Source organism: Ammodytes marinus (genome assembly GCF_949987685.1).
Source record: "Ammodytes marinus genome assembly, chromosome: 5".
NCBI classification, from domain to species: Eukaryota; Metazoa; Chordata; class Actinopteri; order Uranoscopiformes; family Ammodytidae; genus Ammodytes; species Ammodytes marinus.
The window spans coordinates 8,967,210-9,038,006 of NC_137234.1; the positions used below are offsets into that span (position 1 = coordinate 8,967,210).

The 70,797-nt window shown below is 39.9% G+C and overlaps 7 protein-coding genes across 9 annotated transcripts; all 7 read left to right on the top strand.

The window, feature by feature from the left end:
* Positions 1-6,290: 6,290 nt before the first annotated feature.
* On the top strand, positions 6,291-9,381 carry LOC307250154 (mannose-binding protein C-like). 2 transcript variants are annotated; one of them, XM_080027130.1, is made up of 5 exons: positions 6,291-6,394; positions 6,643-6,808; positions 7,279-7,356; positions 8,322-8,387; positions 8,605-9,381. In XM_080027130.1, exons 2-5 carry the CDS (start codon positions 6,658-6,660, stop codon positions 8,988-8,990), a joined length of 681 nt encoding a protein of 226 aa, XP_079883256.1. In that variant the 5' UTR covers positions 6,291-6,394; positions 6,643-6,657; the 3' UTR covers positions 8,991-9,381. The 2 variants fall into 2 exon arrangements, with proteins under 2 accessions (XP_079883256.1, XP_079883257.1); XM_080027131.1 differs by having other exon boundaries at positions 6,343-6,394; positions 6,636-6,808.
* Positions 9,382-10,435: 1,054 nt separating this feature from the next.
* On the top strand, positions 10,436-13,820 carry LOC307250420 (mannose-binding protein C-like). 2 transcript variants are annotated; one of them, XM_080027494.1, is made up of 5 exons: positions 10,436-10,628; positions 10,873-11,040; positions 11,840-11,917; positions 12,389-12,454; positions 12,562-13,820. In XM_080027494.1, the coding sequence occupies exons 2-5, from the start codon at positions 10,887-10,889 to the stop codon at positions 12,945-12,947; spliced, it is 684 nt and encodes a 227-aa protein (XP_079883620.1). In that variant the 5' UTR covers positions 10,436-10,628; positions 10,873-10,886; the 3' UTR covers positions 12,948-13,820. The 2 variants fall into 2 exon arrangements, with proteins under 2 accessions (XP_079883620.1, XP_079883619.1); XM_080027493.1 differs by having other exon boundaries at positions 10,439-10,628; positions 10,887-11,040.
* A 1,095-nt stretch (positions 13,821-14,915) lies between these two features.
* Positions 14,916-17,751, top strand: LOC307251091 (mannose-binding protein C-like). Its single transcript, XM_080028410.1, has 4 exons — positions 14,916-15,075; positions 15,381-15,636; positions 16,061-16,117; positions 17,047-17,751. The coding sequence occupies exons 1-4, from the start codon at positions 14,938-14,940 to the stop codon at positions 17,433-17,435; spliced, it is 840 nt and encodes a 279-aa protein (XP_079884536.1). The 5' UTR covers positions 14,916-14,937; the 3' UTR covers positions 17,436-17,751.
* A 2,561-nt stretch (positions 17,752-20,312) lies between these two features.
* On the top strand, positions 20,313-22,757 carry LOC307250507 (mannose-binding protein C-like). Its single transcript, XM_080027622.1, has 5 exons — positions 20,313-20,472; positions 20,812-20,999; positions 21,438-21,503; positions 21,889-21,945; positions 22,051-22,757. The coding sequence occupies exons 2-5, from the start codon at positions 20,840-20,842 to the stop codon at positions 22,437-22,439; spliced, it is 672 nt and encodes a 223-aa protein (XP_079883748.1). The 5' UTR covers positions 20,313-20,472; positions 20,812-20,839; the 3' UTR covers positions 22,440-22,757.
* A 2,559-nt stretch (positions 22,758-25,316) lies between these two features.
* LOC307250856 (interferon-induced transmembrane protein 5-like) lies at positions 25,317-30,457 on the top strand. The gene is made up of 2 exons (XM_080028112.1): positions 25,317-25,656; positions 29,371-30,457. The coding sequence occupies exons 1-2, from the start codon at positions 25,450-25,452 to the stop codon at positions 29,590-29,592; spliced, it is 429 nt and encodes a 142-aa protein (XP_079884238.1). The 5' UTR covers positions 25,317-25,449; the 3' UTR covers positions 29,593-30,457.
* A 4,173-nt stretch (positions 30,458-34,630) lies between these two features.
* Positions 34,631-42,128, top strand: LOC307251205 (putative oxidoreductase YjmC; the record flags this gene model as incomplete). The annotated part of the gene is made up of 11 exons (XM_080028526.1): positions 34,631-34,638; positions 36,754-36,902; positions 37,257-37,445; positions 38,666-38,727; positions 38,853-38,906; positions 38,990-39,088; positions 40,524-40,659; positions 41,005-41,123; positions 41,350-41,445; positions 41,712-41,822; positions 42,063-42,128. The coding sequence occupies 11 exons, from the start codon at positions 34,631-34,633 to the stop codon at positions 42,126-42,128; spliced, it is 1,089 nt and encodes a 362-aa protein (XP_079884652.1).
* A 13,589-nt stretch (positions 42,129-55,717) lies between these two features.
* On the top strand, positions 55,718-64,734 carry LOC307251206 (putative oxidoreductase YjmC; the record flags this gene model as incomplete). The annotated part of the gene is made up of 11 exons (XM_080028527.1): positions 55,718-55,818; positions 56,022-56,170; positions 56,504-56,692; positions 61,223-61,284; positions 61,410-61,463; positions 61,547-61,645; positions 63,025-63,160; positions 63,611-63,729; positions 63,956-64,051; positions 64,317-64,427; positions 64,669-64,734. 11 exons carry the CDS (start codon positions 55,718-55,720, stop codon positions 64,732-64,734), a joined length of 1,182 nt encoding a protein of 393 aa, XP_079884653.1.
* Between the last annotated feature and the right edge of the window lie 6,063 nt (positions 64,735-70,797).

Sequence of the window (70,797 nt, forward strand, 5' to 3'; positions counted from 1 at the left end):
TGAATGCTATTCTGCTTTATTTTGCCACTCAGCATTGTAAACACACTACTTTTACTACATACATGGCCAGCTGCCCTAAAACATATGTCATTTTTGCATACAATTGGGACATACTTTTTAAAATGTTCGTAACATCAGGCTTGGAACTTGAGCCTTTTATCTATCCCTTGCATCGTTAAATTACAGCACATGCCTTTTGTCCAAAACAACTTACAAAAACCGCTTTTGAACTAAAAAGTGAGCCCCCGACTGTTTCATTGAGGATGGGCCCAATGTATTTTGGTCAAAGTGTTGTGTTAATGAAGATTGACATTCAAAGGCCTGAATATTTGCATGCTCAGTAGAGCATTGCCCCTTTTGGTTTATATTACAACGTGTCTTTTCACCTAGTGCTGTCCTGAGGCCAAACTCTGGCTAAATTGACAAATGCTGTCCCACTAGGTAGACTGAAAGTAATTCATTTTACATTGAAATTAATTTGTTTTTCATTCATCCAACATTTAATTTCTAGTGTGTTTTGCTTTTTCTCATGGTTGCTTAGTTGATGTTACTTCCACTGCACAGAAGATAGTGGGTAAGAATAGCTAAAAAAGGGGGGGGGGGGCACTCTAACCACTACACCTCGAGCAATTTCCTCTGTGTGTTGAATTTTGTGGAAATCGTGCATGTATCAACAGCACACTAAAACAAGATCAACTTTAGGATGAATGCTTTCTGCTTTATTTTGCCACTTTACATTGTAAACACAAATCAGATACATTGTTTTACTACGTACTGCAGCGTTTAATAAATTGAGATTCTGTCTATGAGGCCTGTGTCTCAGGGGCTTTTTTTAAGAGAACAGTTTCATTTCTCAAGTAATGAAAGTTTTGGTTATTGTTTCGTAACTCTTAAACGTCAAATGTGCTTGTGAAATTTGGTCATTGCAATGTGGTTATAGCTATAGACGCTGGCATTGTTTCAATTAGGCGTTACCATGTACTGTATCTCCTTTAGATTGAGTGAAAACATTTTAGGCAACGTTAAGTTTATTCAGTAGGAAGAACAATGGATGTTACTGACTGAGGTTTTTGTTCAGACCACAGGACATTACGCAAGAAAGGGCATAAACATTTTCAATGTTATCAACTTAAAATATTTGCCCCTGTTTAAAAGCAGGGCTGCCCCCTTGTGTCAATTTGAAAAAAAAAACTGCTGGATAGAAGGAATAAAACTTTTCAGGACAAGCTAAAAGTTCCTTTACTGTGTGATCTCTTCCAAATCAAAAGTCATCACAAGTGTGTTGTGTGTCTTTTGCCTCATTGGCTGCCAGTTGGGGGAAAAAAACAGTTAAAAATAATTAGTTTCGATATCTTCTGTTATTTTATATACATTTTTTAAAAATGCAAAATTTTTTTTTTTTGCTATTTCAAATATCAGTTCTTGCAAAGTCCTGACCAAAATTTTTAGCAGACAAGACTCAGCCCTCACTTTGACCAAGAATCATTCAGAGGTCAGTTGGGCGACATGGAATATTGTATCTGACATTTTATAAACTAATAGGGTAATGATTAATAAATGTCAAAAAGGTAAGGAAAAGGATTAAGAAAAACGAATCAAGTAAATATATAATAAAAATCTTTCGAATGTAAACTAAATAATCAGAAATTGAACAAGCGTGCATATAAACTATGTCTGGGGTAAAGTAGAATCTCTAGAAAAGAGAGAAATTGCATTTCTTACAAGGATGTATAGTAAAAATCTAAGAGAAGGAGAATTTGAGACTATATGCTAAACGTTGGCAGTGAAAGTCCTGGCTCTTGAGTTCCAGCTTAATCATTATTAAAAACAATTTGCTTTGGTCCCCACAGGCCAGAGACAAAAAGCTGGTTGGAGATCTGGAAGCAGCACGAGGGTACGCTTCCACCGCCCGCATCCTCAACATTGTGTCCACGGTCGTGGGTTCCACCGTGATCTTTATCACCATTATTTCAGTCATTGTTACAGTCGAACGGGGACGTCAGGCGCAATATTACTACGGTTAATTATCAGATAAGAGTTGCCTGCGGGTGTGGCTATGAGATACTTTCTCTGCTAAATGCTTATGGCACGATCTGTAGTCTGGCATACCTTTTTGCCTAACCTTAAGCAAAAAAGATTCGTAAAATGATCCATGATACATAAATGACCATTTGTAGTAAGGGTTGACATTTATGTAAAACATGTTGATTAAAATCAGTTTTTCAAATTTCACTGTGTTCATTTTTAACTTCTGGTGATTTTGAGGTACATATTTCTTCTACCAATGGTGAAAAACGATTGACAAGGTGCACAGTTTCCCCTAAATGTTGGTGTCTCTATCATCAAAGTTTTTTCCAGTCTTATAGACAAGTGGCTCTATTATTAAATGTCCTCGGGAAGAAGTATCAAATCCTGCACACCACTCCAAAAGAAAGGCTATAGTTAAGCAATAGCACACGAGAGGGAGCATGTAGTCGCTCTATATCAGCACTGCTGTGATTCGGTCGTAGGCACGAGGCCACAGGCCGAGTGCCGAAGAGAAACACAGCAGTGCTGATATAGAGCGACAACATGCGACCTCGAGTGTGCTATTGCTTTTATACAGCAGTTTTACATCTGAAATTCACAAGTTAACTTTAAAATGTTATCTTTAATCATTTAAGAATGTATTTGCTTCCGCCAACACAAATAGTTCGACAACAGCAATCAGAGCGGAGCGCGTTGCTAAGCAACAACTTTACGCGAGTGAACTCGTCTTGCTTTGTTTACTCTGGTCACATTAAAGGGTTAGTTCAGGATTTTGGACCTAGGGCCTGATTCCCAAGTTAGCCTGAGTGTTATTTATCATTGGAGACAGTTTTCAACACATTTCATTCAGTCCTTCGAGTTGCAGAGTTGGCTCGTGCTAGGCTAGCGCACGGGATTGGGGTCAAACCTAGCCTGCTACTAAAACAGTCTTACCCACTCCACAGTACACCCGAGGCTAATCAATTATAACGCTAGACTACAGATGTAAATGTCTGTGTTGATAGAATAATTTTAGAAATAAAACCAACCTTGCATATTGCATTTTGAGAGACTCGGTGTGTCTCAGCAGCAGTGTTTATATGCGGCAGCGGCGGACTGATACCTAGGTTACCGGAGCTAGGTATTTCACCTGCCGCTGTCATTGCTACAGACGCAGAGTAGCCTACAGTGCACGAAGGAATTTTATTAGCCTATTCAATAAACAAGATATGGCCACGTTTGGAGGACTTAGCGATGCGTCTGCTTTTGAAGATGATTATGAGGAATTTGTTGTATCCGCCAAACCGTACCTGTACGAGCCGGAATACACTGATGAAGAACTGGGAGAGATGGATGCTCAAAGGGCAGAAAGAGAAAGAGCGTCTTTAGAGACGGACAGCCCCCGCTGGAGCTGCAGTAGAGGACCGGGACAGAACAACGGGAGTTTGCAATTAGCCCAGCCAGGTACCTGTAGCTATACCATTAGCTAACGTTGTCACTCTCCAAAATGCATGTCATCATCAATCTATCAGTAGGCTAACATTATGAAAGGGGCAAGCTATTAGCTAGAGTAGCCTACCAAAAGTTATTACCTGTTCATCAGTGCCTGTTGGTGCATCTGAAAAGACGGATATGGCACCGCATTCGTTTTCAGGGATTTCTTATTGTTATTTTCTCGAAGTCGTCCGGTCTGAAATTATCGCTACAAATACACCGTTCGCGAACAGTTTCCGCCGGTGTACTGATGTCCAAGCCAGCAGCAACAAGCCACAGTTGCGTCCTTTCTGGATCTTGCACTGGACATTTGTGGAAACTTTGTGGTGTCCATCTGTAGGGTTTATTTGTACAATTCCTGGATGCACACTGACGCACCATGTTGCCTAGTCGTTCGTTTCAGTTTCTGTCCCATGCTGCTCTGTTTACTTTCTGCTGTAGTGATTCGGTTACATAGCAAAGTAAAATTCCGCTTCTGCTGAGAAAGTAGTCCCTCAAAATGCGACAATTCATGCAATGCGAGGTTGTTTTTATTTCTAACATTATTCTATCAACACAGACATTTACATCGATAGTCTAGCGTTATAATTGATTAGCCTCGGGTGTACTGTGGAGTGGGTAAGACTGTTTTAGTAGCAGCTCTGCTTGACCCCAATCCCGTGCGCTAGCCTAGCACGAGCCAACTCTGCAACTCGAAGGACTGAATGAAATGTGTTGAAAACTGTCTCCAATGATAAATAACACTCAGGCTAACTTGGGAATCAGGCCCTAGGTCCAAAATCCTGAACTAACCCTTTAACCACGGCGGCCCGATGTCCCGTAAAAATCACCAAAGAAACGGAACGGCGGATCTTAATCTAGTTGGTAATAAGGTCCACTGCCCAATCCAAACCCCCACGCTTAATTTCCCAGAGTTTATGAGTGTATTTCGGCCCAGGGGAAGTAACGTTATACAATGAGGTGGGCAAGCTAGGCTAGGCTAATATGCTGCGCTCGTATTATTCAGCAGCCTGAGTTTATCTCCACACACTATTGCTGTCTTCAGTAACGTGAGTGTGAGCGACTACCGCACACTGTCTCTGTCTGTGTGTGGCAGCGATGCCCTCTCACAGGGGAGAGACTCGCCACAGTCAACCTGAGTCACACACACAGATAACACACAAGTGAAGCTCCGGCTCATCAGTGAGCCGCGGAGTGATTTTGACAGTTGGTCTACAGTTTGGTGAACAGTCCCGAGTGATGTTGTTGGCTAATATCAGCACTCCTTCAGAACGCTCAGAAGGTCTCTCGTCCAATCAAATTACTCGCTCAGAACCAACTGCTGTATAATAAAATCTTAATTTGCATTTTGTTAATTAAACTACAGCTCATCTGTGTATTCTTCTTTTTTCTTAAACCACTGGGAAATTATCCAGTCATGTACCGTGTGTCCCTTGCCAAACCAACAGCAAAAACAACTATATTGTGTGTCTTTTGCCTCTTTGGCTTTCAGTGGAAAAAAACAATTCCGTTCAAACCCTGAAAAACATCAAGGCGAAATCAACACTTGAGTTCTTGCGCTACTTCCTGCAGCCCAGACTAACCGTTGAGCTTACAATGATGACTCTCCCGACCCTACCTGGATGTTCCTGGGGAGGGGGAATGAAGGGGTTCCCTGGACAGCCTGTCTACAATAAAAAAGCAGATGCCCCAATTTTGCCCCCAACTTTGAGTAAAGTTAGGATCCTTAAATGTTCCCATCAGTTGTTTGATGGGACACTTATTCCTGCAACAATTGTAACAATAATAACACTTTACTTCCTCCATGATAGAAAGGTATTGCTAACCTCAATGCTTGATGTCACATTCTTCAGTTTTATAAAGGCCCCAAGGACACTACAGATTAGGATCCCCCCACCCCACAATGTTGACTCCATGGCTACCGCCTTGTTTGCAGGTCTTGTAGTGAATAACTGTATGCATGCATTAGCTCATTGTGCCATTTATGGTGTTTCCTCATTTTACGAAAGAAGAAGTTCGTGTTTAACTGCATCAATGACCAGCATTATGAGCCATTGGTCCAATACCTTTTAACTTTCAGATATTACTCTCCCAAATCCCAACTCCCCATTTAAGAGATGTAAACGTGCATTATCAGCATGGTATATTGTTATTAGAAACATTCTTACATGAAATACACAACTAAAGGAATGATACTATACATGAAGTGAAGCTGTCTAATTAATGTGAGGTTTCGAGTGAACCTTTTTACATATCAGCTGGTTAGACTGGCTAGCTACCTGTGAAATCCATCCAGGTATGCCCTCTTTATATGAGATCTCACAGGGAGAGAAACACTTCCTGAAACTTGACTGTGAAAATTCAAAACCTTAGCCACACTGGTCTGAAGCCATGCATCCTCTCCACACAGAACTGTGGAAATCATGCAATTTTTACTGTTTAAAGTCAGCCCGGCTTTCAACAAGTTCAGGGATAATTTATATTGGATTGTGATTCTGCCAAGAAACAGGAATGTGAACCATCAGTATGATTTTCACGTGGCTAGCCTCCAACCTTCTTAAAAGAGGCCATTTTATCAGCCTCGTCATACAAACATAAAATTGACACGGATCAGGCAAAAGAGTATATTAAAAAAGCAATCTATCCATGAAATAATAATTAAATGTGTTTGAATAGAAATGTGTTAAATGTGTCCCTCTGTATCTTCAGCCCAGAGGGAGGCTCTGGTTCTCCTGTGTGTGTCACATCCCATAAAAAAGGCATCGCCTGGTTTTAATTTTCCCTGTACTGAATCCCTCACATATCACACATTGTATGATTTCTTTTTCATTTTGCCCCTTTTGTTTGGAAGAAGCAAAGAAGCAGCACATTCAGATCTCTCCTGCTTTATATTGTAAGTTACTTTTATTGTTTTGGTTTAATCAGTACTAGACACTTTCTGCATAACTTTAACTTTATACTTGGAAAATTCATTGTGTATGTGTGGTTTATGTTTATGTTGTGTGTTAAGGTGGAAATGTACTAGAAATATAATTTGCAATACTCTGTGACTGAATGTGTAGACTTTAACTATAATTGATACTATTTCTGGTTGGGGCTGTGAATAAGCAAACAATTCAATATGTTTCATAAAGTTTTCAGTTGTGGACACAGAAGATGAGGCTGTGTCTCCTATTCTTCTGCATCCTCTGCTTGATGGCCACATGTGGCTGGAGTCAGCGTCCAGGTCCTCGTGGTCCCAAAGGTGATGATGGGCCACCAGGTCGAGATGGGATTGTTGGTCTTCCAGGAATTCCGGGTGATCAAGGTATAAAAGACTGATGCCAGTGACTTCACAAAAAACGTTTTCAAAGGCTACTTCTGACAGGACTGAGCATATGTTAAATTACAGCACATGCCTTTTGTCCAAAACAACTTACAAAAACCGCTTTTGAACTAAAAAGTGAGCCCCCGACTGTTTCATTGAGGATGGGCCCAATGTATTTTGGTCAAAGTGTTGTGTTAATGAAGATTGACATTCAAAGGCCTGAATATTTGCATGCTCAGTAGAGCATTGCCCCTTTTGGTTTATATTACAACGTGTCTTTTCACCTAGTGCTGTCCTGAGGCCAAACTCTGGCAACATTGACAAATGCTGTCCCACTAGGTAGACTGAAAGTAATTCATTTTACATTGAAATTAATTTGTTTTTCATTCATCCAACATTTAATTTCTAGTGTGTTTTGTATTTTTAGTCTTGTTTTCTCTCCTTTCATCTGCTCTCCTCGGCATCACAAGGTATTATTGGAAAAAGTGGAAATCCTGGATTGCCTGGAGTAATTGGAGTACCTGGAGCAGTCATTATGTGTGGACGAGGTATTCTTTTTTTGAACATACATACAGATACATACACACACTTTACAGAATCATTCTCATGTGCGGGGATATGTTATTCAAACCTTTAAAGCCTCTGGAGACTCTGGACTCTGGATTTAAACTAGTAAAAATCAATATACTATATCAACGTTGGATGTCTCAATAAGCATTTATAAAAATCTGATGGAAAATAAATGTTCATAAATATTATAACACTTAGTTTAGAAAAAACAGCTTTTTTACTGTCTTGACTGTTTGACAGGACTGTGTGGAGTGTGGTAATCTCAAACAGTCTCCATGGTTTTTAAATTTAAAGTTCTGGCATAGAACTGGTTCAAAATATTTACATTGTAATAAGAACCAGAGCATGGCCCGCCTCATCTAAACCCAATTTCTGTCAAGTTTTTCAAACTTAAAGGACAATTTAATTGGGATTCATAAACATGTCAAACTCTTTTCAGATGCTTGCTACCATGCATCTAACTCCCCAGATTACACAGTTAGAAGGATTTTGTGGATTTGGGTTTACAGGGGCTTTAAGACCTCAAAGTTTTTCCTTTCGTTTCACCTAAGTTTGATGTCGTTCAAATCCACATATATCACTTTGTCTCTCAGTATTGTTATCATTATATATTGTGCTTGATATAACTCTACTCAGAGGGTATGATGGTTAGTTACTGTATGTATATTGACACCCAAGATTCAAATGGAAATATACTAGACGCTAAAAATATCTCGGCTAGATTCAAATTAACCCTGGCTTAAACACTTCAAATACCCGCAGAGATAAATCAGTATTCATAATAGTAGTTTTATTGTAGGAACTACTGCATTTGTATGCATTACATCTTAGCATGTTATAGTGAAGGAAAGTAAGAATTAAGCCTTTATTTGTAGGGATCTGTGAGCTGTAAGTCATTCCTGTATTTGAACTTTGGTAACTGAATGAACTCTGCCTGTTCCAGATCCCTTTGGTCGCGTTAGAGGAGACGTCGAAACCTTAAAGAAAAGCATTGCTAAGTTAGAGCTGGGTAGGTATTCTGAGCAAGAATTTGAAATACTTTTGTTGAAGGATTGCATTTGTAACACGTACAATATCATTTGGTTCAATTGTAGTGTGGTTGAAAATATATTTTATGGTCAGAGAATGATCTTAATGCCAATATGAAAATACAGTTTTAGGTACATGGAGGCTGTATTTATTTGTTTCATTTGTTGCTTCATGTAGTTCTCATGTTTTTCCCGCAGCTATAAACTATGACTTTTTCCAGAATGCTGGAGCGAAATACTTTGTGTCCTACAAGGAGAGAGGCTCTTTCTCCAGGGCCGTGGAGTTCTGCGCCCAACAAGGCTTAGAGCTGGCTTTGCCCCAGAACGAAGAGGAGAACAACAAACTGACTCAGTTATTTGGTTTAGAGGTTGACAAGATGGCCTGGATCAACGTCAACATTCAAAAAGCAGAAGGGAATTTTGAGGCTGATATGAAAAACCAACCTCTGATTTTTAACAAATGGGAAGAAGGGCAGCCGGACAAATCCATCCAGGATACAGGCTGCACCATGGTGTCAGAAAACGGAGTCTGGCGAGTGACACATGATTGTTCCCTCGATGCTTACATCGTTTGTCAGTTATAGAAAGGTCTAATATCCTGAAGACTTTCTTTCTACACATGATTACTTTCAGATGTTACATTTTCCCTTGTGTGGCGTACTGGATATCGGCAACTAGCATAGCGCTCCCGCTAGATGACAGCATCATTAACAGTGTTGGTCGGCATCTTTTATAATAGGTCCATGGTCGGCACCAAATTGTACTGTTTTGAAAGGACAGGTTGCAGCTTCCTGGGCTTAGCGCCACCCAAGACGATTGTGTATAATTGCATCATGACCATGGCATTATTACTTTGCACAGACATATTCCTCTATTAAACACAATTAAAGTGTTCATTTAATCAGGAGGATAGCATACATGTATAGAAACAAAACCTGGTATTCTGAAAGCAAATGTCACAATAAAGTGTACAGCAATGAACCATGTCTCATTCCATTCATTCAAGCCTCCAGGTTAAAGGTGACGTCAGCCATCCTATCCAAAAACTTATTTTGTCAAAATCAGCGGATATAAATATAAATCCTTAGCCACTTATCAATAACTTGCTAATAAGCTAAAGCTAGCACAGGTCCCATCTGGAAGAGGAGGAGGATTTCCCTTTCAAATGTTAGGATTAGCCTTATGTATCTTCTTGCGCAAGAGCTCAAGCTTGACGGCTGTTCCTCTCACTGCCCATCTACACTTACCCACAGCGACCAGAAAAGACCAGAAAACAGGGACAGTGGCTGGCTAACAATTGCTTAACAGTTAGCCAAGCCTAGTTTTAAATGAACGCTTCACCCATAAGGAACCGGCGTTCTATCATTATAAAATCGCTATTATAATATAATGATGTTTTTCTTCCCTCAGTCTTCCCTTAGCCCAGCTGTCCTGAGAATCCTAACATTTACCTATGTGTGACTTCACACATGGTAAAATGTAGGGTTAGACAGTGAGACCATAAAACACTCTTTCTGCCTTTTCTAGGCTAGGATGAACCGATTTCTAAAATATTTGCAGATTTATACTACATAGGATCTGAGAGTTCAATAGACTTTCATATTTCCACCGGTGAAGTAGGTCTTTAAATTGTTATTACATCGGCAGGGATTGACAAATGAGAAATGAATTCACAGTCATCTCAAAGCATGTCACATCTGACAACAAACATATCGCACATATCCTAACAATAGAATGCTTGATACAGCGCTTTATACAGCACTAGTGAAATGGGGCGGGGCTGGGGCACGTCCTTAGGGTAGCCTAGTGTTTTGACAATTTGAATGAACGGCATGTGAGCAGCATAAACCGCTAGGGGCGCAGAACACATGCCGTGGTATATGAAATGGCACACCACATGCAACACATTGGCAGTTGCCATAGGTCTATTTGAGGCGTCACTCCTCATATGTTTGAATGGACTTTAACAGAACTTTAAAATAAACTTGTCGACACATACAGACATTTGCATTCTCGGACAATTGTTGGATGGAAAGAGGAATGTTTTGGGGCTCCGACTTTTTATTTTTTCATCTTTCATAACCCCTAGTAATATTTTCACCTGCTTCTCATTTCCTGTGAGCTGCTTAGCTCAGAGTTTTGCCTTGAACTGTTTTCCCTAGCCACTTTTGTTTGGATCAGCTAAGAGGCAGCACATCCAGAAGATAGCTCCTGGTTTATAAGTGAGTTTCTTTATGTTTTTGGTACAGTCTGGTGCCTGATTTACATCTCTGACTCTTCACTTTAATTGCTTTAGTTTGTCTGGTTCTTTTTACTGGAGGCATGTCATTGCTTTGATTAAATTTCCTACACTTTGACTATATATTTGTATATATATATATATATATATATATATATATATATTTATATTTAAATGTAAATTATGATAATATTTCTGATGCATTGTGTACATATCATACATCTTAGTTCTCCCCTTTTAGATGATGAGGGTGTGTCTCCCACTGTGCGCCCTCTTCCTTATGGCTCCTATTGGTCAGCTTCAAGATTGTCCTGGTCCCAAAGGTGAAAAAGGCGACATTGGGCTTCCTGGATTTCCTGGAGTTCCTGGATTTCCTGGAAAAAAAGGGATTCCAGGTAAATGGAGTGCTAGGTGGTTAACACTGTTTTCAGTGCAACCATTGTTCTTCTGAAAACTGACCATAAGCTTATCTGTGAAATCTTAAACCACCCTTTCGGAAACGCAAATTAGTTTTTTTTATAAAGAGCCACCTATAGGATTATAATGTGTGTGTGTATTATCATGAAACTGAATGAGGATAGTATTGCTTCATACTTAGACAATTGGTCTAGTGTTAGGTAGACCTGCAAACAAATATCTGAACTAATATTATGCTCATTTGTGGTTAAACCCTTGACACATGTTTCCATGCGACAGTTTATTTTTTTCAAAACAGTTCACACAGAAGACGAGATGACAAAAACAAAATGACAGGGAACCAAAATATACAAGTCCAATCCAGAACTGATTGCGATGCATCCTTTTTTGTGGAGTTCACAGAGCTAAAGATTGAATAGGCTGTTACTAAGTTTCTGTGAAGTGTTGACATGGTTATTCAATAAGGTTTTGCGTCTTTCATTTAGTGATGTTTAAAGTATTTTAGAACTCAAAAATAGTTGTGTGAAAACAATGAGAAGTAGTGAGCGATTCTTGCTGTGCAAAAAAGCTGTCTGCATTCAAATAAGTTGACCCATCATTTGCTAAATGTGTGTAAGAAATCTAGAAAAACATTATAAAATCATCTTGACCTTTCCTCCGGTGCCACTTTCCAAGCAAACCCTCTATTCTTTATCCATACACCATTTTCTAAAGTACTCTGGTACATGGACTTTGAGCTTGTTTGATGTGTCTTTACCTTGCCATTGGTAAATCCAGGATTTCCTGGACCCAGTGGACCACCAGGAATGCCGGGAGCACCTGGACCAGCTGGACCACCTGCTCAGTGTGGACGAGGTTAGATATTACAATATACATATATACAGTCCTCTATCATTTGTTTTGTCATTTATTTTGTAGTTTATCACACTTTGCAGCAGTGTTACAATGTAGGCAATCCCAGTGCTGGTGAAAGGACATTTTGCTGAAGTACCAGAGTGGAATACCATTAGCTCCACAGCTCCACAGCAATAGTAATTTAATGTTAAACTTCTCCTGAAAATAACTCTTACAAAAAATGTATGTCACTCCTTCAAAGTGCAACTTTCTAATTTGGTTTCACCTTAGATTAAGGCTGTTAAAATAACCTTATTATACTGTTTGACAGTGTCTCTCCCCCTCTGCTCTTTACTCTTTTACACCACACACGCACACACACACACACACACACACACACACACACACACACACACACACACACACACACACACACACACACACACACACACTCACACACACACACATGGCATCTTGATTTTTCTGATCCAGGTGTCTTTGGCTCCATTAACCAGGACCTTGAAACCTTAAAGAGCAAGACTACTAAATTAGAGCTGGGTAGGTTATCTAGAATATATACATATGTATATCTAAATATTCAGTGTTTCGTTTGTAAACACAATTGTGTTCACTTTCTCATGTATTCCTGATTTGATCCTTTTCAGCTATGAATTATGACTTTGTCCGAAGAGTTGCTGAGAAATACTTTGTGTCCTACAAGAAGAGAGGCTCTTTCTCCAGGGCCGTGGAGTTCTGTGCCCAACAAGGCTTAGAGCTGGCTTTGCCCCAGAACGAAGAGGAGAACAACAAACTGACTCAGTTATTTGGTTTAGAGGTTGACAAGATGGCCTGGATCAACGTCAACATTCAAAAAGCAGAAGGGAATTTTGAGGCTGATATGAAAAACCAACCTCTGATTTTTAACCAATGGGAAGAAGGGCAGCCGGACAAATCCATCCAGGATACAGGCTGCACCATGGTGTCAGAAAACGGAGTCTGGCGAGTGACACATGATTGTTCCCTCGATGCTTACATCGTTTGTCAGTTATAGAGTGGTCTTATATGCCTTGTAGGTCTTGCTTTAGTTGAAGGTTTTTCATTTGTCTGAGGTCTGAAGTACATTTTATGTTTTTCTTAAGTATTGTATCTAAAATACAATGAAAGTGGGTAGTGGGACAATGAAACAGCTGGGGGAAAGTCAGTATTCCCTATACCCAGCTTTATTTGTCTTAATTTTCCTGGAAAATCACATTTCAAATGCTTGAGGAATCTAGTTTAGGAAAAATGTATCACACATATTTGCATTCAAGTTTAACAGTTTTGCAAAACAAATTATCCCATGCAAGGTAAGAGAAAATGATCATGTAATTAAACATGGGTCACATCATACATCTGTCTTTGATTAGCAGAACTATTGCCTAATTTTTTAAACCGTAAGGGAGTTGGGCAATCGTAACAGTAATGTCATGATGATATCAGAAGACAGTGATCGCCTCCAGGAGTGGCTTTAATATACTCTACTTCTCACTTGTATCCACATAGCGTATTTCAGAGCACAGCTGATGTCATTATTTTGTATTTTGTTCAATTTATCAGAAAATGTATCGACCATAAAATAATGTTTCCCTTGTCAATAGTCAATCTTACTGCCATTTGGCACAATGAGAGACAGGTATTAAAAGTAATCAACTATGACAAAGGGGTGTACACTATTCTGAAAATATATGCCACAATAAAATTACAGCATTCTCAGAGATATTTGTTTTTGCTTGGTAAACTGACTATCATGATGTTAACAAACACAAAAACTAAAATGTTATCACGCAGTGACAGAGAACATGTCACTGCGGGATATGCAAATGTCTGTATGTGTCGAACAAAAAATGTAAGCAGAAATAAAGTAAAACCTAGTGTTCTTTTTGTATTCAAATCAATTGTATTATTTTGCTTTTTGAATTTCTCCCATTATTAATGGGAAAATACATTGTTTGATACATTTTCAAGCAACCTTTTCCATCATTTAAAACTCACGCTTGCCTGTGATGTGCAGAAGTAACCCGGTCCCAAATGCTTTCAAGTAGGACAAGCAGCGCCATGATGTAAAACAAGGTAAGGGAAAACTCCAAGTGATGGGCTTACAGACATCACCTGCTTCGGCTTCACAGAGTTGTATAGTGAGTTTCTACTGATCATTGAGCTATCCGGCCCACTACTTTACTGTTTTGTTCACACTCACTGCTCTCATCGCATTGTTTTGGGCCGGAGCAGGCAGTTGCTTTCAACAGATAAAAGCTCCAAAATGTCCACTTCAAACTAACGAGAAATATGACCCGAAATTAATGTTGAACTGCTCTTTAAAAGTTGAATGTGCTTATATGTAACTGTGTACTGACAAATTCACCATCAAAATGAAAGGTGATAGGTGTGTTTAGAATAGAAGAGAAGTGCCCCCCCCCTCCATAAAAAAATTTGTTTTGCATGTTTTTCATGGATATTTACAACTATGGTTTACCATTTCTATCATCGAAGCCATCCCATTATGTCTTTTCAAAACCAGCATGCAACACAAAACAACCTCTGACTATTCTGTAATTTCCCTGAAATGATCCCCACTGGCTTTTATTTCCACACAGTGCAGGAGAATATTTATAGTGTGTTGTGTAACATTCACTAGAAAAAGCCATTAAACCTCACCTTTATCCATTTGTGATGCTCAGTGATAATGAAAAACATATTGTAGTTGTGTTTGAAAACTGCCTTTTGACTTACAATGCATTTTAAGAGCTGAAAAACAAAAGACATTCCCTGCCAAAATAAATAAAGATTTTAGGAAAACAAAGAGAATAGAAACTGTATGGCTAAATTGAGAAGGTAATTTAATAAATGTTTTATGTTTTTTCCATATAAAATTGGTTGCATGTGTGGCAATACATTTTAAATTATTGGGTATGTCATCACTACACCCTGCAGGATCAGTCCACTATTGGTTAGAAAAGAGGGAGTGAGGAGTTTTGGACTCTTTTTTTCCTGTTTTATATCTCATGAGAATAAGCATCTGTTTACTCTGGACAGAAACCATCATTCATAAGTTCTACTTCAACAACACATTGTTCATTTCATTTTTCTTTGGAAGCAGTGAAGGAGCAGCACGCCCAGTGGATCACTCCCAAGTTAATACTGTGAGTTCCTCTTCATCACTATTTGGCACTATATGTTATGTTATGTTAAATGTAGCTGCACCTTAATAATAATACTGCTTAATAATAATAAAAAATAATGCTTTTATGTAAAATACCATTTGTGTTTAAACAAGCTGTGGAAATACTGGAGGCATACTGAAGAAGTGAATGCTATTTGTTTCAGTTTGGATTGTTAAGTAGCACCTAGGATTTAGTTGTTGAGTTGTGTTGTTTTTTGTAAATTATAATGTATTTCTGATGCAGCCTGTATGAAACATCTTAACTGTATTCCATATGGATTTCAGTTCTGCACTGAGAAGATAAGGATGTTCTTCCTCTTCTGCATCCTTGGCCTGATGGCTCCAATCAGCTACAGTCTTCCTCAAGGTCCTGCTGGTCCAAAAGGAGACCCCGGACCACCTGGGGCTGTGGGACCTCCTGGTTTTCCTGGAGTTTCAGGAATCCCTGGATTTCCAGGTGAAAGAGGAGAAAAGGGTGGGAGAGGATTTCCGGGACTTCCTGGAATACCTGGAAGACCTGGTGCCTGTCTTTGTGGACAAGGTAGTACATTTATAAAATGTTTATGTTAGGGACTTAGTCTGTTTTTCTATGAGATAGGCTACATTTCTGTTATTCCATTAATAACAAATAGAGTGTTTAGCAGTACAAACTGTGAAAGTTTCAGTGGTGTTATTGACTGGTATGAGTATAATTCTGCAAAGTTGGACACAGTGCCTGTTATACTGTACAGGTAGTGGGCATACACCTAGGTCATTGTGTAATTGTGTCCAACTCTGCCATGGTATACTTGGATGTTGTCTAATATTATGCAGTGGCAAATTATATTGTAACCCCTCCCTCCCCGCCAAACATTGTTTTAAATAAACTAGAACAACTAATACGATTGGTGATCGAAATAAGTCTGTCTAGTTTACACATTAATGTATTGCAAATCGGTTGACTTAATATAATCTTTTTGATTCAGATTCCCCAGCACAAGAACTGAGAGATTCACCAGACGACTTGCAAAAAATGAAGAAGGGTAAGTATCCTCCATGCACCAAGATGCTTGAATGATGACTCAGAAGTGATGTATTGTTGATTTGTCTGAATACACTTTGTGAAACTGTTGTATGTCAATACAGAAAACAGAGACACACGATTCAAATGATTAGTTGAACTCATTGAGAAGCACCATCATTGCACCTTAGAGATAACATTGCACACAGCATAATCATTATAAAAATTAACTTCAGAGTCAGGAGACCAAGAGGGAAAGACTATTTGAGATTGTAAAAAATAGTGGCTCTACCTGCTTATTTATAGGGCTGTGTATTGGCAAGAATCTTGTGATACGATATATATCCCGATACAGGGGTGACGATACGATATATTGTGATATATTGCGATCTACAAGCAAGGTGATATATTGCAAAAAATACTGTATTTTTATAAAATCTCTCATAGTGTCTACACACAATTTATGAATAAATCATCCTAGTAATACTTCTTGTACAGTTTAAACAAAGGAATTAACATCTGCCTCAATCTGTGAAAAACTGAAACCTGCATGTATGTACAGGAAAGCTAATATCTACATTAAGAAATTATATTTGTAAACACTGTTATAAATATGTTACCTGCAATATCCACAATAACACTATTTTTGTTCAATCTGAACAAAGATATTACCTGTCTCTGTATCATGAAAAAGAATATAAAGATATAGAAAATAACATTTGTAAATTGTGTGTAAATTATGGCATGAAAGCAACTTAAAGTCCATGTCTTATCGACGGCAGCAAAATGCAAACAGTACATAAAATAAAAATAAATTATATTCAATTTTGCAAATTATGTATCGATACAGTATTGCAAAGATAGATATCGTGATATTTACATGTATAGATATTTTCTAACTCCCCTACTTATTTATTCCTGATTTTCTTCATATTGTCTTCTATTTTTTAGCTTTGAACTTTGTCAAAGCTCGGACGACTGGTTCCAAAATCTTTGTGTCCAACAAGGAGAGAGGATCTTTCTCAAGGGCTGTCGAGTTCTGCTCCGAGCAAGGCTTAGAGCTGGCTTTGCCCCAGAACGAGGAGGAGAACGACGCTGTGACCAAGTTCTTTGGGGAAGAATACAACATGGCCTGGATCGGTGTCAACAATAACAAGGCACAAGGGAATTTTGGGTCCGACATGAAGAACCAACCACTGACCTTTACCAAATGGTCAGAGGGGCAACCAGACGAGTCCATCGAGGGTATTGGCTGCACTTTGCTTTTTAAAGATGGCGTCTGGCGAGTGGGTCGCGACTGCTCCATGAACATGCTTGTTTACATCATTTGTCAGATTTAGAAAAGTAACATACCCCATAGTCTTGCTGTTACTCAAACCCTTTCATATACCTGATCTAAGATCCCATTTGTCATGTCTAAAATGCATTATCTCATGCTAATGTCAGTGCAGTGAATTAAAACCGCCTTGCATGTGATGTATTTTAATCTCTCATTAAAAGCTATGATTGCAACAGCAGAATAGCATTTCTTTCCTCTTGCGTTGAACAATTCCTTTGCAGAATTATAGAATTTGATACATGATGTGTGCAGGGTGTAATAACTGTGCAAAAGGAAAGTTATGAAAGCATATAATACAATAAAGCATACAGCAGTGACATAGTTTACTAATTTTATCTATCTATTTTCCCTTGAGTTACAGTTTAGATGGTTTGAATCCCGGGCTGATCTATCTGATGGAAAAGTGAAATAGAAATGTCAAACTGTTACCATTTTAAAAAAGGAGGATGGTCTCAAGATTTTTCCTTTGTCTGTATTACATCTGTTTGGGTGTTAAATCTCTAGGGAAGATTTTCAACATTGTTTCTTTATGGATTCCTATGAGCATTATTCCGCAGAAAAAAGCAGCTTCATCTTAACGTTCATACAATCATTAATTTTTTTTCTGATCACCATTTTTTGCATCATATAGAGTTCAGACCACTTGTTGATTGAAGATTGTCCAAAAGGTTTTAGCATCACTGAAAGTAGAGTGCTAACTATGCAGCTTGTGTCTTTATTTTGGTATCATTGTATGAATATAATGTTTGACGAAAATCCCTCAAAGCGCTCCTGAGATATCAGTGTCATGAGGCATGAGGTGACAGTGACCTTGACATTTGACCTATGACCTCCAAATCGAATCAGTTCATCCTTGAGTCAGGGTCGACATTTGTGCAAACTTTAAAGAAAATCCCTCAAAGCGTTCATGAGATATTTCACTCACAAGAAGGGCCTAGAGACGGACTTGTGGATGGAGAGAACGAGAGTAGGTGGGACGAGCAGCTCCATTGCTTCACAGCCCCAAGCTACACATAATGTCACTCATTTTCTGCTGCTACAGCCTATGACAACAAAAGTAAGAGATCAAGTTATGTCTCAAATACAATAGTAACTGTATTTGTTTACAGGGACTGGACAGGCTACTCCTCCAAAATCACATAAAAAATTAAATTAAATAAAATTAAATTAAAGAATAGTTTGAAATCAAATTGTCAAAGAGATTGCTTCAAGTGATGGACCTACAGAGATCATCTAAATTGGCTTCACAGAGTTTTATAGCAGGTTTTTGCTGATCATTTAACTATTTGGCCCACTACCAGAGCCGGCCCGAGGCATAAGCGAACTAAGCGGCCGCTTAGTGCCCCCGACTGCCTGGGGGGCCCCCTAAAAATTTTTTTTTTGATATTAACATCATATTATGCAAATGTGAGTCATCATACAAAAAAAGGAATAAAATGTTTTGGTCTAGATAATTAATAGCCTAAAAATGTAATCAGTTCATCTGGGAGGAAATCCGAAATTATGTGATTATGTCACGTTCACATCCATGCACAGTGTGTATTGAGTTTATTTAAAAACAATTGGAAATGGGGCTGCCCTCAGTTGCCCATGCACTGTGTATAGTCTATAGCCTATTTCAGCCTTTTCTGTGGAAAAAAAGATACAGTAGCTGTACAACAGAGTTCTTCTGCTTCGTTCCTCACACTGCATTTAAATGCATTCATTATATTACAGAGAAATATGTCCCGTAAAAGAAAAAGAGCTCCAAGCCCAACCCAGAGGACCCTCCATAATATTTTATTTTATATTAATATTTTTATGGAAAATCCATGTGTCCTTCTTCAATAGCTTCTAATTCATCTGACCCAGTGTCTCCAAATTATTTGTTCACACAAAATTTCTCAGATTTAGCCTCTTAATTTTCCTCTCAAAGTGCACCAGATTCATGCATTTCACTTTAAAAAGGTTAAAAAAATCTCCCGGGGAGGCATACCCCCGGACCCCCCTAGGAGGGTCTGAATCTCGGCTGTCTAATATTTTTGCACAGCCGCACAGTGGAGGCACTAGCGGAAAACACTGGGTGTGTGAATGATATTTAACACAGATCTATAGTTTTAGCAGCGCTAACATTGGAGAGGGGCCCCCTAATCATATTTCGCTTAGGGCCTCCTGAAGGCTTGGGCCGGCTCTGCCCACTACTTTACTGTTTTGTTCACCCTCACTTCTCTCATTGCATTGTTTTGGGCCGGAACAGTCAGTCGCTTTCAACAGAAAAAGCCCAAATGAATGTCGACCTCTGCTTGCTGACAAGAACATACCCTCCCCCCCATTAATATAAAATCTGTGTTTGCACGTTTTCGATACATTTTCACCATCTACGTTTTACTTTTCCCTGAAATGATCCTCACTGGCTTTTTTTTTTTTTACCATGCATTGCTTCACACACAGGGCAGGAGAACATATTAGTAAGTAGTAACATTCACTTGAGCAAAGCCATTAAACCTCGCCTTTATCCAGTTGTGGTTCAGTTGTTGAGTAATAATGAAAAACATATTGCAATTGTGCTTGAAAACTGCCCTGTGACTAATTATGCATTTTAGGAGCTGCAAAACAAAAGACATTCTCTGCAAATTAACCAATATAAATAAAGATATTTTAAAAAATGGGGATGGAAAATGATTGGCTAAATTTAAAAGGCAATTTAATAATATCACAAAATGCTTCATGGGAACCCTAAAACTGCCACACATCATTGTTTTTTGTTTTTCCATATAAAATGCTTTGCATGTGTGGCAATACACTTGAATTATTATGTATTTTTTTTCACTACGCCCTGCAGGCTCAGTCCACTATTGGTTAAAAAAGGGGGAGTGAGGAGATTTTGACTCACATTAGCTTTTTCTTCTGTTTTATATCTCATGAGAATAAGCATCTGTTTACTCTGGACAGAAACCATCATTCATAAGTTCTACTTCAACAACAACTTGTTCATTTCATTTTTCTTTGGAAGCAGTGAAGGAGCAGCACGCCCAGCGGATCACTCCCAAGTTAATACTGTGAGTTCCTCTTCATCACTATTTGGTATACTAGATCTTGTGTTGTGTACCAATTTTAGCTGCACCTCCTTATACTTAGAGCACTGTTGTTTACTGTATATGGTTGTTGAATATCTTCAAATTCTACACTTTTATAGAAAAGTCCACTTGTTTTTTAACAAGCTGTGAACTACTGGAGTCATGCTTAAATAAGAAGCGAATGCTATTTGTTTCAGTATGAATTGTGAAGTCCTTGTGAAGAACCCAGGATTTAATATTGAATACATTTTTTCAAAATTATAATGTAGTATTTCCTTTGCAGCCTGTATGAAACGTCTTAACTACGTATTTTCCATATAGATTTCAGTTCTACACTGAGAAGATAAGGATGTTCTTCCTGTTCTGCATCCTTGGCCTGATGGCTCCAATCAGCTACAGTCTTCCTGAAGGTCCTGCTGGTCCAAAAGGAGACCCCGGACCACCTGGGGCTGTGGGGTCTCCTGGTTTTCCCGGAGCTGCTGGACGTCCCGGATTTCCAGGGACAAGAGGTGATGGTTTACATCAAGTGAAATGATTTCTGATCAGACTGTTTGTATAAAGATTTAGAAAGGATTGCAATGAAAATACTGAAAGCATTCCATACAATAAATTAGAGATCATGAAATAAATAATGATTTGACAAAATATTCTCTATCCTTTGAATGGTATGTGCTTAGATGGTAAGCATTGACGGCTAGTGTACCTTTGAAACCTTGAGACAATAGGAAGTCAGTTAGTCTCTGCTGTCTAATCTCATGTGCTCCAATGGTCGTATCATCTTTGCTGGATACTGTGGCTGCTACCTCCTAACCTTTCACACACATTGTATCCTGATATTGATCCCATGAATAGATCACAGAAAAGTATGGGCTATCCTCCTGTATTAACTGAGTAATACAGTCTGATCTGGCTGATAGCAACATTTAATCTTCATCCTTGCTCTACAGGAGAAAAGGGTGCAGCTGGATTTCCTGGAATACCTGGAAGACCTGGAGCCTGTCTTTGTGGACAAGGTAGTATATTTATAAAATATATATGTTATGGACTCATTTTCCATGGGATAGGGTAAGTTTCTCTTCATCATTAGAGGTCACATATTATGCAAATTGCACTTTTTCATCTTTTTCTAACCTTTATGTAGGTCTTTGGTGTGAAGATAGACATAAGAAAAAACAACCCTCTCTCCTTCTCTCCACTTCTACCTTTCTGAAAACAGAAAGGTAGATACACAAGGACAGTTCAGCGAATGTGGACACACTATCTGTTGTAGTTGACCAGCTTTTTGTTTTATTGTCGCCACCTCTTATATGAAGCGAAACATTGATTTTGAACCTTTCATCTGAACTTGTATCTAGTTGTATTTCCATTTAATGACTTAATAAAATATTTTCGATTCAGATTCCCCGGCCCAAGGAATAAGCGAATCGCCAGACGACGTTCAAAACATCAAGAAGGGTAAGTAGCGTCCATGCACTAAGATGCTTCAATGATGACTCAGAAGTAATGTATCGTTGATTTATGTTTACACACTTTGTGTATTGTATTGTCTTCTATTTTTAGCTATGAACTTTGACCATGCTCGGACGACTGGTTCCAAAATCTTTGTGTCCAACAAGGAGAGAGGATCTTTCTCAAGGGCTGTCGAGTTCTGCTCCGAGCAAGGCTTAGAGCTGGCTTTGCCCCAGAACGAGGAGGAGAACGACGCTGTGACCAAGTTCTTTGGAGAAGAATACAACATGGCCTGGATCGGTGTCAACAATAACAAGGCACAAGGGAATTTTGGGTCCGACATGAAGAACCAACCACTGACCTTTACCAAATGGTCAGAGGGGCAACCAGACGAGTCCATCGAGGGTATTGGCTGCACTTTGCTGTTTAAAGATGGCGTCTGGCGAGTGGGTCGCGACTGCTCCATGAACATGCTTGTTTACATCATTTGTCAGATTTAGAAAAGTAACATGTAGTCTTGCTGTTACTCAAACCCTTTCATATGCCTGATCTAAGATCCCATTTGTCATGTCTAAAATGCATTATCTCATGCTAATGTCAGTGCAGTGAATTAAAACTGCCTTCCAAGTGATGTATTTTAATCTCTCATTAAAAAATTAACATTGCAACAGCAGAATGGCATTTATTTCCTCTTGCGCAGTTACATTTCTTTCCAGAATTATATCATTCTCTGCACGATTATGTCAAAAGTACAATAGACCTACCTGTGCAAAAGGAGTGTTATGAAAGCATGTCACACAATAAAGCATACAGCAGTGGTGTAGTTTCTTTCAATTATTTTATTTTCAGTCGAAGGTGAATGTCCAGTCCCTTGATTCACAGTTTAGGTTGTTTGAATCCCAGGCTGATCTATCTGATGGAAAAGTGAAATACAACTTTCAAACTAGCCTATTACCATTTTAAAAAGAGAGCATGCTCTTATTATTTTTCCCTCGTTACATTTGCAGCTCATTTTATGTTTTGTGTGTTATCTCTAGGTCAATTTCGGCACATTGTTCACTTATGGATCCGTTTCTCTAAACGTTATTTTTTCTGTAGCCTAAAAAAAAGCTTCAACCAGCAGATCACTTCACACTTAAACAATCATTTATTTTTTGTGTCATAGATTTCAGAATTCATGTGCTACTAATTTCCAGGTTTTGTTGAAAGTGTCGATTGAGGATTGTCCAAAAGGTTGTAGCATTACTGAAAATAGAGGGCAAACTGTGCAGCTTATATCTTTAAAGCCTAGCCTAGCTTATTTGTTTCAATGTCTTATTTTGTCAGGACAAGCTGGATGCGGGTCAGTGAGTTTCTACACAAGTCCATACAAATAAATCAAATTTAATTTAAAAAAAGGGGGGTAAACGTTGCACAACCCTTATACAATACGCTTTTGTTTTGCTTGTAATTCATCCATCCTGATGTAATTCCACAGCAAAATGATGTGTAGGCTAAAGCTTGACCTAGAGTCTCTAGGCTAATGGTGACCCACGGCACGTGCTAGCCTACTAGGCTACTGACGTTCCTCTTTATTTTGCGCGAGAATAAAATTATTCAGGCTTTCTACTATCTCCTACTTTAAATGTTGTTATCGTGTGAGTTATTTGTTCCGTATACAGCTGATGCTTTTATTTTGAAAAAAGAGAAACACTTATATTTATATTCTCCTGTTTCGCAAATTGTTGTCGGCAGCAGAGTGGCGCAGCGGAAGCGTGCTGGGCCCATAACCCAGAGGTCGATGGATCGAAACCATCCTCTGCTAAGTGTTTTTGCTTTTTTTCCGCAGATGTTTTTTTATTTTGTAGTTAGGTTATTCCAAATAGCGAACAAATGTAATTAACTATCTCAGAGTGTTAAAAGTGTTACACGCGTTGCCATATTTTAATTTAATTTAGCCTACTTAGCCTTAGTTTTGGACAACGGCGTCAGCATGTTGCACGTTTTTAAGGCTATCATCACTTAGCCTACCACTTTGCATAGCTGTATTCTTTACCACAAGTTGTTTCTATTATCTGCAGTTTTCTGATGTCTACGGTAAACATTTAATGTCTTTAGTCCAACATCGTCTAATTCTAATTAATATAATCCCTTTATGGTGAGCCAAGCGGCCAGCAGAGGGCACTACCGTTCCGCAACTGTAGCCTGTAAATCAAGACTACAAATTCTCAGTGTCGTCAACAAGGATGTTTTGTCTTTGAATATAAAGCCAGAGAAACATGTGTGTTCCCCTATCCTGCCTAACAGAGTCAGAGCCCACTGTAGCCAGGGTGGAAATCTGTACAGGATACGAGTTAGGCAGTTGTCAGCATAGACACATTTAGAGATTCTTTATAGTTCTATGGTTGTCCCCTTTCCAAAGGCAATGAACACCTCTTTACTGCAGTTACCACCAACAGCAGACCCTAACCCTTTTTTTCCAACACCTTATTCACTTAGTTATGAACATACAATAGTAGAACAATATCTTGTGTAGGCTACATCTCCTGAGTCTAGAATATCGAACACGCCAGGGGTTACAGCAGACTGTTTGAACTCAAAAACTCCAGTGTGAGTATCACTGAACACATTTTAATTGCTTGAACATACAGTATAATAATGAGCCAATCCTGCCTTGTTTAAGTTAAGCTAAATATAACAGATAGGACTACCATGTTGTTTTCCAATATACCCTCTCAATTAAAGATGTGTCATCTCAGTAGTCAACATTTATGTTAAAATATCAGAGATGGTGCCTTTTATAATTTTGTCATTACGTTGTAATAAACATTAATTTTATAATGTTTATTACAACGTATTGACAAAATTTGAGGCCCAAAGGTATTCAGTTTACTATCATGTATAACAGAAGGGAACTTTTGTTGCATGTCTTCTTATATGGACATCAGAACCTAAAGGGAAGATACATACATTTTTACAAATTTGTTGTGAACTATGATATTTTTGCTCCCATTCAGACCACATAACAGCCTCATCCCTGAAGGCCTCTGGCAGAGACAGCATTCAGATGGCCTCCTCCTCTCCAGCACCTCCAAGGCATATTCACAGCAGCACAACACTGTCCTCTGCTGCTGCCACTGACCCACAGCACTAGGACCTCTAAGTAGGCTAGAAGTAGTAGTAAGAAGCCTAAGTATGCTAAGGTGTACTTTGGTTGATGCCCCTTTGTACTGCTCCTGTGCATGTATTTTACTGTCGTTTCTTGTCTGTCTTCATACAGCATTCTGTCTCTCTGTACCTCTATTTCAGTCTCTCTCAGGCCCGACCACATAATGACAGAGCTGCTGTATATTAAAGGCCTCTGCCCATGCCGCGTCCTCTCCCAGTCACCTCCCTCTTCATGTGCCCTTTATAAGTCTGTCACAAAGTGGATGGGGGGGGGGCACTACTTTCTGGCATCTGGAAGTTAAGTTAGTTGACAAAGGCACCTGTCCATACACAACCAGGGATCCCCTGTCTTAAACGCAAACCATGGATAACCATTCGTACAACTTCCCATCGGACTGCACCCCGCTTACCAACTGTAAGTCTGCCCGCAAGCCGGCCGGATCTACCGTGGTGAACATGGGCAACACGGGCAAGAATCCTCCCCGGGACTATCTTGTCTGGTCGCTGTGCAACACCTTGTATGTTAACTTCTGCTGTCTGGGCTTCATGGCTCTTGTCTACTCCATCAAGGTGAGGTCTTATTTTATTTTTATTTTGTGCCATTCTTTACCCTTGAGTTTGCCCCATTTTATAAAGAACACAACATGCTCAAAAGTAACTGGGCTGACAGAAGGTGAATGATGAAACTATTAAAACATGTTAAGAAAGCTGTTCATTATCATTTGGAAATACATAAAAGCTTGGCGTTTACTTGGTGAGAAAATACACCCATGCCAGTCTGGTGCAACCACATATGCCAAAAAATACTTCTCTATGATGGATCAAATTCTTCTGTGAGAGTATGCAGATATACGCAATGCACAGCAATAGCATTTTTTTAAAGATCAAGGAGGAAAATATGGCATGGTTGGATATAGAGAGTCATAGGTAGATTGTTTCCATGAAAACAAGGTTAAACATGTACCTCTGTGAAGGTTCTCTTTTTAGGAAAATCTTTGTTGTAACAACTTCAAGGGAGGAAGCAATGTATTTCATACATGGAGACCTGTTTTTGTCCTTGGTCAGATGGCACACACTGCTGCACCCTTTACCACAGGAATGGGGCTGTGGAGAAACAAGTAAACACAAAAAATGTATAATTTATCTGTAAACAAAATCTCAAAGATCCGTTAAAAAATGCCATTTGGAAAGCAGGATTGGACGAGCCGTGTGACTACCTGAAATGAAGAACTGTTTTATGAAAAGCTCACCACAAAAGGGTGTGTGTAGGCTATACCCTTTTTAAGTCTTTTTTTAAATCTTCATCTGTCTGCGGAGGGCACAGCCCTGAATCACAGGCCCAGTATTGGCTCAGTACTCAAATTAAAGACAGTGAATGACTGCTCGACTGGGAAGGTTAAAAATGGCGTAATTGGCATCTTCCTAATGTGCAAGTACTCATGGGAAATTAGAGAGTGCTAGGAAGAGACGCAGTCAGGCCCATTCCAAAACATACAGATACACTTACTGTAAAAGCAGCTCAAGGATTTCATGTCACTCCACCCTTACATACAGTGGCTTGATAAAGTAGTCATACCCCTTGAAGTTTTCCACATGTTGTCACCTAACAACCACACACGTACATTTATTTTATTGGGATTTCATGTGATAGACCAACACAAAGTGGCGCATAATTGTGAAGTGGAATGAAAATGAAACACGGGTTTCAATTTTTTTTATAAATAAAAAACTGAAAAATGTGTCGTGCAAAAGTATTCAGCCCCCCTGAGTCAATACGTTGTATAACCACCTATCGGTGCAATTACAGCTCCAAGTCTATTGGGGTTTGTCCCTACCAGCTTTGCACATCTACAGACTAACATTGTTACCCATTCTTCTCAGCAAAATAGCTTGAGCTTCAGATTCAGCGTCAGATTGGATGGAAAGTGTCTGTGAACAGCAATTTTCAAATCTTTCCAGACATTCTCAATTGTATTTAGGTCTGGACTTTGACTGGGTCATTCTAACACATGACTATGCTTTGATAAACCATTCCATTGTAGATATGGCTGTATGTTTAGGGTAGTTGTCCTGCTGTAAGGTGAACTTTCACCCCACTCTCAAGTCATTTGCAGACTCTAACAGGTTTTCTGCCCTGTATTTGGCTCCATCCAAACTTTTCAGTTTTCAATTTATAAAAAAAATTGTAAATCATATTTCATTTTCATTCCACTTCACAATTATGCGCCACTTTGTGTTGGTGTATCACATGAAATCCCAATAAAATAAATGTACGTGTGTGGTTTTAACGTGACAAAATGTGGAAAAGTTCAAGGGGTACACTGTAAGAAATTTCCCTGTAAAAAAACATTAATCAACTGGCAGCAGGGTTGCCATTTTCTTACTGTTAATTTAACATTATATGACTGTCAATAAAATTGACAGGATTATGCTGTTAATGAAGAAAACTGTATGAACCTGTTTTTTCAGTAAAAACAGTAATCAACTGGCAGCAGGGTTGCCATTTTCTTACTGTTAAATTAACATTATTTGACTGTCACTAAAATTGACAAGATTATACTGTTAATGAAAAAAGGGATGAACCTGGACTAAATGTTTGTTATGTTGTTTGCACCGTGAGCGAAGGGGATGTTATATTTCATTGGGCAGATCTGTTTCATTCCATATGTAAATTTACTAGGTCCCCTATTTGTTCAAATGCTAAACACAGAGAGCAGCTTCTGTTTGTTACTTCAAGACACTTTTTACAATATATTAAGTTCAATGGAATGATTCATTTCTATTGTAAATTGTCTCCTGAGTTGAACTATGGATCTTGTTTAAGATTTCCACAAACCGTTTGTTATAACCAATAATAACAGTTAGTTCACACAGAAATGTTTCATCCAAACAAAATGCATAGTGAGGTAATGGAATGAAACATCCCCTTTACTGAGGGTGCAAATAGCAACATTACAAACGTTTAGTCCAGTGCAAGTCATTGTGGGAAAGGGGGCGTCTCTACAATACACTTTGTTGTGCTTACTTGATTTATCTAAGGCAATCCGTTTCCTTCATTCTACTGAGTAAACACAACTCTTCAGTTAAGTAAGACTAACTTGGTTTAATTACGTTAACTGCAATTTGCATTTCCAAGTAGATATAACTCAACTTTAAGTAAACTTAACCAGAGGATATACAGTAAACAACACTTATTAGTTAAGATGTGGATGGATGAGGATTAATGAAGAAAACTGTATAAGCTTCACATGTGCAGGCAGCTCATGTCCAGTTGTCCCTACCAAGTTTGATAGTAAATTAACAGGAAAGTTCAGTATTTTTGAAAAACATTACCGTTCCGTAAAATAACAGCAAAGGACTGTAATTTAACAGACTGCCTTTTATTTTAACAGTTAAATGCTGTTTTTATAAATAACAGGTAAATGCTGTTGAAATCCTGCTGTAAATTTACAGCAATTGTTTACAGTGTATGAATACTTTTTCAAGCCACTGTAACTTTGAGTCTGCACTCTTTATGTACAAAATGGGAAATGATGGGATGTACGCTCCCATGAACTTGTTGTAAACAAAGACACGACTGAACATTATAATATAGCTCCTCCTCTCACTATTTACAGCACACATACAGTACATGTGGACAGTAACAAAACTTTGTACACAATTTATCTTTGGAAATACAACTGTATCTAGCTGGATCATGCTGTAAAGCATTAATTTATTCACATGTCCTGCAGCCATTATGAAACTTGGTGATTCTTTATTCCTGTTTTTGGTTAATACTGGCTCTAGGCAAGGCAAGTTTATTTATATAGCACAATTCATCAGACACAAGACAATTCAAAGTGCTTTATAGGGGCATAAACATGCATTAAAAAAAGAAGACTTGAAATGACACATAAGAGATTATAAAAACAAAGAGCAAAAACAGGCTGATATGTATTGTTAAAATTTAAAAGAAAAAGTGTTTTGTCCCGTAAACGTTTTCATGCTTTATGAACGACAGGAAGCCGGTGCAAGGAGGACTTAAGAACTGGAGTGATTTGATCCACTTTATTTAATAATTTTTGAACCTTTAGTGGTTGCATGTAATAATGTGAGTTCATGTGTGTTTGTGTGTGTGTGTGTGTGTGTGCGTGTGTGTGTGTGTGTGTGTGTGTGTGTGTGTGTGTGCGCGTGCCTGCGTGCATGTGTGTGTGTGTGTGCGCGTGCATGCGTGCATGTGTGTGTGTGTGCGTGTGTGTGTGTGTGTGTGTGTGTGTGTGTGTGTATCTGATGAGTATATAGGCCAGGGACCAGAAGACTCAAGGGAACCTGCAGCTGGCCCAGGAGTGTTCGGACAAGGCCAAGTGGTACAACATCTTGGCGGCGGGCTGGAACATGGTCATTCCACTGCTGGCCGTGGTGCTGCTGGTCCTCATGCTAGTCCACCTGGGCACCTCACAGGGCTCCTTCGACTTCCTGGGAGAGGACGGCCTCCAGAACTTCATGAAACTCTTCAGCTGGTAGATGGGGGGAAAGGAAAATAACAACAACAGAAAATATCAGATCCGTCTCACATTCACACTAGCAAGGTTTAGGGGATTTGATTGGGATTCTGATATAATATTACTTCTTGAGAATTGTTGACAGTATAAGGCATTAGTGATTTAGGGTTAATGTCTGATATTTAATTTGAAATCAGGGCCTGTGCTGGGCTTCCTAAAAATTGACAAAGCACTACAATACACTAAAATAGTGAAGAAAGTATAGTAAGCCTTTGTTTGTTAACATAATTTTTTTTCCTGTTTTGAGATGCACCCCCTGGTAAATCAGATATTTTGCCAATAGAAAATAAGAAAGGACATTCAACTAGCACGTGACAGTTACACAATAGTTTAAAACATTATACCTTTGGACCAGTGATCTCAAGATAATGATACAAAGTGTTATATCGTGAGCACTGTGGGGCCCAAGTGTCGGTGTATTCCAAATTGTAATGTCAGTAAGAAAGACAAGGAGCTCATAGACTGAGCGAGCAGTTACTCTGAATCATTCATGTTGTTATTTATTGTATTTATGTTGAATGGAAATTTGGATGACAGCTGAAATCATCTCGACTCGGGTTAGAAAGAGTGAGAAGAACGGAGCACTGTGTGAGCCTAAGTCTGAATATCACAATGATAAGAAGCCAATTGAGAAAGGACAATCAACATTCACCTCCCATTGTAGTCACTTTTTTTCTTCTTTCAGCATTTCTTTTTTTAAATATTGTATTAATGTTAGAACATACACATATTTGTGTCATCATTCATGTATTTTTATTAGCATTTTGTTGTGTTAAGTATTTTACATATTCTTATTGCCGACCTGAGTGAGCTCAATAAACTACATACTGATATATTCTCCTTCTTTTACTTTCTTGTTTAGAAAATCTACCAACAATGTATTCAGATCGTATTTCAGATCCCCTAAAAGGTTACTATTACAACAATAGAGTTGTTCATAAACATTTCTCCTGCGTCTGCAATTGCGTCCCATTTTAAAGTGATAATTTCGGGATTCCTGCTGTAGGTCTGATTCTGGGTGCTGGGAGTGGGGCCGCTTGAGGTTAAGGGCAAGGCACGGTTGTTTTCATCCCAGCTGTGAGCCTGCTGCTGTATCAACTATATACAGAACATCCCGTTTTAGGAAAATGTATGTAGCCTATGTCTTTACATACACTGCCCTTACATGTAAGGCAGGGCCGCCCAGGGCAGACCACTACAGAGGGAACAGCAGTAGATGTGGAGGCCGTAGGTGGGGCGACATACAGTAGCTATAATTTCCACGCAATCTGCTCTCAGCCAGAGGAATCACCACATGACTTACAGTATACACATGTTTTGGGATAGACTTACCATTTAAGTGGTTGGTGTTCTCGAAAACCTTCTGCTAGACTCTTGGTCCACTCGTCATGGTCATCATCACAGATCTACTGTATGATGTTTTGGAAACTTATTGAATTATACATCGGAAACAATTATAACCTGTATGTTCAGGTATCCAAAGCCACCAAATATGGCATGCTAAATCACTCCCGTGCCTATAATGTTTTCTATGCCTTCAAGGACTTAGTCCTTCAAGTCAACATTTACAGACCTTAACAAAATAACATTTAATGAATTGAACTGCAATCAAAAGTTGTTTTGTTTTGTCCGACAAAGCTGTCATTTCTTCCATAATGCTATTTACAATGTACACAATGCAAACAAATGAATGCCCCTCACAGGCTCCATTTCTCCTGGAGCTCCTCGTCTTTCGATGACTTGTGTGGCCCCCTTCTCTGCCGGACCTCCCACCTTCTGGACTGCACATCTTATTAGCAAGCCTCTCCTTTGCTCGCAACTTTATTTATACACACCCAAATCACAGACTGCAGCTTCCAAACTTTCTATTTTGCTCGTGCGGTGAAAGGAGAAATGCTTACAGATGTCTGAGCCGTGGAGAATTACAGGCTAGGAGCTGGCACTGCAGAGGGAGGGGAGCGCTAACTTGTCGCTGCCCTTTTTTATCCGCTTGGAGAAACAGAGGAGAGACATGCAGAAAGGACACATGCACTTGTGCTATGGAGTCAAGTGAGTCCGGTTCAATAAACACTTTTGACCTGTGAACGTAAACTATACCACATTACTAAACTACAACAGTAGTTTTACTTTTACCCTGACCTGAACTTAATCAAAAGGAAGTTTTACGCAATTACTTTTGGTCAGGGATGAAATTAATTTGAAAATTAACACAAATGCTGCCTTCTTACAAAAAAAAGTAGCATAATGTATATTTTACTCTATCACTCAGTCATTATTAGGGCTACATGCTCATCAGAAGAGTATTCTGTGTTAAATTGAACAGGTCAAAAGCTGATATATGACTATTTATATATGAATACAAATATGCATGGTTCATTTTTTTTTAAATCCAAAAACAACAAACGACACCATGACCCACTTCTTGCCTCAACTATGAAGGCTTCTGCTCCATTTCTTGCATCTTTCAGCTCTTTCATTTCTGTCCACCTACAGCCAAAGAAAAAGTCCTGAAGCCCCTAGAGGTTTTGACATATTTTGCACCCCACGATACAGTGTGTTACAGAGCATAATCCATTTATTTTCCTGCATGGCAGATAAAGCCTACTAGATGTAATGCACTGTATCTGCAAAGCTACGATCTGCACACGAGGGTGCTGTGGTGCAAGAGGAAAGGCTTATGTTTAAAAGTGTGGTGTGCTCACAGGCCTACACACACACACACACACACACACACACACACACACACACACACACACACACACACACACAACCACAAACATTTCAATCCTTCCTCACACATTGCAGTAAACTTAGAGTCTAAAACGTAGCTTCGACAGTTGCTGTGTAGACAGGTTGATGATTAAAAATGTGGTTTAATCATGAAACTCAGTGTATTTGTAGTGTTTGGTTGGTGCAGGTTGGAGCTGTTCTAACAAATTAACAGGCACGTTAAAAAAGGCTACTTATTGTCTTAACAACGTCACAAACAAAAATATATGAAGCTGCATTTTCTACACGTTTCTTTACGTTTCCATAAGTTCTATCTGGAATCCTCGGTCAGTACTGCCAGCTCTACATGCTCTACATGTTAAATTGGAAACACGTTGAATTACTCTGCTGTTGTAAAAAAAGACCCCAGCATTTCATTAGATACCTGTCATACAACAAGATGTACACGCTTAAAACAAGCCACAGTTCTAAAGCCATTACTGTTGGTGAGGCGTTTGCATTTGGGCAGTGAAATATCAATAGTGAGACGGTTGAAATGTGTTTCATCGTTTCATAATTTATTCATAGAGCCGTGTAAGATAGGGAAGCAGCTCCATAACCAATTAAATAACTTTGTTAACTGTAGTATCTCATTATCTCCTCTCTTGTTCATACATTGCAATTTTAAAAAGGTACGTAAGCTTCAAATGTGAGCTTGCGTAAGACTCCAAAAAATGAGATTCACGCCATGTGTACCCTATTATTATGTTCTTACTGTATCATGTGGACCGAATGTCTGCAAGGCACTTAGATATTTTACACAAGGGAAAAATAATACAAGTAGCCTACACATACTTTCAATATAGAAATACTTGTATTTATGCAGAATAAAGAAAATTGTATCAGCAAAAGGTTGTACAGTGTAGCATTTCAACACTTACTTTTGATAACGATCTGAGTACTTCTGCCACATCTCTGGGTATGAATTAGGAAATTAGGGTAAGGAAATTACAACAAGAAAGAAACCCAAAAAAGCAAACGTCTTATCAATTGAACTCAACTTAGTCTTTTAGAATAATGTTTCTGTGTTGGTGTTTAGTTTAAAGCTTGGTTCAACTGCCTGGTTTGTGTTTTCTCTGGCTTCCCGCTAGCACTTTGCAAGAGAAAGGCATGTTCACGACGGCCCTGAAGCTCAACAACGGCCTGAGACTTGTAAAAAAAAAACATGCAATTAGACAAACACAAGCAATATTTATTTAGAAACATTACAAAAAGGCAGATTTGTGCATTTGATCCCATCCAGTGAAACCCTTTTTCATATTCAATGATATGTTTACTGGAGGTGGGGGTTGTGGCAGTTGCTTGATTGGACATGCTCACGACACACAGCGGCACTAGAGGGAGATTTTGTCAATCACACAATAGTTGATGTAATCAGATAGATAGATATATAGACAGACAGTCAGACAGATAAATAGATAGATAGACAGATAGATCATCAACATCAAAGCTGAGGTTGTCTCTTTATCATTTCACTGTTTGGCGTACCACTCTTCTAGTTTAATGATAAACCTATGGTTAGAATGCATGCAGGTTGTCTGTCTTCAACGGTGAACCAGGGAGTAAAGGTTAACATAACCCTACAAGTTCCTGCAATGTGAAGTGGTTACTAAAACATTTAAAATACATTTAAAAACTAGGTAAAGCATAACTAGTATTTACTAAAAAAAAAACGTATGTAGTAGTAGTTTTTAACATTTAAAAAAATAAAACTATGTAGTAGGTAATGCATAACCATGTAGTAGTTACTAAAGTGTGTAACTTATTGTAACGTGTTACCCAGCATTCTTATAGGTTTCGAAAGAAAAGTGTATCATACAAATATGAATCTATAGCAGAGGTCTTATGATGATTCTGCTGATATATTCCCCAGGGGGAAATTACCTGTCTTACATCATGTGCTCTCCAAAGGCAGACTGCCTGTCCATGTGAACAGTGAAAACACCACAAGCTGCAAAATGCAATGTTTACGTAAAGGCTTGATCACCTTGTCATCATAGATAGTAAGCTTGCAACGCAAGAGCAAGCCAGTGTTGAGACTCCCCACCCCATCAGACCCCTTCGTCCAACCAGGGGGCCACACACGCACACACAGGATTCCTGATTGATTTCTTAACACTGGGTGTTTCCAAACACTGCTGAGCTTGAAAAGCCGAGACTTCACCGGCAGATCATCAGCAACACAAGATACAACACCTGGAAGAGTAGAAGTGCAAAGCAGAACATTCAACATGAGCAGGTAAGGGCCAAATGTGTTCTCCATATTTAGGCAACCAAGGACAACAGAGTCAACTAGCGTGGGAAAGAGCAACATGGCACGACAAAAAAAAAAAGATGCAAAATAAATGGTTCCTTCTATATAGGCTATACGAATGATTTAGAATTAAAATAAAATACTGTGACTTGAATTGGTGGACAATAGAAGGGGCATTTATCTTTGGATGCTTCAGTTCTTTTGATATGACACTACCTCTGTGCTTTTAAATTCAATATTTTTTTTTCTTTTCTTTTCTTGAAATAGAGCCTTTTTCCGCTAATCATTGTGTGGATCCTGCTTAGTAGAGATGTGTACTATACTTGTATTTATATATTTTACTTAGTTAAGGTCCAGTTCAATTCAGTGCATTTTATTCTAGCAGGATTTATCTGCTAGAATAAATGCAAACAGCTTCCTATTAAGTGTACAAATGTTAAAACCAAAGAACAAAACAAACAAAACACATCAAACAGTAACATATCTGCAAAGTCTGACAACTTATATCCAGACTTCAGTTTACATTTTAAAGCCTGAATGCTTGTGTGCTCCCATGTGAGCATGTCTATATAGATGCCATATAGTTACATTAACACCCTTCAAGTTAGTTCACATTTTTACCCACCAGTAAAGATTATCGGAGGATTGTTAAATTTTTGGCATTTTCAAGCTTTATTAGACAGTACAGAGTTGAAATGGGGAGACAGAGAGAGGGGGGATGACCTGCAGTAAAGGTCCACAGGTCGGATTTGAACCCGTGACCACTGCAACGAAGGCCGGCGCCAATATGGTATATCTCTATCCACTACACCTCCAGAGCGCCCCTGTCTGCCTCTCAGCCTGTCTGTCCTCCTCAAACTGTTTCAAAACCTCTGTAATGTAATTTAGACGTCTCCCCCCTGTGGAGTAGAAGTGCCTTAAGTATGTGATGATTTTAAGGAACAGGATCACTCTTAACAGAATACATAGTGTATAAGGTTATCAGTGATCCCTCCGGAGGAGCTCTTGCTATCAAAATAAACCCTTTACTTAATGAACGCCCAAGCACTATTGTGCAGCCTGTTCATTGACTTGCATCAGTTATTGTTTTGTTTTTTAGCAAGGATTTTTGTACAGAACACAATGTCATTTTAGAGAGGAACTTGCAGAGGAGCAATTTCATAATTTATTATCTCCTCCAATAAAGTTTTATTTTAGAATTTAGACATAATCTTTACTATTCTTGTTTAGTCTGAACACGTTTAGTTATTGCTAAGTCTGTGCCGACACTAATCTCTCTAGGTAACACTTTTTTATTTATCTATTTATCAACTGGTACCTGATGTCCGGCCAGTTCTTATATTCACACAGCTCAGGGTTGCTTTTTAAAGCCAGTGAAATACCAATAAAGCTTTTCTGTCATGCCCTGCATTGTCAGTAAGGTTACAGGGTTTCAAATGTGTGTTGCAAAGATGGACTTCAAACTTTGACATGGCTTGGGGCTGTCCACTTTCTACAATCCTTTAAAATGTGTGTTAGGGTTCACCCCTGCAGGACTTTGGCATCAGGCATATTTAGGCCAGGGCATCCGCTCTGGATTACCTTTGTGCTTTTTAGGCCAAAAGTCAGACTGTCTGTTCTGTTTTTATTATGAGGAATAGAACAGCTTAAATAAACAAAGAAAATAGTTGACTTTATGGATTTTTCCCCCGCTGGGTTAAAATGTGATTTGTTAACCCATTACGTCAAAGGCATTAAACATAACAGACATTCGGGATAAAAAGTCAGACAATAACTTTTGTCGTTAACCAACTAAAACACAAATGTTCTTCACCTTTGAACGTAGTGCGCTGTGGACATGTAATGAATGCAACAATATATTCAAAAAACAAAACATTTCACATTGTGATTAAAAATGCAACATTAACTGAAGGTTATTGTTCCAAAACATATAATTTAAAAAGTTTATTTTTATAATCATGATTCCCATGTTTCTGAATACAGACGTGTTCCTGAATACTTTGAAATGAATCTTTGTTATTTTAACAGGTGACAGTGACAACAGCAAATGGCACATTTTAAGGATAAAATCATCAGCTTATAACCTTTCCCTCTATGCAGATGTCTGATCAGCAAAGAGGTGGTGCAAGGCTTCATGGAGAGATGTATGATCTCCGTGGGCACCAAGCCGCATCACGCCCGCAGCCTGGCCGAGGTGCTGGTGGAGGGGGACCAAAGGGGACACTACAGCCATGGACTCAACAGGATGGGTCAGTGGGCCGCTGTGTAGGATTTACACTTTACTTTCATGCTTGTTAATTAGATGGTGAACATTAATACGAAAAATAATAATATTTTTTTCACAAATCCAATCCTAATTGAATGTTGTCCTTTACAAATACAATCTTACTTTGGCAGTTATATTTCATGCATTATGATATCTATCCAAAATATGTCTGAAAAAAAAAATACATTTCAGAACTGCACATTTGTGTTTTATATGAAAGCAAATCTCTCCATTCTTTTTCAACATTCAACTTGATCTTCTTGATTGCGATGTTTTCGTGTCAGTATTTAAATATTGTTGTTGTCTGTGCTTGCCGCCTCTATACTTTTTTCTACAGACATGTACGTGAAGGACATCCAGTTGGGAATCTGTGCCAAGGACGGTGAGCCGGTGGTGGAGAAGGAGAGCGCGGCCACAGCGCTGGTGAACGGGAATAACCTCCTGGGTCCCGTGGTGGGGAACTTCTGCATGGAGCTGGCCATCAAGAAGGCCAAAGAAGCTGGCATTGGCTGGGTGGTGGCACACGGTCAGTCTTAAGTTTCGTGCAGCATGTCAAACAGTTGGTCTCGAGAAATGATGCTTCAGTCTTAAAAAAATATAAAAAAACGTAATTGGTCAAGCCAAAGTCAAAATGTCTATGTAGGGGAGAACGGGGTAATATGTCACACGGGTAGGTTGTCACAATCGTTATATCTCGGAAACAGAAGGTGCTGTCTGTTAAATTTTGGTATGTAAATATCCACAACTGGGATCAGAGGTCACCTACATAGTCTTCCTTGGAGTTAGACTGCTGAATTTGAGGTGAGAGGACTGTTAGTGTGTTTCATGTCAAATTGAAAATATTTAGCTCCTCAGTATTTTTCTTCTAGGCTTTTAAACAATGGGTTTATAACAACACACTTGTTACCCTAAAAAGTGTGAAGGGTAAGCTATAGTTTAGATTGTTTTTAGCAAGCTAATTAGTTGTCAGATGGTTGTTGGCCTTGATGCTAGCAAGAAATTCCAGTTGGGGTTCCTTTTTGTTTATTCCTTGCTCATTTTGTGTTAATATGCATACAGTTATGTAGGCCTATTTTTCAACTTGACAATGAAATTAAACTTTCAAATGTAGTTCTGCTTTCTTGCCTTCTTTTTAAGATTTTTCCCATTAAGATAACATTGTGACAAACAACCCCATAGTGTGTGACAACCGACCCCTTGATGGGGTTGGTTGTCGCAATGTGTGTCTTTGATGGTAAATGTCTTCTTTATTACAATAAATTAGAAAAAGTGAGGGGTTCACATTTCAAGCCAACACCTTAAGCTTCAATTTAATGTAGGAATTACTATTTAAAGATGTTTAGGTGATGAGCAATTCTCACTAGAGTAAAAAGTGTGCCTACTTACCCCGGTCTCCCCTACTGTAACTGCTATTATATATATATACAGTTACTGTAATGATTTTAAAACTTTTTTTGATTGAGCCAAGTTTTACCCCCCAACTGATATTTCACGCTCAGGTTGCAGATTCAGATTGTATTTCATTGGATATTAGGGACTATGTTCCATTTTGAAAAGATAAGTCAAGTGATGGTTAACAAAAGTGTGGTAGAAGGAAAAACAAAACAACTGACTACCAAGGCATCCAGTGCATTGGATTTCAATCATTACAGTTTCATTAAAAAAAAAAAAAAAAAAAAAAAGAATAAAAAAATAGATTTCCATTGTAATTCAAAATGTTGATTGTATGGCGCTTTTCCATCTTAGGTTCCAACCATTTCGGTATTGCTGGATACTACGCAATGCAAGCTCTGAAGGAAAACATGATTGTGAGTGAAAGTTGTATCCGCATGTCAACTCATTTTGAAAGTTGTTGAAATATAATTGCTAGAAAGATTTTTTTACATTTTCAATGGTTCTACTTGTATGTCTAATAATAATCTGACCAACACAGGGCATGTCATTTACCAACACGTCCCCACTGGTAGTTCCCACGCGTGGTAAAGAGGTACGATTCTGATTATTCTACAGCATAACATGCATGAGGCACTTGTCCTTCTCATTCTAATTCTGTGAACCTGATGTTTGCAGTGCACTTTGGGCACAAACCCCCTCAGCGTGGCTGCTCCTGCTAAAGATGGAGACAGCTTTGTTCTGGACATGGCCACATCAGCAGTAGCACTGGGAAAGGTAAAATTATTGTATAGGCCATGTGTATAAATGTGTTTTCAGTGACACAAATGTCTTTTTTTTTACCTGGCTAGATCACCATGGTATCTTCTGCTGCACAATGTACCTGCTCAAAGGAGGTTATGTTCAGAGTTAACAAAGCAGAAAATAGAAAATACTGTATGCAGTGCTTTCCATACAGTCTGCCTTGCTCTCCCTGAATATGTTTATGATGTTATCTGGCCATGTGCAGACACTGGCTGTAACAGAATCATTCTATAGTCACAGGTTGCAACAATAGTTCACTATAATTTAACAATGCAGAATGAGGGCAATATCTGGACTTGTTGAACACTTTGGGTGTATTCACACATGCTGTGTTTAGTTCGGTTGAAACGAACTCAGGTGCACTTCCACCTTCGGTGCGCATCTTTCAGACAGGTGTGAATACAGCAATCGCACTCGGGGGCGGACCAAACAAACGCTCCGAGACCCAGCTGAAGAGGTAGTCTCGATGCGCTTCAAAACGCACTCTGCTGCAGTTCGTTTGTGGTGTGAATTTGGCCGGACTCGATCCGACCCAATTGCAGGAAGCACTGTGCCTTTTCTTTCTTTTCTTTTTTAATAAATCGCCATCAGCTTCACATTATGGGAAAGTGTTGTTGTCGCCATTGTTAGGAAGATTAGTTGTGGTTTGACCGGGAGCCCCGAGCGAAAATATTACATTTGATAATGATGCGTGCGGATCAGCGATCAGATGGAGAGGAGCGTCTCCCGTAGCCTACAGTGCCAACAGGTTCACGCTGCGCTTTGCATGAAGTGTGTGTTTTTATTGTTCTTCCCAACGGGACCGTCAATACTGTCCCGTGTCAGTTTGGTGCTGAACTGCGCCGAACTGACACCCAGCTGATACACAGCTTAATCAGCTGTGTTTCAGTTTGAGCCTATTCTTCACGCGAGTCGCGCGTCCAGCAGCAAAAATACAGTAAAAATGATGTTTCACATCGTAGGCTAGAAGCCACATAACGTGGCATTGTCATAGGGCTACATATTATAAACATATGAAACAACAATAATTAGATTTTTTTCTTCTTTATTTATAGGCTAGATGTAGGCATTTTTATTATTTTTAACTCCATATTATATCAATGATAAATTCGCAGTTTTTACTTCGTTCTTCCTGCTTCTCTCCACCCCAGAATGTCTGTCCAATGAATGAATGACCTTAGATCACGTGTGGTTTTGCTTCGTAATGCTGGTTCACTTGCAAAAGGGGCAATATGAAAGTGGACCACACCAAACAAAAAAATCCAAATTCTATTTGGTCTGGACCAAAGCAAGTGAACTAACGGACTTTCCATGTGTGAATACACCCTTTGTTACTGTGGTTTTGAAAAGCTATCTACTTTAAGATCTTCTTACTCTCTCACCGTGTCAATGCGTTATGTGTACACAGGTGGAGCTGTATGACCGGCGTGGAGACACTATCCCAGAGGGCTGGGGCTGTGATGCCCAGGGCACGCTGACCACCGACCCTAAGAGAGTCCTGAGTGGAGGGGGGCTGGTGCCCATTGGCGGCAGTGAAGCCACAGGTCAGAAACCAGCTGATACAAGTATTTGGTTACATTTGAGACGTGTTGTTGATTAGTTAGATAGCATGTCGAAATAATCCTATTGTCCTACTGCTCTACCTTCATATATTCATTCAGGGTCAGAATCAAGTAGAAATTATACAATTTCTGCTCAGTCATTCTCTTATTTGCAGTATCTAGACCAAACATCTTTCAAAGAGAAAGATGTTTGTGCTCTTCCTGCCTCTGGGTTGTTGGGCTTATTGATTGTATATAAATATCACAAACGATTTGTGACATGTGTTGCATTCATTTTCTCTCTATATAAAAGCTGATGTTTGTGTTTGTCCGTGTTGTTGTCCTCAGGAGGGTACAAAGGCTACGGTCTGGGAATGATGGTGGAGGTGTTCTGTGGTATCCTGGCCGGTGCCCAGTACAGCAAACATATCCGCACGTGGAAAGAAACAGACCGTGTTGCCAACCTGGTACGTTTTTTTTTCTTCCTCTGGGCTTGTTTGTTGTCTTGAAGACGACAGGACAGGTGAACTGAGCCAAAGGTGAAACACTGTGTTTTTTGCGCTCATCTTTTAGACTACAGCTGCTGTGGATCGATGAGTCTGACGTAGGCCGTGACATGCCATGCTTTGTTTCCCTTAACTGTTTGTATGCGGTCAGTTCACAGTGTTGTCATCGCCCGTGTTGTGTTCTCAGGGTCAGTGTTTCGTGGCGATCAACCCAGAGAACTTTGCTCCCGGATTCAGCGACAGGATGTCGGACCTGCTGTCCATCCAGAGAGAGATGGAGCCTGTGAGTAATTATACTAATAATGACTCTATCCAGGAGGACACAAGGGAAGGTCCATAGTAGAGTAGAGAAAACAAGGACACTTGGCCACATTCTGCACAGTGCAAATACCCAAGATCCTTTTGCCATAAATCAAATACAAAAACACATGACATGTGAATGAAAATTAACTCTTATCATCACATACAATCCACCTATCAAGTGATGATATACAGACCATTAAGACCAAATACCTAGATGATAGATATTTATTTTTTATTTTTTTGCAGGCTGTCGTCAATACTCCCGTTTTGGCTGCTGGAGATCCAGAGAGGATGAACATGAAGAGGTGTGAGGACATGGGTGGGATCCCCTACCACATCAATGTTGTCAACTACATGGTAATTAACTAGAAATAATTATCTTTTGTCTTTTTATGCTAAGCTAAGTGGCAGCTGGCGGTATCTTTGTGTTCACCGGACAGACATAAGAGAGTGCCATGCATCTTCACATCTCACTCTTAGCAATAATGTGATTAAGCTTGTTTCCTTAATTATCCCAACGTCTGCTTTAAGAAAAAAAACTTCTGAGCTACTTGAAACTACTTGACACATTTATTTTTTTTGCATTTTACTCTGCAGAACGAATGTGCCAAGAACGTTGGTGTCCATCCACTGCTGCCATGTGACACGCTCATCTCCAACTAGTGGGCCCAGTCTCTCAACATCTGTTCATCTTGAAGTTAACATTTCGCAACTCAGGAAATCAACTCTTTTGTAGCATATTTTACACGTGGACTATCACATTGTATTCATTTTAACCAAACCTTTCAAGTGAGTTAACTTTAAAACTTGATTAAACTTTTAAGACATTTATAATAATAATTACATATTTTTTTCATATAAAAAGCAAAACGAAGGATATTTTCCTTTTTTGAAGGGACTAATTGAAACACGTTTTACTTATACTTTTGGTGTCTTGAGATAGTGCATCCACATTTAAACATGTCTTCAAGTTGCTGTATCTCTTACAGAGAAAGTTTGCCCAATCTTTGCTTAAAGCTTTATTATTTTTGTAGTTGGATGTGAATGAGATAACAAAATTCAAGTTGTGCTGCAGCTGTTATATATGCTTTAGTATTCATTCATTTGACAGTTGGGTCATTCTCCTGGTGAGCTATTGTGTTCCAATGCAGTAGTGCTTTGTGACTGTACTTTTGTCGTGCTTAACTGTGTGTAGGCTAACCCACAAAAAATAATCCTTTTTTAAAGTGAAATTGAGAATGTTGCACTATCCTTTTAGGATCATAAAACACCATTCTATGTGCCTTATCAATAAACTCCATTAATACCAACACTTGTGTGTCTGTGTTGTATATATATATACTGAAAACTCTGTCTTTAGACTCAACAGACCTCGCTCAGCTCTTAATCTCGCTTCGTAGTATAGCCTTCCCCTCAGGTCAGACATGCCAAAAGGGAAAACAATCTCAGAGGATCTTGGGAATAGAGTTGTGATGCTGCACATGTGTCTGGGGACAGCTATAAATTCATTTAAAAAAAGTTTGAGCTCCATCGGTCCACCGTGAGGCAGATAATCTACAAATGGAGAGCTATGAGTGACTGAACATGGACTTCCTTCAAAAAGTGGACTTCCTTCAAAAATATCCACAAGCATATAAATGTGTGTACTTTATGTGTTGCTGTTTGTTCATGGTTATTTGGATCCACAGGTCTTCCTACAAAACAAGCTCCCCCACAGAACCACCAGATGGTGCAAGCGTCAACATTTCTTAAAACTCCCAACGGTCACAGTTCATGTTCTAAAACGCAGGTCAAGAAATACTTCCCTATTCTTTTAAATGGAATACACAGACAATGGATCAAGAGCAGAAACATAACTATGCACCAAATAAATGTATAAGTGAAACATTTAACTGTAACTTTAACAGTAATATGCTAGTGTGGTGTATTTTGTCATAACACATCCTGAAATGACTGTTTAATTAAGTAAAACCATTATACTGAATAACAAGATATCTACAAGTCAAAATGCATCTCTCCATGTGTGTTGAGCAGGCCATTATATAAATAGTGTTCTCCCCTGGTAAGAGACAGGGTCAGGAATGTGGGTTGTTTAGCGTGGTCATTGAAAGGGAAACCTCCGGTATTTCAGCTTTAGCTTGCATGCAGTAAAATAGGCTCAGGACTGACTGTTTTACGAGCCTAACAGTAGTTAGTTTATGTGAAGTTGCGAAATCATACTATTCTGAAAGTCTGAGTAGACTCACAGGCACCCCATGGGGCACTCCTCTGAAGATGATGTTTCCAACTAAGTCTCTTTTGGTAATGTTTTAAGGAATAGTCAGTGTCCACCTATCAGGGACGACAAGGGGGCAGATCCTATTGACCAGTGACACTCATCTTACTTAGAGTCGGAGAATAAATAGGCCTTAAAATCAGAAGAATAGCGGGTTTTTGCTAGGAGCTTTTCATGGTGCATCTACCTCACTTCAATTTGACTCCAATACTTCGCATATTTTGATTGGCTTTGTTCTTTTGATTGCAGTCTGAGTTTTTGTTTATAATAAAGAATTGTTCCGGAAACCTCCTCAACTGCTTCAAGCTGTCTCTTTTTCCATCATCCTGATAACCACCACAGTTCGTGAAAGTCTGTCCAGAAACCACACTAGCCTTTAAACTGGTTACAATAGTTTAAAAGTAATCCTTGCGAAACATTATTCATAATGTATATCAATGTCATTATCAAAAATAATATCCTTCAAACACATTTATAAATATGTTGTTGGTTTGTAGGCGTGTGGGAAAATAATTGTTTGTGACATAATTGTTCTCTATGTTAAGCAAGTTGATTTATATTCATAATCACATACTAAAGCAGTTTAAACTTCAAGTTTTAAACAAAATCAAGATAGAAGTGGTGTATAAATAACATAAGCATTGGCATGTTAAAGTTGACCTCCCTGATCTGAGGAGAGTGTGCAAAGCTTGTATGTATGATTTCTCACCACTAGATGGAGACATAGTATGTGTGAACTGGCTCTACTCAATTATCAGGATTATTTAAAATGTAGGTTTCATGTTTTATGTTTTATGTGATGTTATTATTGTTTGTTACGTAACTTTATGTAGGCAGTGTAGATATTAATTTAATAATTATCTTATGTTAAGCTGATATGTGAGCAAACACACCAAAACTGAAATTTCAATTTTACTGATTGTTATCACACCTTTGAAGCAGCTCTGTGTGTGTGTGTGTGTGCAGTGGCGGACTCAGACTGTTTGAAGGGCAGGGGCGAAACAATTAAAAGGGCACATTTTGGACAACATGGGGCCCCAACAGCGCACAGTTGCTTTTCGATGGTGTTTTGTTCCCCCACCAAAGCCTTAAAGACAGCACTGCCTGGAAGGCTCTATCCCCTAACCTTAGCAAGCACTGCCGTGAAGACCCCGTTGTATATACATTTTAGACAGATTATGCAAACTGAAAATATTAAGTTTTTCTAACTTGGCATCTAATTGCGCTTTTCCACTATGGGTACGGAGATACTCTTAATCCGCTTTTTACTTCGTTATCCAGTGGAGATTTAAGTACCACTCGATGTAGCTGTTTGTCAAAGCGACGCCACATGAAAGCGACGCCTCTTTCACATTCCCCGTTCTTCGGCTACCAAAGAGAGGAACGTCTGCACCTCAATGCACACAACATGTTTTTTCAGTTTGCAATATTCTTGCTCCAGAGGGCACATCATCATCATTTAGGCCTATTGTATCGAGGGGCAACCTAGGGCACTCAATTATTTTTGTTCACGTGTAAAGGGCCGCCAATTAGGCACTTTCTCTCATTTTCAACACTTTTTCAACCAGGGAGACACCAGACGGGCAGAAGGGCACTCGAAGGGCACCAGACGGGCAGAAGGGCACTATCAGGGTACTAGTAGGACACTAGATGGGCAGAAGGGCACTATCAGGGTACTAGTAGGACACTAGATGGGCAGAAGGGCACTATCAGGGTACTAGTAGGACACTAGACGGGCAGAAGGGCACTATCAGGGTACTGGTAGGACACTAGACGGGCAGAAGGGCACTAAAAGGGCACCAGACGAGCAGAAGGGCACTCATTAAGGCACATCATAATTTTCTTATTCTAGAGGGCACATCATCATAATTTATTGTACGAAGGGGCACCCTAGAGGGCACCCAATCATGTTTTGCACATGAAAAGGGCAGCCTATAAGGCATTTCCTCTCATTTTCACCACTCTTGAGGGCACTTTAGTGCTTTTTCAACATTTGAGCGAGGGCTCAATGGTTGAACCGCCCCCCCTTGTGTGACTGAATGACTGATATGAAGAAAAGGCCTCTTCCAGAGCCACAAGGGAGTAGGGGAACTGGGCAGAGACAGATCGGGACCTTAATCTCCCATCCCAAAAATCCTTGCACTGGACCCTGGATGTCTCGTTAACACTTGGCCGAACGCAAACAAAAAATCAGAAATCAACAAATCAATGGTCTTTCAACCCCAGCGGGGGAGGAGAAAGAAAGTTGGAGGGGGGTGTGAAGTGAGTGCTGGGCTGGGCCAGGTCTGCAAGTGCGTATGAAGCCGATGCATGGTGGGAGACTAGCTCGGGCGGGGGCCGATTCAAACACTCGTTATAGGGGGCAGACTTGGAGGTGTGTGCGCATGGATGGGTATTGGGGGCCTAATCTGTCCTGGCCTTGGCCCGGTGCCCTAGTGTGGATTATGTGGGGCCCCAAAGAGCTCTAAGAGAAGGGCCGCTGTTCAGGATTAAGTAGATTCTAACAGGTGTTTTCCTTTGTGTCGCTGAGGGGGGATCTGTCCATCACTCTCTGAACTAGCAAATCATGAAGTGAGCGACTACTACTGATGGAGCGAGTGATGCAAAAAGGCCATGACATGCGCGTGTGTGGGGGTCACTGTTTTTTTTTTTTGACTTGAATACACTATTGGCTGCTAAATGAGGAGTGTGTGGCGACGGTTGCGGTGGTGGTGTATTTTCCACAAAGCAGGGTCATATATGCAGGAAATTAGTGAGTTGAGAAGAGAAGGAAAATACAATTAACTAAACCAGTGCTAAAATGTGAGATTCCTCACACAGACAAACACTTTTTTCAGAGGGTAAGACCCTGTTGCAGCTGACCGGTGGTTATGGCCGAGGAGATTAGTGCTTCTGGTGGTGGAGATCGCTGGAGAACACTTTCACACTGTAGGAGGATCAGATCAGAAGAGCTTAGAAGCTAGTCAATATGTTCACATCCATTTCAAACACCAGTGCAGTGGTTGTTTGAGCAAAGAGTATGACTGACTCACTATTACTAATATTGCTTCATCCACAAAGGTGACATGCAGGGCCGCCGCTCCCTATACGCAGAGTACGCAGACTGCGTAGGGCACCAAGTTCCTGGGGGGGGCACCCCAAAAAAAAAAAAATTATAATTATAATTTTTTTTTTTTTTTTTTTTTTTTTTTTTAATTAAAAAGGAAAAAGAGATGGTCCGGGGCCCCCCCCCCCCCCAAAATATATATTTTTTTTAAAGTTCATGATAATCATTACATTACAAAAAATATATAAATTAGTTATGAACAGGCCCATCGTTGTTTTTTCTTAATTGTGTAACCTATCCAGGGGTGGATTACTGCACAGGCACACCGGGCACAGGCCCAGGGGCCCAAGGGCTCAGGGGGGCCCTTAGCCAGAGATACTGATAGTAACTTTTCATGTTGCATAGTCAAAGAGCTCAGTCACTGATGTCAATAACAGGGTCCAAAAAGGAATAACCTAAATATAAGTACTCATTAAAATGTAACAAGATAGAAATCATCATGGGCCCCTCAACTAGTAGGGGAGAAATACAAAAGCAAGTTAAAAACAACAGCATTAGTAGCTCTGTCTAAGGGGGTTGAAGGCCCCCTCACACATACACAAATAAACTTTATATGTGTGAATTCTAAATTGTTCATATCCACCCTTTATCTGTTGAAATGGGCCTCTCCATCATAGAACATGGGTCTGCAGACCAATCTACTGTTTTTACAGTTGCAGAGTAAAGAGTGCTACCTGTTTAAGAAAAATCTGAAAAATAATGTTCCTTCTGCATCTCAGGATTTTATATCTCTCTAGTCTCTAAAATTTCCTCACAAAGTGCACCAGATTGATGCATTTTACTTTAAAAAGGTAAAAAAAATTCCACCCACCCCCCAACAAGGTACAGGGTCCCTCCAACAATACCCCAAAATCCTGTGGGAAACACTGACTTCCTTAATATGTTTTTGCCATTAATTGTATGTATCCGTGTAGAAAATTCAGTGTACCTGACTGGATAGGGACAAGTGGGGGGCCCTTTAAGAGTGTAAGCCCAGGGGCCCATTATCTCATAATCAGTCTATGATCCTATCACTCAATTCCTTTGCAAAGGCAGTTTTTTCACAAGTTAAGCTGTTCTTTCTGTTAGTAAATGCTGGCAAATGTGCCAAAAAGCAGTCGCAGAGATCTTGCAAGGGCAAAAAAAATTTGCTCGCGCCCTGCGGACGCGAGCTTCTGGGTGTTTTTTTTTTTTTCGGGGGGGGGCATCACTGACAATTTCTGCTTAGGGCACCCAAAAGCGTAGCAGCGGCCCTGGTGACATGTATCTATTTAATTGGTCTAAAGCATGTCTTGTACTTTTTAATGTTTTTGTTTACAAAAAGAATGTGGAAAATCCTTTAAGACTACAGGTTTATGTTTCACCTGAGAAGGATTATGCAATATTAGGATGATTTCTCCGATCGGCTATTAGAACAATTACATAGGTTCTCATTATTATTACAATTAATTTGATTAACTTTGAATTATTTAATTTGACTTGAACAAAAGCAGAAAAAAACAATGTAATATAACTTAAAAAAATTATTAATGTAGTAGGTAATGCATAACTATGTATTAGTTACTAAAAAAACATTCATGGTAAGTAATGCATAACTAGTAGTTACTAAAAACTATGTAGTAGTTATTAAAAAAAAACTAAAAACAAGTTTGTAGGTAATGCATAACTGTCTATAGCATAACTATGTGGTAGTTACTAAAAATAAATAAATAAACTGTAATAGTAACAAAAAATAAATGAAAAAATCTATGTAGTAGGTAATGCATAACTATGTAGTAGTTACTAAAATTAATTATGTAGTATGTAATGCACAACTATATGTAGTAGTGACTAAAATTTTAATAAAATACCTATGCATAATTATGTAGCAGTTATTACTAAAAAAAATATGTAGAAGGTAATGCATAACTATGTAGTAGTTACTACAAGTGTGTTCCATATTGTAAAGTGTTACCCAGCATTCTTATAGGTTTTGAAGGAAAAGTGTATAATACAAATATGAATCTATAGCATAGGTCCTTATGATGATTCTATATGCTGATATAATTGCCAGGGGAAAATGGCCGGTCTTACATCATATGCTCTCCAAAGGCAGACTGCCTGTCCATGTGAACAGTGAACACACCACAAGCTGCAAAATGCAATGTTTACGTAAAGCCTTGATCACCTTGCCATCATATATAGTATTGTAATAAACCTTGCCTCTGGGTTAGAGGAGATAGAGAGCACCTTAACAATTATGTAAGGAAACAAAACGAGGAGAACACTGAAGAATCACAATCAATTATCTTTATTTAATATCATTTAGGAGACAACGGGACGGGAACATATGTGAATAAACCTTTAGGTTAGACCCTCTTTTCCTGGACACTTCTCGGGCATTAAGGGCTGTAGCCACCCACACAAACCCCCAGCAAAAGGGCACAGCTGCCTGATTCTGCAGACTCCATTTTCGGGAAGTCGGACCGGTGTATCCTGGCCTTTAGGGCACTGCACATCAAACTTGCACTGCAACCCACAACACGGCAACCCGTGGCGTCAGAGCCCCCCAGCGCACTGGACGAGCGGTCTTACCCCTACTACTCCCCCCACTCGGTCCCCTGTACTGTCGCGTCTAATTAAAATACATTTCATTAACTGAGCTACAAATACACAATACAAAAATATATATCTAGCTAAAAACTACTTAACTCTCCCAGGAGTCGAGACCCTCCCCCGGGGTCTGAGCTTTGGCGCTGGTCCGGATTGGCTGACGTGCACGGCTCCGGTCCAACGCAGCGAGGCAGCTCCACTGACTGCAGGAGAGCCTCTTCACAGATTGAGAGCGGCTTGAGCACTCCTAAAGGATCCCCACACTATCAGTAACTCGTACCTCATTTATACTGGAACCTTTCCCTACTCTATTTCTATCTTCACCGCCGGCAACCCTAGCGGCATGCGAACGGCACCATCCCCCAGGCCCGAGTGCATTCGGTGTAGAACCACTATCTATGCTTAGAACTCGTCTTAGTTGGGCACAAGCCCTGTAACATTCAGTCCGCTCCCCAATAACACTGACTTCAATCTCTCTGCCCTTTTTCTAACCTCCCTCTTCCCAAACCCACTCCCTTCAGCTGCAGTGCATCATCCTAATTACCTAATTAACAATGAAGCCACTCTGTGGCTCACTCTCTGATCACAGCCCAACATTCACTGCAGAATGCTTGCAACGGAAGAGCAGGCCAGTGTTGAGACTCCCCACCCCCACAGACCCCTTCCTCCAACCAGGGGGTCACACACACAGGATTCCTGATTCATCTCTTAACACTGGGCGTTTCCAAACACTGCTGAGTTTGAAGAGCAAGTTGGCCGAGGCTTAAACGGCAGATCACCAGCAACACAAGATACAACATCTGGAAGAGTAGAAGTGCAAAGCATGCCATTCAACATGAGCAGGTAAGGGCCAGACTTCAGTTTACATTTTGAAGCCTGAATGCTTGTGTGTTGCCTTGTGAGCATGTCTATATAGATGCCATATAGTTACATTAACTCCTTTCAAGTTAGTTTGCATTTTTACCCACCTGAAAAGATTCAAGGAGGATTGTTACATGCAGTTACTCCTTTGTGTGACAATATGTATGATGTAACGTCTTTCACTATTGGGACACATCGAGACCAACAGCAGTTAAGTGTCCCTGTTTCCATTGTACTTTGGTGCTAGGTTGTCATTCCTGGACTAGCACATCCCCCATTGTTCTAGTAAAAGGAATCAGCATGCCCTGTGCTACATACCTCAAACCAGGATGCTTGCACCATGCTGCTCTTTTAAATGATCAATTCTCTTTCTACTGGTCAACTAAATGTGAAGAAAAAGCCCAACCTATGGGTGCAATAATTCAACTTGCTCTTAACTGGTTATAGTTTCTGGCAAAAGCATCCATCTGTAACAGTATTCAAGCATGTCTGCTTAAACTGCAAGGTCTCAAGGGCAACATTTTTGAATTATTTAATTGACCATTGATCACCCTGCTCTACATTTAGTCCGTTGTGTTGGTCTTCAGTTGTTACTCATTAAAATATACCTTTGTAAACTGTAATTGATGTAGTGGAACAAACAAAGAGGTTTAACGAGGAGACTGCACGCCACACAGCCAGCAACCCTCGCATCACTAGCTGGCATGTACGTGTCCTAAAGTAATGTGGTTTTCTTGGTTATGGCAAAAAAATAATTTGTTCTTGGTCAAAATTAAGATCAAGTTTCTTTTACATGATTACTCATTGACTTGTAGGCCTATGGATGTTTTAAAGATATCCTATAAAAATAGCCTATGACAATGAATATCCAGTCTTTATGCCAAGCTAAAGAGATACACACTTTATTCGTCCCTAAATGTAAATTGTAGCTGGCTTCTGGCTGCAACTAAAAAAATGTAAAGTGAGCATCAATTGTCTCATCTACGTAACTCTTGCCAAAAGAAAAAAAAACACAACAATATTTACTAAGTATTACAAATAGCAACATCACCGTAGTTTAGGTGTTGCCAAATGTTTGTTTAACAAAAGGTCAAACTTCAATGTGTGAGTGTAACCTCGCTGACAAATATGTGGTTTTGACTTTTACCCTAGTTTCTACTGCAGACCCTTCTCACGCACATCTGCAGAGAAGGCTTGACCTGGGTCTGGGGATAGGGGCTGAAACACACAGCATCCCTAATGAAATCTGGAAGTCCCATATAGATACATTATGGTTGCGTTCCGAATCGCATACTCTTTCTTTTTTCTATTCTACATCCGATGATAAAAAGAATCTAGTTGGGATGCAGTAGGCATACTATTGGGACATACTTTTCTCTCTTATTTCATCATAACATTGCACCTTGATCTTGCCTCTTGCTTTTATATCCGTCGCATCCCTGTTTGTTTTCATATGGAGGCTTCGTCGATGTTACGTCACTTCACGTGCGCACTGGATTGTGGGTCAGAATCGCCCAAATAGGATGCACTTTTCAACACTAACAATCTTGGCCGCATGAAGTAGGACATCCGGGTACTTCTAACCATCCTAAATCTGGCCACAAGAATCGGGACATCCTAAATCTTTTTTCTACATACTATATAGTAGAAAGTATGCGATTCGGAACGCAACCTATATATGGCAGACGTCCCTTTGGACACTTGTGCAACATCTAACTTAAGAATGACTTAAACACCCTTCGGTGCATACTTTTTCTGTGAGTGGCTGAGAGATGAGCTAGACATAACAGACATTCTGGATAAAAAGTCAGACAATAACTTTTGTCGTTAACCAACTAAAACACAAATGTTCTTCACCTTTGAACGTAGTGCGCTGTGGACATGTAATGAGTGCAACAATATATTCAAAAAACAAAACATTTCACATTGTGGTTGAAAATGCAACATTAACTGAAGGTTACATGGGCGACAGTGGCGAAGTGGGTAGGAAGATTGCCTCTGGAGTGCAGGGTCGGAGGTTCGATTCCCCGCCTACCCGCCACATGTCGAAGTGTCCCTGGGCAAGACACTGAACCCCAAATTGCTCCCAATGGTTCAGAGAGCGCCTTGCATGGCAGCTACTGCCATCGGTGTATGAGTGTGTGTATGAATGGGTGAATGTGGTAAGATATGTAAAGCGCTTTGGGGCTGAGAAAATCGGCTAGAAAAGCGCTATATAAGTCAAGTCCATTTACCATTGTTCCAAAACATATCATTTAATAAGTTTATTTTTATAATCATGATTCCCATGTTTCCAGTAGCGTACAGTGGGGTTTCAGTCAGGGCCTTCAGTAGCGAACTCTGACCAAAAACACTGAGAAACGCACACGTCAGGTGCCGATACAGCCAACACAGCCACATCCAAAATATAGGCCAAAATCACAGTGTACACTAATGCATAACATGAAGCGCTTGACAGTTGATCTTCAACAACCACAGAGCAGCGCACTGCGCACACCACTGTTGTTTATCCTACACCAGATAGACTACTGCACCATCACCATCAGATATTTCATGTCACTCGAAACTGTTTGCAAACGCATAACACGATACAAAACAAGCATCCAGTTATTGCAATAGGGTTCACCGGATGCTTGCGCAACTTCAACGGATTCAATTTAGTATAGCGACAATATTACCAGTGCACCGCATTCGCTCCAATAACAAAAATGAAACATGCAAGAAGGGTCTTTTCTGCCAAATATTTTACAACAGCCAATCCAACCAGCATATTAAGAAGAAGTGTAGTTGAGAGTTGGTTCCCATATTATGCTTAGAAAGCGGCATCAACGATGAAAAACCGCATTACCTACAGCCCAAGTCCCAGCAATATAGGCTACAACGACCATAACAAACAAACAAACAAAATGGTTTTAAAACCCCATTTAAAAAAAACTTTATCTCTTCACAGATAGACACAGCCAAAAGTAACACTCACCCATCACTTGTAGAGGAAATCCATCCTCGGATCCTATAAGCCATTAAGGCTGTGAAAATCTGTGATGTGCCATGTTCCTTCACAGGTTTAAAAAGCAGACACGGCCAGCAACATACCGGTAACTTGTTCCGCTAGGTGCTAGCTGTTAGCCAGTCATAGCGTCGTAGTTACAGACGGTGAAGTGCCGCAAAAAAACGTTGTCAGCCCATCCATCTTATGTGTAGCTTATTCCTGTCGAAACTATATCGAAACTATGTTAAACGATCACCTTTAAATAGCCACGCTAGATCGGCAACGGGATGAGTAGGTTGTGTGAAAGCGATGGCCATAGTAGTTCACTCACAACACAATGCTAATAGCCCGCCGAAGTTTCAAACTTCGCTGATGACATCACGGGGGACTAGCGGCTGAGATATTGCTGGGCCTTGGGGCGGGCTGTCACTACACATCAAAATCTGATTGGCTGATGAGACACGTCAGTCAGTGTTATTATCCAATAGGAGACGGCAGCTTCAATGAAAGGCTATCAATATTTCTAGTGACGGTCCCGCTGCTCCACATGGCTGTGATGCGTTTAGATGAGATATGCCTGGGAAATCCAGCTCAGCCTCACAAAAAATAACTATATTCCAAAAAAAATTTAATTAGGGCCCGAGCACTGACCGGTGCGAAGCCCTATTGAAACCGCCAGGATTATTAATCTTCTTCTTTATTATTTTTAGTCATTTTTGGCACTTTTCACCCCCTTCCCGTCATGCAAAACTTGAAAAACTTTGCGTACCCATCAGACCTGCAAAAAATTGCAATGTATCAGTGGTTCAGGATTTGATCTCAAAAACGGCGCCTGCTATGGCCACAAAGTTTTTCAGGAAATGCATAATCAAAAATTGGGCTAGAAGCCTGAAATTTTAGGACAACATGTAATGGCCCAAGGCGCACATGAATGCAATTTTATGTCCAGGGCCAAAATCAACAGGAAGTCGGCCATTTTGGATTCAGTGCCTAAAATCGCCATATTACAAATTTTCACATATCGACGAACTCGTCCCAGAGTTTTTACGCCAGGAACGTCGAACCACTTCTCAAATACTCAAGACGCTTGCCCGATGTAAATTGCGGAAACATTTCAAAATCACAATAGTACCAGGGAGCTATTGGGGGTCAAAGTTGACGTAAACATCATAAATAACGAACCTTATGAAACTTTAATTCATCATAACTCAGGCTGTGTCATACCTAGCTGCACCAAATGTAAACCCCAAATGTATCTTTGCAGGCCCCACAAAAAAGCCTCTTGAAGCCCCGCCCCAAAATCAACAGGAAGTCTTTTAATTTGAAATGTGTGAATTTCTGACTCGAAAATCATCACAATGTTCAAAAATTAATAACTCCTAGCAGGAAAATATTTAGCAAAACGAAAACTCTAGGGACACTCATCAGACATGGAAGATATACCAAAAAATATTTTGATTCCGAATAACTATGACGAGACGGAGGCCGATATTCTCTGCAGGATTGCAGAGTAAAGTGCACACATAACAAGTTTTTGTGCAAAAAAAAATATGATAGGGTATGTCCTCCGACATGGAAGATGATATACCCGAAAGCTCTTTTTTCTCTGTTTTAATCGGAACCACCGTCTTGCAGCACCGGCGCGTCATTCGCCAAAAAACATCAAAAACGAACCTCATGAACCCTTAAATTGATCATAGCTCAGGCTTTGTTACACCTAGATGCACAATATTTTATACAGCAATGTACAATCCCAGGACAAACAAAAAAGCCTCTTGAAGCCCCGCCCCAAAATTAACAGGAAGTCTTTTAATTTGAAATATTCACCAAAAAAACAGGAAGTTGGCCTAACTCCACCATACTCTCTCATCTTCTCAACTTCTCTCTACTTATTCACAGGGCAGCTCACTAGATGGCAGTATTACATTACATTAAGTAGGAAGAGAGTGCCACCTGCTGGACAATGTAAATACTGCATGTTGAATATTTACATACACATCCCACAAACTTGGATCAAATCAAACTAAAAGCAGCTCAGGGAGGTCTGGAGACAGCCACCATGATAACACTGGAAGCTGGTTCCATTAGCTGAAACGCCTTCGCCGTAGCTTGGCGTCTTCGCCACTAAACAGGAAGTCGCTGTAACTTCATTATACTCCGTCTGATCATCTCAAAATTGTATATGGTTAATGAGAACCAAGGCCTGAGTAAGCCCACACAATAATATTAAGAAAAAGTGAGAGCGCCACCTGCTGGGCAAAGTAAATATTGCATGTTGATTTACCTCCACGTCCTACACACTTGATCAAATCAACCTCAAAGCAGCTCATGGAGGTCCAGAGACAACGATAACACAAGAAGCTGGTTCTGTCGGCTCCGTGGCCTTCGTATTTTCTCAGCGTCGTCGTCAAGAAAAAGGAAGTCGCTGTAATTTCGCGCTGCACTGTCCCATGTGCTCCAAACTTCACCTGCCTGGTAAGAGCCCAGGCCTGAGGACTTCGTCGCATCCGTATCAAGCGCGTCGCAGCAACTTCCACACTTCCGGTGACAGGTATAACTGTGCAGCGTGCTCCGAAGAGGAAGAGACTGCGCCCCTGACGGCCCACCACTGGAATGTTTCCGAATACAGACATGCAGACGTGTTCCTGAATACTTTGAAATGAATCTTTGTTATTTTAACAGGTGACAGTGACAACAGCAAATGGCACATTTTAAGGATAAAATCAACAGCGTATAACCTTTCCCTCTATGCAGATGTCTGATCAGCAAAGAGGTGGTGCAAGGCTTCATGGAGAGATGTATGATCTCCGTAGGCACCAAGCCGCATCACGCCCGCAGCCTGGCCGAGGTGCTGGTGGAGGGGGACCACAGGGGACACTACAGCCATGGACTCAACAGGATGGGTCAGTGGGCCGCTGTGTAGGATTTACACTTTACTTTCATGCTTGTTAATTAGATGGTGAACATTAATACGAAAAACAATAATATTTTTTTCACAAATCCAATCATAATTGAATGTTGTCCTTTACAAATACAATCTTACTTTGGCAGTTATATTTCATTCATTATATCTACCCAAAATTTCAGAACTGCACTTTTGTGTTTTTATATGAAAGCAAATCTCTCCATTATTTTTTAACATTCAACTTGATCTTCTTGATTGCGATGTTTTCATGTCAGTATTTAATTATAGTTGTTGTCGTCTGTGCTTGCCGCCTCTATACTTTTTTCTACAGAAATTTATGTGAAGGACATCCAGTTGGGAATCTGTGCCAAGGACGGTGAGCCGGTGGTGGAGAAGGAGAGCGTGGCCACAGCGCTGGTGAACGGGAATAACCTCCTGGGTCCCGTGGTGGGGAACTTCTGCATGGAGCTGGCCATCAAGAAGGCCAAAGAAGCTGGCATTGGCTGGGTGGTGGCACACGGTCAGTCTTAAGTTTCGTGCAGCATGTCAAACAGTTGGTCTCGAGAAATTATGCTTCAGTCTTAAAAAAATTGAAAAAAACTTACTATATAAACGTGTATATATATATATATATATAGGGCTGGCAAATGATTAACATTTTTAATCAGATTAATCGCAGGATTCTGTGGATTAATCACGATTCATTTTACCATTCGAAATATGCCAGAAAAATTCGAATTTTTTCTGTATATTGTTGTATGAACGGAGAGATAAAGGACAGAAGGTGGATATGTACATTTAAAATTAGTATTTTTATTAATTGAAAATCCAAATGATGGTTTTAATACTGAAAATAAATTTAAATCAAACTAAAATATATACCTACCTACCACACCATAATTAAATGTGTCTGTCTCTTTACTATGTCTTTGGGCAAATATAGGCTATATAAAGGCATTCATTTGGTGAATCTATAGGTTGTGCATTCTTGAATACAACTCGATTACAGTCCGCAGTGTGTGTGTGTGTGTGTGTGTTTGTACGCACGAACGAACACGTCCTAGGGACTGTTCATTTGTGCCAGGAAGCCTGTGTTATGTTGATGTCTACTCACACACACCTCTGAAAACTGCAGACATTTGTGTCCTCGCGGGCTCTGAACAGAGCGGACAATGTTTCTCCTCCTTTTGCTCCCGACATCAACTGTCACCCGCGGCAGTTGATTTTATTTACTATCGACACAGACGTGACCGTTAGCAGATTAAAACACAGCATGAGCTAACGAGCTACTGATCCTGGGTCAGCCATAACGTTAGAGTGACTGTAGTACAGAGCCGGTGGGATGCACGGGGCAGATCATTCTGCACATGCGTTAATTGCGATAAAAAAAATTAACGCGTTAATTCCAGAAATTAATCACCCTGCGATAACGCGTTAATTTTGACAGCCCTTGTGTGTGTGTGTGTGTATATATATATATACAGTCAAGTGCGAAAGTTTGTGAACCCCTTGAACATTTTGGAATTTTATTTATTTTTACCATTATTAATTCATTTTTATCAATGCCAGTATTTTTTATATGAAATAACAGATGTTTGTTTATCAATTCAACATTTTTCTTTCCCAGAAATAAATTGTTAAAACAGATAAAACAAATTATTTGACAACTGTTGTATGATCAAAAGTTTGTGAACCCTGAGCTGCATTGCTTAAATGGAGCAGGTAAACACAATCAGATGGGCCAAATTGAGTCATGAAATGGACCAATGTAGTGAGAGATCTTTAGGGAAGAAATTGGGCGGCACTAGATACAACAGAGATAAAACCAGGTCAGTTTAGGCTCACCAAAGTGAACCCATACTGGTCAGACATGCTAAAAGGGAAACAAATCTCTGAGGATCTCAGGAATAGAGTTGTGATGCTGCACATTTGTCTGGGGACAGCTATAAATTATTTTAAAAAAAGTTTGAGCTCCATCGGTCCACCGTGAGGCAAATCATCTGCAAATGGAGAGCTTTAAGAGTGACTGAACATCTGCCTAGAAGTGGACTTCCTTCAAAAATATCCACAAGCGTCACAAGATAAGTGATTTTTCAGTTAAAAGCCAACCCAAACATTACATCTAGTGATTTGCAGACCTCTCTTGCAGCATCTGGGACAGATGTGCATGGTTCCACAATAAGAAGAAAACTCAGTCAAAATGGCTTTCATGGGAGGGTTGCTAAAGAAGCCTCTGCTCTCAAAAAAGAACAAAACTGCTTGTCACAACTTTGCCTGAGAGCACTTTGAGATACCTGAAGTCTTATTCTGTGGACAGATTAGTCCAAAATTGAACTGTTTGGTCATAACCAAAACTGCCATGTTTGGGAAAAAATGCAATTCTGCCTACCACCTAGAGAACCTTCTCCCAAGTGAATAATGGTGGTTTCAAATTGTCTGCAAATCTCCAGATGTAATGTTTGGGTTGGCTTTTACCTGAAAAATCACTTTTCTTGTGGCGTTTGAGGATATTTTTGAAGGAAGTCCACTTCTAGGCAGATGTTAAGTCACTCTTAAAGCTCTCCATTTGTAGATGATTTGCCTCACGGTGGACCGATTGAGCTCAAATTTTTTTTTTATGAATTTATAACTGTCCCCAGACAAATGTGCAACATCAAAACTCTATTCCTGAGATTTGTTTCCCTTTTAGCATGTCTGACCTGTATGGGTTCACTTTGGTGAGCCTAAACTGACCTGGTTTTATCTCTGTTTTATCTAGTGCCACCCAATTTCTTTCCTAAAGATCTCTCATTACATTGGTCTATTTCATCAACCAATTTGGCCCACCTGATTGTGTCAACCTGCTCGATTTAAGCAATGCAGCTCAGGGTTCACAAACTTTTGCACATACAACATTCGTCAAATAATTTGTTTTATCTGTTTTAACAATTGATTTCTGGAAAAGAAAAATGTTGAATTCATAAACAAACATCTGTTATTTCATATAAAAAATACTGGTATTGATAAAAATGAATTAATAATGGTAAAAATAAATAAAATTCCAAAATGTTCAAGGGGTTCACAAACTTTCGCACTTGACTGTATATATATATATATATATATATATATATATATATATATATATATATACAGTGTGTGTGTGTGTGTGTATATATATATATATACAGTATCTCACAAAAGTGAGTACACCCCTAACATTTCTTCAAATATTTCATTATATCTTTCCATGCGACAACACTGAATAAATGACACTTTGATACAATGTCAAGTAGTCAGTGTACAGCTTGTATAACAGTGTAAATTTACTGTCCCCTCAAAATAACTCGACACACAGCCATTAATGTCTAAACTGCTGGCAACAAAAGTGAGTACACCCCTAAGAAAAAATTTCCAAATTGGGCCCAAAGTGTCAATATTTTGTTTTGCCATCATTATTTTCTAGCACTGCCTTAACCCTCTTGGGCATGTAGTTCACTAGAGCTTCACAGGTTGCAACTGGAACCCTCTTCTACCCATTCATGACGACATCAAGGAGCTGGTGGATATTAGAGTCCTTGCGCTCCTCCATCTCCCGTTTTAGGATGCCCCAAAGATGCTCAATAGGGTTTAAGACTGGAGACATGCTTGGCCAGTCCATAACCTTTACCCTCAGCTTCTTTAGCAAGCCAGTGGTCGTTCGGAGGGGTGTTTGGGGTCGTTATCATGTTGCAGTACTGCCCTGCGGCCCAGTTTATGAAGGGAGGGGATCATGCTCTGCTTCAGTATGTCACAGTACATGTTAGAATTCAATGAACTGTAGATCCCCAGTGCTGGCAACACTCATGCAGCCCCAGACCATGACACTCCAACCACCATGCTTGACTCTAGGCAAGACACACTTGTCTTTGTACTCCTCACCTGGTTGCCGCTCCACACTCTTAACACCATCTGAACCAAATAAATGTATTTTGGTCTCATCAGACCACAGGACATGGTTGCAGTAATCCATGTCCGTAGTCTGTTTGTCTTCAGCAAACTTTTTGTGGGGTTTCTTGTGCATCATCTTTAGAATAGGCTTCCTTCTGGTATGACAGCCATGGTGACCAGTATGATGCAGAGTGCGGCGTATGGTATGAGCACTGACAGGTTGACCCCCCACCCCTTCAAGCCCTTCAGCAATGCTGGCAGCACTCATACGTCTATTTTCCAAAGCCAACCTCTGTGTACGACGCTGACCATGTGCACTCAAACTTCGTAAACTGGGCCGCAGGGTGGTATTGCAACATGATAACGACCCCAAACACACCTCCAAGACGACCAGTGGCTTGCTAAAAAAGCTGAGGGTAAAGGTTATGGCCTGGCCAAGCATGTCTCCAGACCTAAACCCTATTGAGCATCTTTGGGGCATCCTCAAACGGAAGGTGGAGGAGCGCAAGGTCTTTAATATCCACCAGCTCTGTGATGCTGTCATAAATGGATGGAAGAGGGTTCCAGTTGCAACCTGTGAAGCTCTAGTGAACTCCATGCCCAAGAGGGTTAAGGCAGTGCTGGAAAATAATGGTGGCCACACAAAATATTGACACTTTGGGCCCAATTTGTAAATTTTTTCTAAGGGGTGTACTCACTTTTGTTGCCAGCAGTTTAGACATTAATGGCTGTGGGTCGAGTTATTTTGAGGGGACAGTAAATTTACACTGTTATACAAGCTGTACACTGACTACTTTACATTGTATCAAAGTGTAATTTATTCAGTGTTGTCCCATGGAAAGATATAAAGAAAAATGTGAAGAAATGTGAGGGGTGTACTCACTTTTGTGAGATACTGTATATATCACACACACACACACACACACACACACACACACACACACACACATAAAGGGACTATGTTCTATTTTGAAAAGATAAGTCAAGTGATGGTTAATAAAAGTGTGGTAGAAGGAAAAACAAAAACAACTGACATCCAGTGCATTGGATTTCAATCATTAGTTTCATTTAAAAAAAAAAAGAAAATATTAAAAAAATAGATTTCCATTGTAATTCAAAATGTTGATTGTATGGCACATTTTAGGTTCCAACCATTACGGTATTGCTGGATACTACGCAATGCAAGCTCTGAAGGAAAACATGATTGTGAGTGAAGTTGTATCTGCATGTCAACTCATTTTGAAAGTTGTTGAACTATAATTGATAGAAAGATTTTTTTTACATTTTCAATGGTTCTTGTATGTCTAATAATAATAATCTGACCAACACAGGGCATGTCATTTACCAACACGTCCCCAGTGGTAGTTCCCACGCGTGGTAAAGAGGTACGATTCTGATTATTCTACAGCATAACATGCATGAGGCACTTGTCCTTCTCATTCTAATTCTGTGAACCTGATGTTTGCAGTGCACTTTGGGCACAAACCCCATCAGCGTGGCTGCTCCTGCTAAAGATGGAGACAGCTTCGTTCTGGACATGGCCACATCAGCAGCAGCACTGGGAAAGGTATGATAGGTATTGTATTGGCCATGTGTATAATGTGTTGGGTTGTATTACAAAGACAGAGTTTTCATTGACACAAATGTGTCTTTTTTTTTACCTGGCTAGATCACCATGGTATCTTCTGCTGCACAATTTACCTGCTCAAAGGAGGTTATGTTCAGAGTTAACAAAGCAGAAAATAGAAAATACTGTATGCAGTGCTTTCCACACAGTCTGCCTTGCTCTCCCTGAATATGTTTATGATGTTATCTGGCCATGTGCAGACACTGGCTGTTACAGAATCATTCTATAGTCACAGGTTGCAACAATAGTTCACTATAGGCTATAATTTAACAATGCAGAATGAGGGCGATATCTGGAGGGGAAATGCACTTGTCGAGCACTTTGTTACTGTGGTTTTGAAAACCAATCTACCTTAAAGCCACTACGAGTAACATTGCACGTTGGCGGCCACTTTGGACAAAAGCGGTAGTATTTTTACGACGCCAGCTGTCGTGAAGCTGTTTTCTAGCTCGTGCCGGGCGTGCGAGATTCAAATGATCAGGAAGCAATATGGTGCATGTCCGTGTGTTGAAAGTGTGAGGGCACTGGACTCTTTTCGGCTCTGTGAGAGTGGTTAGTGACACAGCATCAACTAATGCCAGTCAGTGCTACACACACCTGATTGCAATGAGTTGATGCAGTGTCACCTCTCACGGAGCTGAAAGATTCCGTGTCCTCACACAAAGCGAATGAACGAGAGACGGCAGTTAGTATGGATCACGATGAGGTAATGTGTTTATGTTGTTGTAAATAATGACTATTTCAGATGAATAATGGTCATCTGATGATGCTGGTGAGGCAAAGTAAACTTTGTTTTAGTAGGCTACCACTCATTCATTTAGGAGTAAACACTGCAGTCTAGTTTGCTCCAGAAAGGTTCGCTCCGGTGAAATTGTGTATACGTTGCTTGGCTCCCTTTTAGCTTTTCTTCATTGCATTTTCTTTTTTTTCTTTGATGGTTCAGCCCCGTTATCAGTCATTATGACGACAAACAACTGTCTAAAACAAAGCTCCCGCTCCCCTTCCCTCACCTGGAGGGATAGGCTTCTCAAATCGCGTTGCTGCACCACATTGAAATATGCGACCAATACGGATATGTGACCATAGAGCCTGCACGCGTGAACCGAAAATCGGACTGGGTGTGCGACCAGACCAAACGCAGTAATAAAAACTATATAAAAATGTCTTTCTTTGCACTGATGGTCTCGTTTGATGTTAAAGGTATAATTTATGATTATGAGAGGAAACATGAGGCTGTTTAAAAGATATTTAAATGTTACTCGGAGCTGCTTTAAGGTCTTCTTACTCTCTCACCGTGTCAATGCGTTATGTGTACACAGGTGGAGCTGTATGACCGGCGTGGAGACTCTATCCCAGAGGGCTGGGGCTGTGACGCCCAGGGCACGCTGACCACCGACCCTAAGAGAGTCCTGAGTGGAGGGGGGCTGTTGCCGATTGGCGGCAGTGAAGCCACAGGTCAGAAACCAGCTGATACATATTCGGTTACATTTGAGACGTTTTGTTGATTAGTTAGATAGCATGTCGAAATACTCCTATTACTCTACCTTCATATATTCATTCAGGGTCAGAATCAAGTAGGAATTGTAAAGTTTCTGCTCCGTCATTCTCTTATTTGCAGTATCTAGACCAAACATCTTTCAAAGAGAAAGATGTTTGTGCTCTTCCTGCCTCTGGGTTGTTGGGCTTGTTGATTGTATATACATATCACAAACGATTTGTGACATGTGATTCAGATTTTATTAATCACATACACAATACATTGCAGTGAAATGTTCACAGTCGGCTCCATGCTAAATATACGCATAACAAACATAACGAAACAGTAAATAGATTCAATATGTGTTGCATTACTTTTCTCTCTACATAAAAGCTGATGTTTGTGTTTGTCCGTGTTGTTGTCCTCAGGAGGGTACAAAGGCTACGGTCTGGGAATGATGGTGGAGGTGTTCTGTGGTATCCTGGCCGGTGCCCAGTACAGCAAACATATCCGCACGTGGAAAGAAACAGACCGTGTTGCCAACCTGGTACGTTTTTTTTTCTTCCTCTGGGCTTGTTTGTTGTCTTGAAGACGACAGGACAGGTGAACTGAGCCAAAGGTGAAACACTGTGTTTTTTGCGCTCATCTTTTAGACTACAGCTGCTGTGGATCGATGAGTCTGACGTAGGCCGTGACATGCCATGCTTTGTTTCCCTTAACTGTTTGTATGCGGTCAGTTCACAGTGTTGTCATCGCCCGTGTTGTGTTCTCAGGGTCACTGTTTCGTGGCGATCAACCCAGAGAACTTTGCTCCCGGATTCAGCGACAGGATGTCGGACCTGCTGTCCATCCAGAGAGAGATGGAGCCTGTGAGTAATTATACTAATAATGACTCTATCCAGGAGGACACAAGGGAAGGTCCATAGTAGAGTAGAGAAAACAAGGACAATTGGCCACATTCTGCACAGTGCAAATACCCAAGATCCTTTTGCCATAACTCAAATACAAAAACACATGACATGTGAATGAAAATTAACTCTTATCACATACAATCCACCTATCAAGTGATGATATACAGACCATTAAGACCAAATACCTAGATGATAGATATTTTTTTTTTTTTTTTTTTTGCAGGCTGTCGTCAATACTCCCGTTTTGGCTGCTGGAGATCCAGAGAGGATGAACATGAAGAGGTGTGAGGACATGGGTGGGATCCCCTACCACATCAATGTTGTCAACTACATGGTAATTAACTAGAAATAATTATCTTTTGTCTTTTTATGCTAAGCTAAGTGGCAGCTGGCGGTATCTTTGTGTTCACCAGACAGACATGAGCGAGTGCCATGCATCTTCACATCTCACTCTTAGCAATAATGTGATTAAGCTTGTTTCCTTAATTATCCCAACGTCTGCTTTAAGAAAACAAAAAACATCTGAGATGGAGCTTACTTGACGATTTTTATTTTTTTTGCATTTTACTCTGCAGAACGAATTTGCCAAGAAAATCGGTGTCCATCCACTGCTGCCATGTGACACGCTCATCTCCAACTAGTGGGCCCAGTCTCTCAACATCTGTTCATCTTGAAGTTAACATTTCGCAACTCAGGAAATCAACTCTTTTGTAGCATATTTTACACGTGTACAATCGCATTGTATTCATTTTAACGAAACTTTTCAAGTGTGTTAACTTTAAAAATTGTAAGACATTTATAATAAGAATTACATATTTTTTTCATATTAAAAGCAAAACGAAGGATATTTTACTTTTTTGAAGGGACTAATTCAAATACGTTTTACTTATACTTTTGGTGTCTTGAGATAGTGCATCCACATTTAAACTTGAAGTTGCTGTATCTCTTACAGAGAAATGTTGCCCAATCTTTGCTTAAAGCTTTATTATTTTTGTAGTTGGATGTGAATGAGATGACAAAATTCAAGTTGTGCTGCAGCTGTTATTATGCTTTTAACTTTAGTATTCATTAATTTGACAGTTGGGTCATTCTCCTGGTGAGCTATTGTGTTCCAATGCAGTAGTGCTTTGTAACTGTACTTTCGTCAACTGTGTGTAGAATAACCCATAAAAAATAATCCTTTTTTAAAGTGAAATTGAGAATGTTGTGCTATCCTTTTAGGATTATAAAACACCATTCTATGTGCCTTATCAATAAAAGCCATTTTCCTACCTAATAAATACATGTATGTATGTATATATATATATACTGTGTGTATATATACTGTATGTGTTGCTGTTTGTTCATGGTTATTTGGATCCACAGCTCTTCCTACAAAACAAGCTCCCCCTCAGGACCACCAGATGGTGCAAGCGTCAACATTTCTAAAAACTCCCAACGGTCACAGTTCATGTTCTAAAACGCAGGTCAATAAATACTTCCCTATTCTTTTAAATGGAAACCACAGACAATGGATCAAGAGCAGAAACATATAACTATGCACCAAATAAATGTATAAGTAAAACATTTAACTGTAACTTTAACAGTAATATGCTAGCCTTTAAACTGGTTACAATAGTTTAAAAGTAATCCTTGCGAAACATTATTCATAATGTATATCAATGTCATTATCAAAAATAATATCCTTCAAACACATTTATAAATAGGCTATGTTGTTGGTTTGTAGGCTTGTGGGAAAATAATTGTTTGTGACATATGTAACAGATCGGGTTCTGCGTTGTCTAGTGAGTGAGGCACACACTGGAGTCGAGTTAGGAGTGGGTTTATTCCTTATATGGGAGGAAAAAAAAACACGGGCGTCACACAGTCCACATAGAATCTCTCTCCACTCAGCTCCGAGCATCAGTGCTCACTCAACAAGCTTCATAAATTCTTTAAGTTATTATGAATAAATGTGGAAGAAATTAATTAAACAAAAACACAGTATATAAAATGTTGGAGCCAATATGCTACTTCTTTGTTTGTATTTGGTGATATGTAGTTTTGTGTGTGACCACTGGGTGGAGCTTTGGGCTCAACTGAAAGCATATAGGTAATCACCGGGCACGGCCAGGTGTGTGTATTTTGGGTAAAGCAAACCGTTTTGTACCGTGTCAGCGTGTCACTATATTTGTTTGCTCTGTAGGCTACCAATTGATGGTATTAATGAACTATACCTTACATGAATGGAATAGTTTCTACGGTGAGAATGCACTGGTTGAAATAAATGGGTCACAGCACTCAAACGAGAAGGAGGTATCAGACATTTATTGAAGGCACCACAGAGCACGCGTACGACTGAGTTCTCCCACACCGCACCAAACAAGGCTAATGTAGAGCCGGTTATTAGGCTTCACATAAAATATACACCAATACAGTAATACGTTTTTTTCCACAGTGCATCAATTGATGTTTTCTTCTCACACTCATCAACTCATTTTACGTTTTACACAATAAGAAAAGTCAAAAACACATAACAGGCATACCTTATTTGGGAGACAAAAAAACACGGGCGTCACACACAGTCCACATAGAATCTCTCTCCACTCTACAAAATAAAAGAAGCAAATGCTTGAATACACATTAAATCACACAGCTGCATTCACACAGACAAGCAGCGATCTGTTTTCCCCTGTTAAAACTCACGCGGCCGGGAAGCCGGGAAACCCCGTAGTAACTGCCGCTAGCTTAAACCTAGTTCATAAAACATTAAACACAGATAAAAGTCAGCTTTTACAACAGTTTGACCAGCCCAAAGTTATCTGTACAGCGTGAATTTCTCCTGCGTGTCTAAAAGCACGTCATAAAGCAGTGTGAATTACATTATAATCATTTAGGAGCGACAAATAAAAAATGTATAAAAAAATCATAGGGAGAGAGATATAAACATAACTTACCAGCTCCGAACATCAGTGCTCACTGAAGCCATGGACATATAAAGAAATGGACACCGTATTGAAACATGGCGCCCATTCATTCCTATGAAAGCTGCTCATAGGCGCAGAGAAGCAACAAGGAAGTATAATCCGGAAATTCCATACGGCCCAAAGCATGACGTAGCATCGACGTAGCTGCATTATGGACCTATCAAGAAAGAGGGCGGCAAGCGTAGCGGACTGGAGGCGGGAGTAGAATCATTCTCGTTCTGTAGCATCTAGCCTGGCGAAAACAAACTGAAAGCCGTTAAAAGCCGTTGGGCTAATAAAACGCTTGAGGTGGCGTTTTGAAATGAGAAAACTTCAGTTTTAATAGTATATGGTCTAAAGATAAGTATGAGCCTATGATTGATATCCAGAAAAATTTTGCAGAGACACAATCTTGTTCGCCGCTTGTACTGTGTGGACAGGGAAATCTGCCTACGGGCCGTATGAAAATAAGCTCCACCCCTCACCATGCAATACTAATGGGTTGGCCACATGTCCATGCTGGTTGCTCGGAGAAGGCACAGTCCTGGGGGCCTGACTGAAGCTGGACACACAGGTGCAACGCAAAAATTACTCCCCAGGGAAACAAAAGGGTATGGAAAATAACAGTATGGGACCTATCTATACAAGGAAACTATTGTGGAGAGTTCACAATGGAAAAAGGTTTGATAAAGACCAAAAATAAAGACCAAAAATAAAATAAAAATTTAATTTAATTTAGCTCGGCTACACATAGCCTAATTGTTCTCAAGTTGATTTATATTCTTAATCACTGACAAAAGCAGTTTAAACTTCAGAAAAAAGTTCAAAATCAAAATGGAAGTGGTGTTTAAATAACAAGCATTGGCATGTTAAAGTTGACCTCCCTGATCTGAGGAGTGTGCAAAGCTTGTATGTATGATTTCTCACCACTAGATGGAGACATAGTATTTGTGAACTGGCTCTACTCAATTATCAGGATTATTTAAAACATAGGTTTCATGTTTTCTGTGATGTTTTTATTGTTTGTTACGTAACTTTATGTAGGCAGTGTAGATATTAATTTTATATTAAGCTGATATGTGAGCAAAAGCTAACACACCAAAACTGAAATTTCAATTGTACAGATCATTTTCACACCTTTGAAGCAGCTCTGTGTATGTGTGCATGTGTTTGTGTAAGAAGTAAACAACTGCCTGTACAGAAATATATTGCATGGATCTGTTTCAGTGCCCCATGCATTTATATGTGGATATAGTTCATAATTATGTTAATGACACGCTCAAAGACATTTCAGTCAGATAGGACAAACTATATAAGCTATTTTCTGTAAAACTGCCTGTGTGCTTGAAAATATTAAAATAAGTCATTAGAAACGTCTGCCTCTGAACCAGCGCAGCACATTTATAATGAAAATGACAAGGGGGCGCCCTTAGCTCAGTTGGTAGGGCGTCCCCCCCATGGGCCTCGGCCAGCAGCGAACCCGGGTTCGATTCCGGTCCGCAGTCGTTCTCTGCATGTCACTCCCCTCTCTGCCCCATTTCAACTCTGTCTCTACACTATCAATAAAGCATAAAAATGCCAAAAAATATCTTAAAAGAAAAGAGAAAATGACTGATATGAAGGAAAGGCCTCTTCCCGAGCCACAAGGGAGCAGGGGGACTGGGCAGAGACAGATGCCCAGATCGGGACCTTAATCTCCCATTCCAAAAGTCCTGGCACTGGGCCCTGGACCCTGGATGTCTCGTTAACACTCGGCCGAACGCAAACAAAAGAACAGAAATCAACAAATCAATGGGCTTTCAACCCCAGCGGGGGAGGAGAAAGAAGGGTGGAGGGGGGGTGTAAAGTGAGTGCTGGGCTGGGCCAGGTCTGCAAGTGCGTATGAAGCCGACGCATGGGAGATTAGCTCTAGGCAAAGGCCGATTCAAACACTCGTTATAGGGGGCAGACTTGGAGGTGTGTGCGCATGGATGGGTATTGGGGGCCCTAATCTGTCCTGGCCTTGGCCCGGTGCCCTAGTGCGGATTATGTGGGGCCCCAAAGAGCCCTAAGAGCAGGGCCGCTGTTCAGGATTAAGTAGATTCTAACAGGTGTTTTCCTTTGTGTCGCTGAGGGGGGATCTGTCCATCACTCTCTGAACTAGCAAATCATGAAGTGAGCGACTACTACTGATGGAGCGAGTGATGCAAAAAGGCCATGACATGCGCGTGTGTGGGTGTCACTGTTTTTTTTTTTACTTGAATACACTATTGGCTGCTAAGTGACGAGTGTGTGGCGATGGTTACGGTGGTGGTGTATTTTCCACAAAGCAGGGTCATATTCATATGAAATTAGTGAGTTGAGAAGAGAAGGAAAATACAATTAACTAAACCAGTGCTAAAATGTGAGATTCCTCACACAGACAAACACTTTTTTCAGAGGGTGAGACCCTGATGCAGCTGACCGGTGGTTATGGCCGAGGAGATTAGTGCTTCTGGTGGTGGAGATCGCTGGAGAACACTTTCACACTGTAGGAGGATCAGATCAGAAGAGCTTAGAAGCTAGAGACTGACCTGTTTTACTAGGATTCAGAAACATATCACAGAGAATCAAGATCCCTACACTATGCTGACAGGAGAAACAATTGTCATTTATTTTGAACTTCACTGATAAAACATGTCCAGAGTGAGGTTTGTGGACAGAGTCCAACTCGACTCCATAGACGATCAAATAAAACACTTTGCTTTCTTCAGGTTTTCATACCATATTTTTCCGTGATCTACACTTGAAAAAGAAAAGGTCTTTTGTATTGAAAAAATGGGCAACGGTCGCTCATCCAGTTTAGCTTAGCTCAAATACTGATAGTCAAGGTGAGCGTTAGCCTTCCTCTGCTGACAGCCAGAAATTAAACTAAACTCATCACCAAATGCTCCTGTTTGCTTGTTGTGACTTGGTTGTTTATCACATTCTGTTTGGCTCTATACTTTTACACTTTATGTCATTTTTTAAGCAAAAAACATACTGGAAGGAAACCGGGGACTTCCTGTGAAGGCTCTCAAATTCGACGCCGTGGTGAAGCGAGTTTTAAGTTGGATGTTAGATGGACATTCATCAGCTACGTCTGTCAACGTTTCTTAAACGGGAGATAGCGGCAACCAAGCCAAACATTCATAATGTTGAACTACTCCTTTAATGCATGCATCCAACACTGGTGATAGAAGTTGTGTAGTATGGACGTAATGACAGACAGGAGGGAGGAGTGGAGCGATGGAGAGAATGGGAGGAGAGCTAGAAAAAAAACTGGGCTGCTGTCCTGCTGGGTCTTTAATGAAGTGGAGTGACTTCCTGGTTGGTTCCTCCCAGCTGTTGCCCCCACAAAGCCAAGATATTTGGCCTTGGCTCTTTGTCCCTTTAGGGCTACCATACCTCCAAACGACTGGGCGAACACGTTCATATTAAAGCAAAGCATCTGGTGTCTTGATCTCTCCAACTGTTCGGGAATGCCAAACGTCTCTCCATCTGTTGTGTCCCATGCTAGGATTTGGGGATTGGTGTTGATAAGGCTGGGCAAAAATTAAAATGCCATGAAGATTTTTTGGGGGTAGCTGGACCCAAGACAAGAATATTGTTATACTGTTTGGTTAGTGATATGGAAGCTAGTTTCACGTGGGTATGTAGCTCTAGTTGACTGCCTGAACTAGCTCGCAGGCTTTGCTCCATTTGTCCCTCAAATATTGATTCATTCATTTTTCAAGACACCATACACACACACACACACAC

What these genes read in the sequence shown, in the direction of transcription:
- LOC307251091 (XM_080028410.1), top strand. Translation starts at nt 14,938, where the DNA reads ATGAGAATAAGCATCTGTTTACTCTGGACAGAAACCATCATTCATAAG. An exon ending in TGCCTGTCTTTGTGGACAAG is followed by an intron (nt 15,637 to 16,060) that starts GTAGTACATTTA and finishes TTTTTGATTCAG; the next exon opens with ATTCCCCAGCACAAGAACTG. An exon ending in CTTGCAAAAAATGAAGAAGG is followed by an intron (nt 16,118 to 17,046) that starts GTAAGTATCCTC and finishes TCTATTTTTTAG; the next exon opens with CTTTGAACTTTGTCAAAGCT.
- LOC307250420 (XM_080027494.1), top strand. Translation starts at nt 10,887, where the DNA reads ATGATGAGGGTGTGTCTCCCACTGTGCGCCCTCTTCCTTATGGCTCCT. An exon ending in ACCTGCTCAGTGTGGACGAG is followed by an intron (nt 11,918 to 12,388) that starts GTTAGATATTAC and finishes TTTCTGATCCAG; the next exon opens with GTGTCTTTGGCTCCATTAAC. An exon ending in GACTACTAAATTAGAGCTGG is followed by an intron (nt 12,455 to 12,561) that starts GTAGGTTATCTA and finishes GATCCTTTTCAG; the next exon opens with CTATGAATTATGACTTTGTC.
- LOC307250154 (XM_080027130.1), top strand. Translation starts at nt 6,658, where the DNA reads ATGAGGCTGTGTCTCCTATTCTTCTGCATCCTCTGCTTGATGGCCACA. An exon ending in AGGAATTCCGGGTGATCAAG is followed by an intron (nt 6,809 to 7,278) that starts GTATAAAAGACT and finishes CGGCATCACAAG; the next exon opens with GTATTATTGGAAAAAGTGGA. An exon ending in CATTGCTAAGTTAGAGCTGG is followed by an intron (nt 8,388 to 8,604) that starts GTAGGTATTCTG and finishes TTTTTCCCGCAG; the next exon opens with CTATAAACTATGACTTTTTC.
- LOC307250856 (XM_080028112.1), top strand. Translation starts at nt 25,450, where the DNA reads ATGGATAACCATTCGTACAACTTCCCATCGGACTGCACCCCGCTTACC. An exon ending in CTCTTGTCTACTCCATCAAG is followed by an intron (nt 25,657 to 29,370) that starts GTGAGGTCTTAT and finishes ATGAGTATATAG; the next exon opens with GCCAGGGACCAGAAGACTCA.
- LOC307250507 (XM_080027622.1), top strand. Translation starts at nt 20,840, where the DNA reads ATGTTCTTCCTGTTCTGCATCCTTGGCCTGATGGCTCCAATCAGCTAC. An exon ending in CGGATTTCCAGGGACAAGAG is followed by an intron (nt 21,000 to 21,437) that starts GTGATGGTTTAC and finishes CTTGCTCTACAG; the next exon opens with GAGAAAAGGGTGCAGCTGGA. An exon ending in CGTTCAAAACATCAAGAAGG is followed by an intron (nt 21,946 to 22,050) that starts GTAAGTAGCGTC and finishes TTCTATTTTTAG; the next exon opens with CTATGAACTTTGACCATGCT.